Raw genomic sequence first — 72089 nt, forward strand, 5'->3', positions numbered from 1 at the left:
ATAATTATCAAGAATTTGGATTAATGAAAGCGTTGCCTTATACTAAGTATTTTTCACCTCTGTTGATTGTTTTGAGGTTTATTATATGTTGTGTGGAGCCTTGGACTATTTGTTGAGAAATTTATTGATTCTGCTACATATTTGAAATTTGGTTGTGGTCAGTGGAAAATTGTGATATGAATTGTTGTATCGTGTTGTGGTTTAAACACTCTCCTTGATGTTATTTATGCTTCCTACCTTGCTTGTTAATAATATACATGTGCTTGGTAAGGAAGAGTGTAAAGCACGAAGGGTGATGCCGTGCCATTTGAGAGTGTAATGCACGAAGGGCGATGCCGTACCATTTGAGAGTGTAAAGAACGAAGGGTGATGCTGTGCCATTTGAGAGTGTAAAGCACGAAGGGTGATGCCGTGCTATTGAGAGTGTAAAGCACGAAGGGTGATGCCGTGCTATTTCATTTATATTATCAGGTGAGGACGAGAGTAAAAGCACGAAGGGTGATGCCGTGCAATTATTTTTATATTATCATATATTCATGGCACGAAGGGTGTTTCCATGCAGGCGAGGACGAGAGACATACATTACATTGTGATATCGTTTTGTTGTTTATACATTCATGCCTTTATCTTGAGATGTTATCGTGTACCTATATTTTCTATGTGACTTGTACTCGTTGTTGTTTCCTGTGTGCCTCCACTTTTATTTCTTTTATTGTCATTGACATTTCTCCCACCTAGTTGGTACTGTTATATGTATGTACGGTGAGAAAGATATAAATGCACGAAGGGTGATGGCGTGCAATTGATTTGATCTACATATATATATATATATATATATATATATATATATATATATATATATATATATATATATATATATATATATATATATATATATATATATATATATATATATATATATTGGGTGAGAATGAGACAAGTGCACGAAGGTATTGCCGTACCATTTGATGTGATATGTTGAATATATTTCTCACGCCAGAAAAGTTAAATGAGGTGTCACATGGTGACTTTTATTTGAAAGAACTATATATATTAGAAAGATATTTATTTGAAAGAATTTTATTAGAAGAATATTTACTTGAAAGAATTATATATATTAGAAAGGTATTTATTTGAAAGAATTATATTAGAAGAATATTTACTTGATTGAATTATATATATTAGAAAGATATTTATTTGAAAGAATTATATTAGAAGAATATTTACTTGAAAGAAATTATATATATTAGAAAGATATCTATTTGAAAGAATTATACTAGAAAGATATTTACTTGAAAGAATTATACTCGAAAGATATTTATGTGAAAGAATTTTAATGGAAGGATATTTATGTAAAGAAAGTATATTCGAAATATATTTATTGAAAAGGATTATATTCTAGAGACTTTTATTGAAAAACTTATAGGTAAAAGATGTATATTGAAGGGACTTAATTAATTGGTTGTACCTGTATTTATTATTCGTTTGAGTAATATTTATGGTGTTCCTGTTGCTTTGCTGTTTAAATCACTAGTTGATTGGTGTTGCTATTACTGCTATTTGTTTTCTATTATTTTGTATCTCATATTGCACAGGTTATTAGACTAATGAGTATCTTGACTGTACCTCGTCACTACTCCACTGAGGTTAGTCTTGATACTTATTGGGTACTGACCGTGGGGTACTCATACTACACTTCTGCACATTTTTATGCAGAGCCAGGTATTGGAGATATCGGACTTGGGCAGAGTAAAGTGGGATCATAAGAATTCAAGGTAGAGCTACTTGGTCGTCGCAGTCCCTTGGAGTCTTTCCATTTTATTGTACTGTTGATTTCTTATTCGATCAGTACTGTATATTCGATCCTCGAGATAATTTCATGTATTCAGTTAGAGTTCGTGACTCAGTACTACCAGTCTTGGGAGGTTGTTATATTCATATTTATTCTGATGTTAGTTTCTATTTTTTTTTAAAAAAGGCTTGAATTATAATTAAAATCGGCTTACTTAGTCTTAGAGACTAAATGCCATCACGACGCCCGAGGTGGAATTTTGGGTCGTGATACTTACCTCTCTCCGAAATTCCATAACCGGCTCCAACGCTGCTCTAACACCTCAAACCGATGCCCGTCGCTCATAGTTTTCTTTAGTTTTTCACATAAAAATTTTTTGGAAAAAGATACGAATTGTGCACGCAAATCGAAAAAGGCTGAATGGAGCTATTCGGAGTCTCAGAATACATAAATGAAGATTAAAATTAAAAATGACCTATCGGGTCATCACAATTACTCCTTAGCACGTGAGTCCTTTAATATGTTTTTTCATTTTATAGAATATTATTGTAACCTTTGGCAGTTCTTCCTGGTTTAGTTTGTTGTTACTTTTATTTTTGATGTTTTTATTGAATTTTGGAAGAATTATTTTCCGCTTAATCCTTTTTCTTTTCACCATCCAATTTAATTATTTTAGATAAAAGATTATGTTGGTTTATAGATTTGGTTAAAACAGGATTTACGTTTGAGAAAATATGTAAATACTAACATAGTATCAAGATGAGATTTTGCTACTAATATTCAAGTTTTCTTTCTTAGCAATAACTTCTTTCAAAATCTTTAAGGCTAACGTCTTTTCCTTTTTTATTTCTGATCCAATTCAATATTCTTTTAACAATAAACAATGAACATTTAGTACTTCAAATCAAATAAAACTTTAACTACCTTATTGTGTTGAAAATATTCAGGAATCAAGTTAACACGCGACTTTTACATTTTAGGCTATTCTTTTATGATATTTTTGAAATACAAGTAATTCCTATTTGAAACCATTTGTTGTGTTGACATTATTATTGTAATTTGTTATAAACTAAAATTGCACAAAGAAAATAAGTGCATACTACTACTGTATAAAAGATTATTGTAACAATTCATGGTTGAGACTATTGTTTAATTTAGACAAACGACATTGTAAAATACTAACATAAGTAAAAGATATCCATGTTCATTCCAATATCAGCTTTATATTAATTGATTACATAAATCTCTTTTCACGGATCAACAAAAACTTAGCTATGCAATTTGGAGGATGAAAAAAATTAAAGAGTCAGATTGCTAGAAACTACAAAGTGCAAAAATGCAGAAAGGTTATTACTTTAACTTGTAGAAGATTATTGCTGCAATTCATGTTTACCAGGTACACAGAGGTTTTGGTTGCTGAAGTGATAAAAAGAACATACACCAAGTATATTGTCTATGATGAGATCAAATATATGATACAACAACACAACATATTATTATCTCGACAACACAATATTATCTTTCATCTTTTGCAGGTTTAGAAGACGCCTCATTACCTAAATTCAATTATTGCATCAATGTAACAGTATTTATTTTTCCATTTAAATGAATGCTACATGTTATTCGATATCAATCGCTATCACATAGTTCATACTCCATCCGTTCACTTTTACTTGGCACGTTTTGACTTTTCATGCCCCTTAAGAAATAATTAATGAAGTGCATAATTTATCATGATACCCATATTAATTGATGCATATTTTATTGAATTTGAGAAAATGATTTGAAATGAGTAATAAATATTGTGGGTATAACAGAAAAAAAAAATTATCTTCTCTTGATATGCGTAAAGTGACAAGTAAAAATAAAAATCTATTTTTAATATACCTACCAAATAAAAGTGAACGGAGGGAGTATTATTTTATATTTATATAATGACATCGTTTACACATAATTCATATTATTTTATATTTATATATTATTTTATTGATACATGCAAAATGTATACTAAAGTTAGTATACTTTAAATGGATGAATAGTGTATTAAAACTACATATTATGAGAAGCTAAAATATTTATGTACAATGGTGAGGGAAGTCGTCTTCCTTACTCTTCTCAATGAACAACACACATTATAGTAATTTAGATACTTTTATTTGTGTAATTAATACGTAGCTTTTACATAAAATTTATGTAATTTTAATATAAATTTTTAATACTCTTTGAACTTTCTTAATTAGATAAAACTTAGATAAGCTTTGCCGATAATATTTATTTAACTTTACACTACAAAAATTTATTTGCTAGGATTTAAATAAAATTATAAATGAGCCTGAATATATGCATTTTAAATGCCTTTTTCCCTCAAAGAAAAGATATAGTACATCAAAATTTGTTATTTGCTGCGTTTTGTATAACTTTGTTGAATTTTTTAATATCGCGCAAAGCATGAATTATTCTACTGGTAGTTTATATATTGGGGGAGGGTTCCGCTCATGTTTCTTTTGTATATTTGGGTTGGGTCGGATCGGGTCGGTCCTATTAGTAAAATATAAAAAATGAAAGATGTGGAGTAAAAACATATTGTATCGGAAAGTTTAATTTTCCGGCAACTGTGATTTTTGAGTAAGTAGGTGAAAGTCTTGTGATTTTTGTGTTAAAAAGTATAGTGTAACGACCCGGCCGGTTGTTCTGAGTATTACAACTTCATTCCTCCATTTACTGCTCAATTTGTGCTTTACAACTGTTATGTAACTTGCCGGGGTAATTGGTTTGGGTCCGGTAAGGTTTTAGAATGAATTGATACACTTAGTCTTAAGGATGAAAGCTTAAGTTGAAAAGGTTGACCGGATGTTGACTTATGTGTAAATGACCCCCGGAATAGAGTTTTGATGATTCCAATAGTTTCGTATGGTGATTTGGACTTAGGAGTGTGTCCGAAAAATTATTTAGAAGCCCGTAGTTAAATTAGGCTTGAAATGACGAAAATATAAAATTTAAGTTGGAAGTTTGACCGGAGAGTGGGAATCCAGTTCTAAAACTTTTCATAGGTCCGTTATGTTATTTATGACTTGTGTGCAAAATTTGAGGTCAGTCGGACTTGATTTGATAGGTTTCAACATCAAATGTAGAAGTTAGAATTTCTTAGTTTTGTTAAGCTTGAATTGGGGTATGATTCGTGGTTTTAGCGTTGTTTGATGTGATTTGAGATTTTTAGTAAGTTCGTATGATGTTTTGGGACTTGTTGGTATGTTTGATTGAGGTCCCGAGGACCTCGGGTGTGATTTAGAGTGGTTTCAGACCATTTTCCCTTGTTTTGCAACTGCTGGAGCTGGTGTTTGGTGTTGTTCTTCGCGAACGCGAAGGGTCTCACGCGTTCACGAAGAAGGATTTTGGGGTGCTGGAAATTTCCCCATTGCGAACGCGATGCAGTAGACACGAACGCGGAGAAGAGGTTGGGCAAGCCTACGCGAACGCGAGCGGGTTGTCGCGATCGCGAAGAGGAAGGGGAGCTGGGAGAACAGAGATCGGAAGGCTTCGCGAATGCGGCAAGGAGGTCGCGAACGCGAAGGAGGAAATTATGGCAGCACATTTTTGTGCTTCGTGAACGCAAGGCAAGGGCCGTTTTCGTGAATAAGAAAAGCCTGGGCAAAAACTTTAAATTCTGAAAATGGGACTTCGTCCCATTTTTCATTTTTGGCGAATTGGAGCTTGGGAAGAGGCGATTTTTGGGGGATTTTCAAGGAAAAGAATGGGGTAAGTGTTGTTAACTCAATTTTGGTCAAATTACTAGAATCCATGGTTGTTTTTAGAATTTAAATGGTGAATTAAGTTGGAAAATTTAGAAAACTCTCTTGGTTTAATTTGAATATTTGAGGGTCGAGTTGATGTCAAATTTGAGTAAAATTTATATGGTTGGACTCGAGGTTGAATGGGCGTTCATATTTTATAACTTTTGTCGGGTTCCGAGACATGGGCCCCACGGGCGATGTTTGAGTGTAATTTTGGATTTTGTGGGAAAATTAATATTTTGATATGGAATTAATTCCTATAATTTGTGTTGACTGAATCAAATTAATTGTGACTAGATTCGAGCCGTTCAGAAGTTGATACGCGCATAATAGAATTTATGAAGAATTGTTTATCTTGCTCGACATTGGATTCGGCTTGTTCGAGGTAAGTAATTCTTCTAAACTTGGAGCAGAGGGTATGAACCCTCATTATACGTGTTATGTCAATTATTTGGAGGTGACGCATATGCTAGGTGATGGGCGTGCACCATAGAAATTGATACCCAGTTGATTCAGTAGAGCTGTATAGTCAATTAACTTGTATATTTTCATATATTTTTATGTGTTAGAGAAACTGAGCTGTGACTCATGTTAGAAATCATGCTTAGGCAAATGTTGGTATTATTGGGACCCACTGAGGCCAGTTCTGCTGTCGAAGTATATGTTTAAACTGTAATTTCGTACTCAGTCATATACATTCATTGCATATCATATCTCAGTCTCTGTTGTTATTTATTGATACATCATATCATCATTTTGGGCTAGTTTCATGACACTGTGAGCCCGAGAGACTGGAGAGATTGATGACTGAGTGAGGCCGAGTGCTTGATTTTTGAGATATTGATACTATAGCACGTGAGTTATCCGTGCGGATCCAGATATTGATACTATAGCACGTGAGTTATCCGTGCGGATCCAGATATTGATACTATAGCACGTAAGTTATCCGTGCAGTACGTGAGTTGTCCATGAGGATCCAGATATTTATACTATAGCATGTGAGTTGTCTGTGCAACACGTGAGTTGTCCGTGCAGTTTATAGTGCTTGGGTTGAATGAGCCCCTCCGGAGTCTGTACACACCCCCAGTGAGCGCTGGTACCTACTGAGTGCGAGTGCCGAGTGACTGGGAGGACTGGGTGACTGAGAGGACTGAGTAAATTGATACTCTGAGAGTATGCACATGATTTTATCACTGAGTTGCATCGCATTGACATGCACACTTGACATACAGGCATAGAGATGTATTTTCCTCATGTTGTACGATATGGCGTCATTCATGACTTCACATACTCATTGACATGTAGGCATAGAGATGTATTTTCCTCATACCATTTAAAAATGAAACATCCGATCTGTTGTTGAAAAGCTTTTGGGAAAATCACAGTTTTTACAAAACGTACTCATATTTTGGTGATTTCAGTAAAAGATTTGAGTTTTCACTGATATACTTGAAAAGCAAGCCTATTTTTCTATACTTGTGAACGAGCTGAGTATTTTATCTCTGAGCTACTTCTTTTATTACTTCCATTATGTTGTTATGAACTGTTGTTCGTTATTGGTGTTGGACCCCGACATGTATTCCAGATCGTCACTACTTTCAACCTAAGTATAGATCTATTACTTATTGAGTACATGGGGTTGGTTGTACTCATACTACACTTCTGTACCTTGTGTGCAGATTTTTTGGATGTTGATCTTACTGTACATGGCGGGAGATGGATCTGAAGATGTACTTTCGTTCCAGTCATTGCTGTCTTTTGTTCATGGTAGCTTTAGAATTTTAATCTGTTCATGTATATTTTAAACAGATGTTGTATTTCATTTTATACCAGCTTGGTAAACACTAAATCTTAGAAGCTCATATATTTTGTACTACCAGTCCTTGTGAAGTGTATTAGAGTCAGTTAAATATTAATTGAATTGGATAGTTGTTAATTGGCTTACCTGACGAGTTGGGTTAGGTGCCATCACGACTATGTGGATTTTGGGTCGTGACATATAGTTATATGACTTTGCTAAACAACTGACGAGCGCAAAACCGGTATATAAAACTTAGGCTCGCGAGTCGAATATAGTATAGAAAATATCGTATCCACAGAGATTGAATTTAAATAGTGTTTTCGCAGCTTCTAGTTTAATTGCTATCCAAGATGATCAACAATTGTGGTTTATGTGATTTAAAACTAAAATTAACTAAGAGTCTAAACTATTGGCTAATGACAATTGACGCAAGTAATGAGCGAAGGAAGATATCAATTAGGAGAAAATAGGATTGATAGGATAGGTGCAAGATAAATGTTTGGGATTTAACTCTAGATAATTCACTTCTAATTATCAAGTGAGTCTCTCGAATTTACTTGGTTGTTAGTTCAATTGATTAGTAGAAACTCTTCTCTCGATTAAATCTCAACCTCACAAGATGAACCAATTTAAGCCTTGTGAAGATATGCAAGAATTCGTAGTGGATTGATCTTTAGGAGAACCTCTCTCGATTATCCTCCTAACTAGGCCTAAACAATAATTCAACTAGACTCTTTCGATTACTAAGAAGAATTAATAAATTCAACCAACAAAATAGAATGCAAAGATATCACAAGTTATGCCTCTCTCGATTATATGAACAAGTGAGTATAGATGCAATAATTAAAATATCCAAAATGATTCAATACATAAACTAGAGTTATAATCCACAAACAAATATCAATACACCAAATCCATCAAACCCTAAAGAGAACTACTCCATAGATATGAAGTAATTCATCACAAATATAAAGAAAAACTTAAAATGATCCAAACTCTTGTCTTGAGTGAGGATTGAATGATGAATTCCTCGTGCTTTCACTTCTCTACCTTCTCTCTAGCCTCCTTAGGTCGTAGATGTGTCAAAAGTCCTCCAAATAATATTTTTACATGTATTTATACTATGTAGGGTTGGGCCCAAATGAAAACACCTTTTCCTACACGAAATTGGATTGTAGCTCTGTAAAAAATACACAGGCGCACCGTATGGGGCAACGCGCTATGCGGAGCATTAGTGGGGAAGTTCAGAGAGCTGATTCTGACAGATTGCAGGAAAAATGTACAGGCATGGTGCCCCACGCGCCGCGGTAGTGGCCCTTTCTCTGAGTACGGATTTTTCTTGCTTTTTAGCTACCCCGACATGGTTCTCGACCCCTGAACGCGATCCAGGCTTATTCCCTTAGGCTTTTACTCATACTTCAAAGCTCCAAATCACTCGAATTCATTCTATAACAATTACATAGTTCGGAATCCTCCTACAAAGCATAAAATACACAATTAGTGCATAACACTATCGATTAAAACGCAAACTCTATTAAAGTGCAGTAAATTAGAGTGCAATAAGCGACTAAAACACGAGATTATAGCTTACCATCAACAACATTATAATATATGACCAATTATATAATTTATCCCAAATATTAATATGTCGTATCGTTTAGAGTTCTTCGTCTCGTGTATTATTAACGAAGCTCCCAAAAGTTCCTCTTTCAATTGCCATAGTGTAGTGGCAGTTAGGGGTATCAATGGTTTCTCCATTTTTTTATTTTGTATAATCAAAATTAGATTTTTTGAAATCGTCCCAATCATCTCAGTTTCTCTTCAATATCTGTACAGTTCGGTTATTTTTAGGTATTTTAAAAAAAAAAATCATGTAAGAGTCTCTAATAGAAATTAGAATGCGATAAAATACGTATTTAAATCTGTAGAATCACTCATGTTATGATCTTTTACATCCCGGGTCTTCGCGTTCCGTCATCTGGCTTATGTTCTTCATGTAGCATTCAGGCCGAATGATTCTATGAAATTACGTCGATACTTCCATATATTATGGGTAACGTACGAGACATCTCTATTTTTTCCCCGAGGAATCTTTAGAATTCTCACTGCTTAACTTTCAATTCGCCTCTGACCATCAAATGAAATGTGAATAACCTGTCCTCATCTCTTTGAAAGAAAGGGCGCTTCCGGTTCTGTCGGTGCTTGAAATAATTTTGTCTTCTCCATATTACTATATCTCTAGAGTTAATAATTTTATATGAGGAACTACTGAACTCAATCACTTGTTGCCTCTTGAAAACTCGCTTCAGATATGAAACTTTGAGTATTGAGAGATGCACTTGTTATTTCCAATAAGACGACTCGGTAACAGATCGCTTCTTCCAAAGCGCGCCCCATTCGTTCTGCTCGCAACAATCCAATAAGTTTTCCGGGTGAAAAAATATTAGACATTCCTATTCTTACAATTTTAAAGTCAATGATCAAGGGAATACGAAAGATAGTTAGAATAGAGAATTATCCCACTATTCTACTGCAACACAAGAGAAATAGAGCAAAGACAAAAGAAATATAGATCACACGAGTTAGAATATATTAATCAAGATTTGACTCGAGAATAGAGTATATTAGAAGATTTAGTATACAATAAGAAAAATCTAAATCAATCAGAGGAATGATATTCAATACTTTATGGTTTGCTACTCAAGATCACTGGAATACATGTGGCTTGCTACTCAAGATGATAGCTAAAAGTGAATTAATTTCAATAGGAGTAGTATAATAAGTTTGAGAGATGAGACTTTGGGCTTTAATTATTTATTGGCTTGGAAATGTTTTCATAATCACAAGGCCCAAGGAATGTTTTGTTATTTTTAAACTTAATATATAAATATATTTTTCTTATATAAATTATTCGGGATGGTTCGGTAATTTTTTCGGTGTATTTTTATAAAACTAGTTTCTCTGCACGTGCGTTGCACGTGTATGTCAAATCATGTAGTACGTGATTTCATAAAATAATATACATATTATTCAAACAAACTTTTGAGTAATAATTATATATGAAAGATATCCTTCATATTCTGAAAGGAGAAAGCTGAATTCTTGGTTTAGACCATGCTTGGTAGCAGATTAAGATTCACAAATGTCACATATTGTTTTATTATCTCTTATTTTTGGTAGAATTTAAACTTATTTCTAATAAAATCATCCCCGTAAAGTAATAGTTGTATGATCATACCTATATTTTTAAATTGCATAAATTACATGAACTTGTATACATCAAATAAATTTTTTTCAATTGAAAACTTGTTTATTTTAACTTATCTTTCATTTGTAACTATAATTTTTCTTTACCTGCTTCGTCCTTGTCGAATAATCAATTTTACAGTTACTAACATGCAAATTACATCTGAAAAGCATGAGATTAAAATTAAAAGAACAGTTTAAATTTGTATTAACTGGTCAATGTTAGTTGCAAAGCAAACACAATCAACCAATCATGCCTCAAATACAATACATAACATTTAAGTTTAACACTGCAAATAGAGGAGAAAAAAGATTTATGACTACAGTCAGGCGTATCCAAAATAAACATTCTCAAACATCCTGCTTGTTCCTCTTGTTTGAAAAACCGGGTTGGGGGGGGGGGGGGGGGGGGGCTTAAATATGCCTCGTACAAATATAAGACAAAGTAGGAATGGAGAAGAAATGAAATAATTGTGACTTTTAATGAAGGAGTATGAAGAGTTTTAGTATTTTTAAATTTTTTCTAAATAAAATATTTAGGTTATTAGAAGGACATTTTGGTAATTTAACTTTTTATATTTGAGATTCCCACTTTTATAATAATGTAGATAGATAAATTAAAAACGTACACTGATTATCAGTACAGTAATAGTTTTATATAAAAACCTGCAATTTTATTTTAAAAAAACTTAATAATCGGTTCGATATGATTAGGTTTCGGTCGATTTAGTTGGTTTTTAAAGTGGCACCACTTTCCTTCTCCTAGAAATTTTATTTAGATATGAGAAGTGTACATTTTTAATCTTGACACACTAGTTTCATTCTCTTATTATAGGGCGTGGATTACTTTGCAATTAATTGCCAATTTTGAGCACAATCCCTTAACTGAATTGAAAATCCATCCACCCCAATAAACTGAAGCCTGTTATAAGAGAGACTATTTTATTATCGGACTGAGTTAATCGTTACTTAAGCTTTTACCTTATTGTTGGGAATTTGATTTTCTATCTTATACCTCTTTCTCCATGTCCTCTATGCATAATAAATTGTTCTAAAAAATTCCATCATCAAAAGATGTATGAGAAGAATTCTTTCTCCATGTCCTCTATGCATAATAAGTTGTTTTAAAAAATTCCATCATCAAAAGAAATATGAAAAGAAAATTATAAAATTAAAAAAAAAAAACCGGACACCATCCTGAGAGAAAGCTAAATATTGCCTTCATTCTTCACAGATATAAAACAAGAAAACAGGATTTATCTTGTTAACTTTTGGGCTCATTCTACTATGTAGCTGAAGTTGTTACACCACATTATCCTTTCTGCTACTTGATTTAGTCATGTTTGATTTCAAAATAGACCAGTAATCACGTGAAATGACATGTTGCAAAAGTTATAAATGACTGGAGATGGAAGTAGGTATTAAAAAAGAAGATGAAGTAAGTAGGCACACATATTCACGAGGGCAAGTAGCGAGCAGTTCGTCAGCCAAAATATTTTTCTTGTATTATTAACCTTTGGGTTTGTATACGGGTGAAACCGGGTAACATATACGGGGTCAAACGAAGCAAAGGTACGATTATACGGGGTCGGAATCAAAGTCGGAACGCCTCGTACTAAGGTCCGAACGGAGTGGTCGCCACCGGGCTTGATAAGACATTACTTCTCCGATCCCGAAACGAGCTCCGAGACCTCGAAAGACACGACAACGGTTGCCCACGACCAACAGAGGGCCGCGATATCCGCACCCCATCGAGTATCATGGCGCAGATCTCGGCCCGTATCGGTAGCGGATCAGTGATTAACAAAAATAATTTTTTTTTTTTACCTTTTTTAGAATTGTACTAGGGGTAAAACTCTCCTACTATATAAGGGGGTAGTCTTTATTGAAGGAACACGTTGTAACACGCATATTAAAGCAATACAATTTCATTTTTATTGCTCTCTAGCTATAGCAAAATTGTTGCTTTACTGTTCGTTGTTCATAGCATTACAACTGGTTTGATTATTCGTTTTATCTTTCATTCATTTATCTAACATCATCAACTACTTGTATTGATTCAATCCACATATCCTTAAAATCACGTATAAATTTAATTGTTATTCATTTTAAGGGTAAACAGTTTGGCGCCCACCGTGGGACTAAGGATAATAGTAGTGGTTCGATACAAATCTCCATAACACGCTCTATTTTACACTTGTTCTTTAAGGTCTCAATTTCAGGTTAGCTTAAAAATGTCAAATTCTCAGTCTGCTCACTTGAACGTTGAGGATGGGTCTGGCCATCAGGGTAAAACAACAATCTGGTGCCTAGCAATGAGATGTCCCATGATGATCCCAACGGGGCCACAATCGTAGACTCGGTCGATGCTAACTCACATGTGGCCATCGACGCCAACCTTCCTACCAACCCCAAAAACAGTGTTCGCGGAGGAGCCCGACCAACGGCTCAAGGAGCACCTGAAGGCGAAGGCAACGGGGTCAGTCTACGATGGATCTTCGAAATGCTGCAGGCTCAGCAGGCAGCGATAGTGCAACTGCAAAACCAAAATCGCGTCCCCAGCAGAGTTGAGCCCGAACAGCCCCGGGAAAACACCCGAAGAAATGAGCAGATCACCGAAAGGCCGGGCGAAGCCGAGTTCGCCTGAAGTAATGAAAATGTTAGAGGCATTAACGAAACGAGTGGAATCTGGTAAAAAGGAAATCGAGGCAAACAACAAGAAGGTAGAGACATACAATTCCCGGGTTGATCAAATCCTGGGAGCGCCTCCAATATTACGGGGCCCGGACTCTAAAAAATTTGTCCAAAAGCCTTTCTATCCGAGCGCGGAACCGAAACCAATCCCGAAGAGGTTTTGTATGCCAGCTATTCCAAAATATAACGGAACCACAAATCCAAATGAGCATGTGACCTCCTACAAATGCGCCATCAAAGGCAATTACTTGGAAGATGACGAAATCGAGTCAGTGTTATTAACGAAGTTTGGGAAACCTCTGTCAAAAGGAGCGATGATATGGTACCACCACTCTATGCTCACAGATGCTTTTGTGAAGGCTCATGTCGGGGCCATCAAGGTCGAGACCAGAAAATCGGACATTTTCAAGGTTAAGCAAAGGGACAAGGAGATGCTCAGTGAGTTCGTGTCGAGGTTTCAAATGGAACGGATGGACCTGCCTCCGGTTGCGAACGATTGGGCCATTCAGGCATTTACTCAGGGACTCAATCCCCGAAACACCTTCGCTTCGCGATAACTGAAACAAAATATGGTAAAATACCCGGCGGTAACTTGGGCCGACATTCACAACAGGTACCAGTCAAAAATTAGAGTCGAGGATGACCAACTCGGAGCCCCTTCCAGGTTCGTTTATCCCATCAGAACCGATGTCAGTCCTTAGAGAATCGTAGATCATGAATCAAGGCCGGTCCGAGATCGGTATCAACCCTACAGTGCAGATCAATGGGGAAATGGGTCCGGGCGCAACTCTACAAGAAACAAAAAGAGAAGTGATCGAGAGCCTAATAACCGAGCCTTGATGAGCAAAAGTGGTTTTGATAGGCCACTCAGATGGAGGGAAGCTCCTAGATTGTCAGAATATAACTTCAACAATGACGCAACAAGCATCGTATCGGTCATTCAATGCATCAAGGAGACCAAGTGGCCTCAACCATTACAATCCAACCCTACCAAGATATACCCTAACCTAATGTGTAAGTATCATGGCACTCATGGCCACAGGACCGAGGACTGCCAACAACTGAGGGAAGAAGTTGCACGGTTGTTTAATAACGGGCATTTCCGGGAATTCCTGAGTGATCAAGCCAAAAACCACTTCAGGAACAGGGACTCCAACAAACAAATCGACATAGAAGAACCTCAACACGGCATCAACATGATCATTGAAGGGGTCGATGTCCCTCAAGGGCCCATGATAAAGTGCACAAAAGTATCCATCACGAGGGAGAAACGCACCCTAGATTATATCCCGGAGGGAACCATTTCGTTCATCGACGAGGATGCCGAGGGAATCGTGCAGCCTCATAATGATGCGCTGGTAATATCCGTACTTATAAACAAATCCCGAGTTAAGCGTGTGTTGATTGATCTAGGCAACTCGGCCAACATCATCAGATCGAGAGTCGTAGAACAGTTAGGGCTACAAGATCAAATAGTTTCGGCGGTCCAGGTGTTAAACGAATTTAACATGGCATGTGAAACTACCAAAGGAGAAATAATGTTGCCAGTAAATACTGCCGGGATGATTTAGGATACCAAATTCTATGTGATCGAAGGGGACATGAGGTATAACGCCTTATTCGGAAGGCCTTGGGTTCAAAACATGAAGGTAGTACCCTCGACACTACACCAGGCACTAAAGTTCCCCACACCAGGAGGAATCAAGACGATTTATGGAGAGCAGCTAGTCGCAAAAGAAATGTTTGCATCCGACGAGGTGATCCCCATGCTCGTTCTCTCGACATCAAAGAACACGGAGCCGACTAGGAAGGAAGAAACTAAATAGCAATCACCGATACCGGCCCCGACCAAATCGAAAGAGTGAGGATCAGGTGAGGATTATGATTACGGAGTCCCTACATTGTTCATCGCCCTTGATGATTCCGATGCCACCAAATCAACGGTTGAGGAGCTGGAGCAAGTCATATTGATCGAACACTTGCCTGATCAGAAGGTATACCTGGGTACGGGGTTAATTCCCGAGCATAGGAAAAAACTCATTGAATTTCTTATAGCTAACATAGATTGTTTCGCTTGATCCCAACTTGATATGATAAGGATCCCGCCGGAGGTGACCACTCATAAGCTGAGATTGGACCCAAAATTCCATCCAGTTAAGCAGAAAAGGAGACCACAGTCCGAGGTCAAGCATGATTTTTTATACTTCAATACCACACAAGAGAGGGGTGATTTGTGTGGTGTCCAATTTTTCGTGTGCACAGATTATAGAAGGACCTGATTTTTCTATGTTTTCATTATACTACCGTTGCGGAATAATAAATGCAGAAAGTAAAGAATATAAGTATTTTTACGTGAAAAACACCCGGCTCAAAAGATGATAAAATCACGACCTATTACACAGTAGGATTTTTTCCAACACTTCACTAGATAATTAAGCCAAAACAACCTTTACAAAACTCTTTGAAAACCTAAGGATTACCTCTAACCCTTTGTAGCAACTAGCCTCAGACTGTTGCGACAATTTCAAGTTAACTCTAACTTTAACACTACAGTCATAGTACCTAGTGCAAATGCTTCTAAAGAAAGCTGAAAGGTACAACTCAAAAGCCCTACTATAATTAAACTAGAATAAAACACAGACACTTGGAACTGGTTCTTCTATCTGGTTCATGTAGCTTCAGGTTCGCACACTTGAATCACACAGGAATTGCTTGCAAAATGCCTTGCTATTTTGCTCTCAACTCTCGTTTAACTTTAGCGTTTGTGCGTACCTGTAAAATGAGAACATCTTGCAATATATAGAGTTAGTAGAATAGGAAATAACTAGAAGTCTAATGCTTTACTCTTCCTTGGTGGAAGAGTTCTAGTTATCTTCAACTTCTAACTCCTCCCTTATCTAGGATAGAATTCTCTTCGAGTAAGGATTCCTTCTCTTTATCAATTATGCAACCTTTACATTCAGGAGATATAAGATATTACCACTTAAGCTTATCTCCTTCACGTACATACCTTCTGCTTGAATTTGGCCGTGTCTGTGTACTCTCGTTTAACTTTAGCATTTGCGAGTACCTATAAAATGAGAACATCCTGCAATATATAGAGTTAGTAGAATAGGAAATAACTAAGTGTAATGCTTTACTCTTCTTTGGTGGAAGAGTTCTACTTATCTTCAACTTCTAACTCCTCCCTTATCTAGGATAGAGTTCTCTTCGAGTAAGGAGTCATTCTCCTTATCAATTATGCAACCTTTTCGTTCAGGAGATATCAGATATAACCACTTAAGCTTATCTCCTTCACGTGCATGCCTTCTGCTCGAATCTGCCCATGCCTGTGTACATTGTATATGAACCTGGTCCATGCTTGAGTTCCTTTATCAATCATCAAAACAGCCTTCACTTAGGCCAACAAATTCCTCCTTTTTGATGATGACAAACTCTATGCTTTTAATAAACATAAGGCATGTTTCAACTCATCTCAACATCAACACAATGTGAGAACACTTTCCATTTTAAGGTCACAAATCATCAAGGGCCAAGTTTATTAGGTTATAAACATCACAATCTAAATTAAAAAGCACAACCTATCTTCCCCTTTTTGGCATCATAGAAAAGTTGCATAATTATGTTAGATAACCATATTTTAATAAATATCACTCATGGCCATTGGGGCTACTACAAATGCAATCATGGAGTCAAATATCATTTATCAATCTAATGCTATTAGCTATCTAAGAAGCATCAACAAACAGTTAGAGAACAATAATAGTTGAATATCATTGATACTAGTCATCCACAAAGCATAAAGAAAAATAAAGGTACTAGATCATGAGAAAAAGAACAACAAAAAAATCCCATCTAGGTCACTCGTTTGTCTAACTATGCTAGGAAGGTTTCGAAGCTAGGAAGGACCAGGTTCTTGGTTTCTGGCATGAAGCAGGTTCAACATATCATGAAGAATGCCTTCATTCTTCTCCTTCTCCTTTGCAAGCTTAGCCCTGAGAGCATCACTCTCAATTTCTACTTCAGCCAGCCTCTTGTTTAGCATCTCAATGCCAACATCCTTATCCCCACTCTCTTGCACCAAGGCTCTCACTTTGTTGTTCACAACCCCTTCTTGGATGAACCAGATTCTTTAAGAGCAGTGTGGACTTGAAATGAGTGAGTATAGCGGTGAGAATGAAACCATAAGGTATGACATGAGTTTTGGTGCCCGTTAGAACCCAATCAAGAAGTTGGATGATAAACTCAGGCCAATTGATCTGCCTCCCACTATCCATGCATTCCATAAGGACCAGGTCCATGAAGGTAGCAATGTGCCTTCTTTCCTTCCTGGGCAATACAACCTTGTTAACAAATTCAAACAACACTTTGTGGGCGGGCCTCATATCACTTTTGTAAACAGCCTTGGGCTGAAGCTCTTCCTCATTGTTAGCAAACTTCCTTATAATGGCAAGTGAGGTGGGGAGGTTTTCAAGGCTTGGTCATTTTAACTTTTTGTAATCATTGTAACTTTCAGCAGGTACTCCGAGAATCTCTCCCAATTCCTTGTCATCAAAGCTGACAGTCAACCCATTCACCACATTAGTGACTCTGCCATTTTTTATCTCACAATTTGTCATGAACTCCACAATCTCAGTTCTGGCAAGCTTTCTATCCATTTGAAGGACCATGTCCTTCAAACCCTGCAGTTGTAGTTTTTCCGGCAGCATCACTATACGTTCCTCCTCCAAGTCCCTGAGGAGTCTACCCTTCAATTGGTTCTTTTCCCAAACTTGACCAACTTGTCCTGCTCTTCATTTGATTCCTCTTCTTCTTCACTTTCCTCTTCCTCCACTATTTACACTTTCCTAGACTTTCTTGCAGATCTGGTTCTTTTGCCAAGGTAGAAGGCTCTGCATCAGTCGTCTTTGAAGGTGACTTCTTCTTGGAAGTCTTTGTTTTTTTTCTTTAGAGCCACAGCCTCCACCTCCCCTGCCTTGTCTTCATTACGAAGGACTAGGTCCATCTCCTCAATGTCAATTGCGTCAACAGGCTTACTCACTTTCTTCTTTCCCTTTGCAACAACTTTTCATTTACTCTATTTTAGGGCTATTTCCAGTTCAGCCTCACTCTGCTTCTTTTGACTCTTTTTAGCTCTTTCTTTTGTAGGAGGAGTCTTTGCAGGGATAGAAGAGGCAGCCTTTCTCTTCTTATTTTTCCTAGCAGTTCTAGGGATTTTAATTCTTGAACTTTTGTTTTTTTTCAGATTGTAGAAGTTACACACTCATTTTAGTAGATCTTCGAGTGGTTCCTGTACAGATAGAACAGGTTCTTGGAACCTTTTCCTCAACCTAACCAGCCCCTCAGCAGTACTTGCATCTCCAAACCCACTACCCCCTTCTTCTCTTAAATTTTCTTCCTCCTCAACAACATCCTCACTCCATAACACCATAGCTCTAGTCTCTTCAGTCAATTTACCAGGAGTAGGTGACGATTCAGCCACTCCTTCTTTTCCCTTTCCCTTCATAGCACCTTGAGCACCCTTACTCTCTTTTTCTTTTTATCTTTACCATCAATATTCCCAAATTCATTGGTTTCAACCCCATACATAGTTCCAACCAAAACAAATCTATTTTCCATATTCTCAGCAACTCCAGAAAAATTATATCAAACACAATTTTAGAACCAGAAGTTATCTGCTCTATTTCGGATGAAATAATTTCTTTCCCCTTTATTGTACACTTATATGATTCTTCGGATTTCTGGGGTTCTTCTGCCTGACTTTCCCTTAATTGCTCATTAATTTTCTTGATTTATTCTCCTCTAGTGACTACTTTGCAAGCAAGCATCTTGAACATTCATTTCTTAGAGATAAGTGTGGTTGTGGGTGTGGTTGAAGGTGTGGGTGTGGATTCTTTAGGTGCTGATGAGGGATTTTTAGAGAGGTTGGCCATTTATGGTTGTAGACAAAGTGTGAGTGTTGAGAAGATAAGAGAATATATAGAGAATTTTTTGACGGCAGGAGAGTTTAGAATGACAAAATGGGTAAGGCCAAATAAATTTAAGAAGGTAGAGTCAAATTGGGTAACGACAGCTTTTCAGAAGCTCAAGAGTCTAATCAAACTAGGAGTCAGTTTGAAAAGACGTTAGAGACTTCCCTATATTCTAGGCAATTATTGGGCCGTGGACTCTCCTTGGGTTAAACTGGTTCTTTTTGAAATGGATAAGCTTGAGGGAAGTTAGGATTAAATGGGACTCTTCTTTTGATCATGATCCAAATATGATTATTTCAAAATATGCTAAGTGGAGAGTACATATCATATAATCTTGATGAAACAGGTTCTTTACTGAGAATTCTCTTGTGTAAGTCTGAATGTTTCAAGAAAATAAAGATAATATCATTAGAGATTAATGAGACATTTTAGCACATGGCACAAGAGTATACTAGTAAAAGTATGAGACTGAGCAAAATCTAACCTAATTATGTATAAAATTCTCAAATTGTCTAACCAATTTTTTGAGTTAGAACTGGTTCCTTTTAGGTAATCTTAATCATCCCTAATTCCAACCTTTTCCTTTCAAAGTGATCTTTACTTAGATCTTTTGTGAAGATATCATCTATTTGCTTGTCAGTAGCACAAAATTCTACAGTGATCAAACCTTTTTCATAGTTGTCCCTCAAAAAGTGATGCGTAACATCTATGTGCTTAGTTCTATTATGATGAACTGGGTTCTTGGTTATACTAATTGCACTGGTGTTATCACAAAAGATGGGGATACAACTCAGCTTCAATAGTAGACATGGCCACAGAAGTTTGCTTTTTTGGTGGCCCAAGACACAAGATATGAGCCAAGAAAGTGTGCCATACCTGAGGTGCTCTTTCTATCCATAAGAAAACTTGCATAATCAGCATCAGTATAACCCACTAAGTTAAAATTACTACCTTTTGGATACCATAGACAAAGGTTAGTGGTTCCTTTTAGGTATCTCAAGATCCTCTTGAAAGAAGTCAAGTGAGACGCCTTTGGACTTGCCTGAAATCTAGCACAAAGGCCTACACTGAAAACAATGTCAGGTCTACTAGCAGTGAGATATAACAAAAAGCCAATCATTCCCCTATACAACGTCTGATCAACAGATGAACCAGGTTCATCGATATCTAATTTTGTGGATGTTTCTATAGGAGTGTCAATGTTTTTGGAGTCTTTTATTTTAAACCTGTTAAGCAACTCTTTCACATACTTCTACTGATGGATCATAGTTCCATTTGAATTTTATTTAATTTGTAAGCCTAAAAAGAAATTAAGCTCACCCATCATACTCATTTCAAATTCACTCCCCAGTAGTTTAGCAAATTCTTTACTTAACTTATCACTAGTTGCTCCGAATATTATATCATCAACATATATCTGAACTACCAAGAGATCTTTACCTTTTTCTTTCAAGAACAAAGTATTGTAAATTTTACCTCTCTATTAGCCATTCTTACGCAAGAACTTTGACAATCATTCATACCATGCTCTTGGAGCCTACTTGAGTACATAAAGTGCCTTGTCAAACTTGTACACATGATCAGGACATTCCTTGCTTTCAAAGCCCAGAGGTTGCTTAACAAACACTTCTTCCTTTAGATAGCCATTGAGGAAGGCACTCTTGACATCCATCTGATAGAGAGTAAATTTCATGTAAGCAGCAAAGTCTATAAGGAGTCTAATTGCTTCCAATCTTGCAACTAGAGCAAAGGTCTCATCATAGTCTATGTGCTCCTCTTGACTATATCCCAATCTTGCCTTGTTCCTTGTAAATGTTCCATCTTCGTCAAGTTTGTTTCCGAAGACCTATTTTGTGCCAATTATTGACATGTCCTTAGGTCTTGGTACCAGATGTCAAACTTGACTTCTCTCAAATTGGTTGAGTTCATCTTGCATTGTGTTCACCCAGTATGCCTCTTGTAAAGCCTCGGCAATATTTTTAGGTTTAATAAGAGAGAAAAAAACCAAAAGCACAGATTCTTCAAAGAAAATCTGGTTTTGATTCCAAAGGTTGGATAAGTTATTATGTTCTCAATGGGATGAGAACTTTGATATTTGTGAGGTTTTACAACCAACTTGTTTCCCCTAGATGTTTCTTCAATGTTTTGTTGCTAAGGAACAAGTTCATGGACAGGTTCCCTCGAGGTTTGAGGATCAGTTCCTCTTTGTTCAGTTCCCCCTGTCAGGTTGACCTGGGTGGAAGTACTTGTTGCATCACATGTTCCTTCTTCTGGTGCAGCTTCAGTCTGGGCTGTGGTTTCATTTGAGTTTCTTACTAGCCCAATTACTTCGTCATCATATTCCCGCCTCTTAGGAAGAATGTTAGTTTCATAAAAAACCACATATACACTTTCTTCTACACACATATCTCTTTTGTTATAAATCTTATAAGCTTTACTGTGTGAAGAATATCCCAAGAATACCCCGTCATCATTTCTGGGATCAAACTTACCTAGGGAGTCTTTACCATTATTGTTCACAAAGCACTTGCATCCAAATGCCCTAAGATGTGATATATTTGGTTTTCTCCCTTTAAGTAACTCATAGGGAGTCTTCTCAACAAGAGGTCTAGTCATGCACCTATTTATGATGTAGCATGCAGTGTTCACATCTTCTACCCAGAAACTATGGGGTAATTTACTAGTAAGTAGCATAGTCATAACCATTTCTCCCAATGTCCTATTCTTTCTTTCAACTACTCAATTCTGTTATGGAGTCCTAGGAGCATAAAAGTTATGATCTATGCCATGCTCATCACAAAATCCAGCAAATATAGCATTCTCAAATTCAGTACCATGATCAGACCTAATTGATGCAGGTTGATTACGTAGTTGTTTATGAGTTTTTCTAACAAATGACGTGAATATGTCAAATGCTTCATCTTTAGATGTTAAAAATAGTGTCCAAGTAAACCTAGAGTAATCATCAACAAGCACCATAACATATCTCTTACCACCTCTGCTCAATGTTCTCATTGGTCCACAGAGATCCATATGGACCAGTTCCATCGTTCTGGTAGTGCTTACCATTTTCTTGCTTTTAAAAGAGGATCTTACCTTCTTCCCCCTTGCACAAGCCTCACAAACTTTATCTTCCTTGAGCTTAATATTAGGCAACCCTACCACTAAGTCCTTGGAGACTAGTTTGTTTAGTTGGCTTAAACTGGCATGTACAAGTCTCTTGTGCCAAATGAGGGGATCATTCTCCAATACACTTAAGCAAGTGAGTTCATTATCTGAAAGTGTGGACAGATCCACAACATATATGTTGTTCACTCTTTTTCCCTGCAAAACTATATTGTCAGTGGTAAGATTTATCACAAAGTATTTTGTAGAGGTGAAGGCTACCATGTTACCTCTATAACACAATTGTGATACACTTATTAGACTGTACTTCAGTCCATCTATCAAGTATACATTCTCAATGGAGTGAGAATCCTACTTACCAACATTTCAAACCCCAATGATCTCACCTTTCTTCCCATTTCCAAAGGAGACATTACCTCCCTTAAGATCCTCAAGTGAAAGAAACTGGTTCTTGCTTCCTGTTATATACTTTGAACAACCATTATCCATGTACTATATTTGGCTGCTCCCCTTTACCTGGACCTGCAAAAGGAAATCAATGGTTAGTCTTAGGAACACAAACTAGTTTGGGTCCCTTTCTATAGGCAAATGGATAAATCAGATTCTTTTTAGCCCAACTTGGCAGCCTATCTTTTCCTAGAACAAACTTTTTGTTCTTTTGATCTGCCTTCTCTTTTGTAGTGCATTCACTCTTATAGTGACCAGTGTTACCACAATGTATGCAAATCTTGTTCTCAAGGAGTGTGAGGTACTTACTTTTGGGATCTCACTTAGGTACGGGGTTCCCAAAACCATGTCCTCTTATGTTGCTACTATGATGTTCTTACAGCCATGAAAGTGCATCGGAGGACATGTTCTATTTACAAGTCCTGTCTAGCTCATGCTTGACCTTGTTCAGATCCTCCTTTAGGACTCTTACCTGTTTATCCTATCTTATACAACTCATCTTTCATTTTTCCTACATTTTCTTCTAAAGTGAGTTATGTGTGATCAACTATCTTTTTACCTGTTCCTAATTTCAATTTTAGATTTTCATATCTAAGTTCTAGGACAGTTGTGTCAAGTGCATGAACTTGGTTCTTCAGCACATTATTTTCATATTCAGTTTCACAATCCCTAAGTTCCATGTTTTACAATTAGCTTTCAAAATCACACATTCTTTTGACAGTTGTTCCTTTTTGTTATTCACATCCTCAGATTCGTCAATTAGTTCTAGTAGTAACTCAGATAACCTTTCTTTAGACAAAAATTTAATCTTGTCTTTGAGATGAAAGACACTTACCTCAGTTTCTTCATCTGATTCTCCAATGGCCATAAGTGCGCGTTCATCATCATCATCATCATCATCTGAGCTTTCTCCCTAAGCTGCGTCCATAGCCTTGGTTGATCCTTTGTTGTTGATTTACTTGGGTTGAACTTGTTCCATCTTATTTTTCCTTTGTTTAGCTCTTTCCTTCTTCCCCTCAATTTCCCACAAAAGATAGTTTTTGATGTGGTGATCCATCTTTCCACACTTGTAGCATCTATCATTGGTTTTCTTTTTAGGAGTCTTTGCCTTGCTGTAGCTTCCACTTCTTGAAGAACCATTTCCTCTCCTCAGGTACTTCTTGAAGTCTTTGCTGATTATAGCCATTTCATTTTTATCTAGATCATAACCTTCAGTGATTCTGAGTGCCAAGCTCCTTTCCTTCTTAGATACATCAATTTTCATGGTTTGTCTCCTAAGTTCATAGGCAGTGAGATTCCCAATCAATTCATCTACTCCTTCAGCATTTTTCTTCAAGGTTGCAAGTGGACCATCAGTGACAATGTCTCATAGCTCATAGTCTTCTCCTTGAATGTGATCTCTCATTCTGTTCTTCCACCAAGAGTAGTATTGGCCATTAAAGAGTGGTGGCCTAGCAGTGGATTGCCCTTCCCAATTTCCAGGTGGTGCACTCATCTTGATCTTTTCCTAAGGTTTTAGCCTCTTCAAGGATAACCTTCTATGATACCAATTGATTTTTTATACTTCAATACCACACAAGAGGGTGTGATTTGCGTGGTGTACAATGTTTTGCATGCACAGATTATAGAAGGACATGATTCTTCTATGTGTTCCTTATACTACTATTGCAGAATATTAAATGCAGAAGGTAAAGAACACAACTACTTTTACGTGGAAAACATCCGGCTCAAAAGGTGAAAAAACCACGACCTACTACCCAGTAGGATTTTTCCCAACACTTCACTAAATCACAGAGCCAAAACAGCATTTACAAAACTCTTTGTAAACCTAAGGATTACCTCTAACCCTTTGTCGCAACCAGCCTCAAACTGTTGCGACAATTTCAAGTTAACTCTAATTTGAACACTACACTCAGAGTACCTAGTACAAATGCTTCTAAAGAAAGCTGAAAGTTACAACGCAAAAGCCCTACTACAATTGAACTATAATAAAAGACACACACTTGGAACTGGTTCTTCTATCTAGATCATGTAGCTTCAGGTTCACACACTTGAATCACACAGGAATTGCTTGCAAAATTCCTTGCTATAACAACTCTCGTTTAACTTCAGCATTTGTGCGTACCTGTAAAATGAGAACATCCTGCAATATATAGAGTTAGTAAAATAGGCAATAACTAGAAGTCTAATGCTTTACTCTTCCTTGGTGGAGGAGTTCTAGTTATATGAAACTTCTAACTCCTCCCTTATCTAGGATAGAGTTCTCTTCGAGTAAGGAGTCCTTCACCTTATCAATTATGCAACATTTGCATTCAGGAGATATCAGATATAACCACTTAAGCTTATCTCCTTCACGTGCATGCCTTCTGCTCGAATCTACCTGTGTCTGTGTACATTGTGTATGTACCTGGTTCATGCTTGAGTTACTTTGTCAATCATCACAACAACCTTCACTTAGGCCAACAAAGCACACCTTCATCAAGGACGAGGTATCTAAACTCCTTAGAATAGGATCCATTCGGGAAGTTAAGTTCCCAGACTTGCTAGCTAACATAGTGGTAGTACCTAAAAGGGAAATAAGATAAGAATGCATGTAGATTACAAAGACTTGAACAAGGGATGCCCTAAGGATTATTTTCCTTTGCCTAACATCGATTGGATGATCGACGCGACGGCCGGGCACGAGCTACTCAGCTTTCTCGATACCTATTCCGGGTATAACCAAATTCGGATGGACTCGGACGACCAAGAAAATACTTTCTTTATCACTAAATTTGGCACCTACTGTAATAATTTAATGCCATTCGGATTAAAGAACGTTGATGCCACCTATCAACGCCTAGTAAATCGGATGTTCGAAGAACAGATAGGAAATTAAATTGAATTTCATATTAATGACATGTTAGTTAAGTCCCTGCGAGCAGAGGATCATTTGAAACATTTGCAGGAAACCTTCGACATATTTAAAAAATACAATATGAAGTTGAATTCGGAGAAGTGCGCATTCGGGGTCGGATCGGGAAAGTTCCTTGGATTCATGGTATCCAATCGGGGGATTGAGATTAATCTTAACAAGATCAAGGCTATAAAAGACATCATCATGGTGGACAGCATCAAGTCCGTTAAGAGGTTGATCGGGCATATAGCCGCCCTGGGCCGGTTCATATCAAGGTCCTCAGACAAAAGCCATCGGTTCTTCTCACTGTTGAAAAAGAAGAAGAATTTTTCCTAGACCCTGGAATGCCAACAAACTTTGGAAGAACTCAAATGATACCTTACGAGTCCACCACTGAACCACACTCCTAAGGCGGATGAGCAATTGTACCTCTACTTGGCAGTGTCCGAGGTGGCTGTAAGTGAAGTTTTTGTCCGGGAAGAGGAAGATACACAATTTCCTATTTACTATGTCAGTAGAACTCTAGGCCAGACCAAAACAAGGTACCCTCACCTGGAAATATTGGCGCTCGCTTTGCTAAGCGCCTCCAGGAAACTAAAACTGTACTTTTCTTGCTACCCCATATGCATCGTAACCTATTACCCACTGTGGAACATTATTCACAAGCCCGAGCTCTCAAAATGGGCCGTCGAAACCAGTGGGTATGATATTGAATATCGACCCCGAACTGCCATAAAACCTCAAATTTTGGCTGACTTTACGCTGGCCTTAGTGCCCTAAGTCGAAAGAGAATTATTGTTAGCCTCGGGGACTACCTCAAGAATTTGGACCCTTTTTACAGACGGTGCCTCAAACGCAAAGGGGTCCGGGCTCGACATCGTGTTGAGGCTTCCTATGGGGAATGTAGTTAGGCAGTTTATTAAAGCTGTGAAATTGACTAACAATGTATGAGGCCATGATTGCTGATAAGTAGGGATTTTAGCCTATTAATTGCTCTCTTTTACTTGTGTTTTAGGCCAAAAATACGTGAAGGTATTCCTAGAAACTAACTTAATATGCTTGCTTGCAGGGATTGTTTAAAATGAGCCAAAGGAGTCATAATCAACTCATAAAAGAGTCAAAACTTGAACAAAAACCAAAACTGGGCCAAGAGGTGTGGAACGCGGACCGCAATAAAAAAGTGAGTTCGCGAAAGTATCAAAGCAGGCGCGGCCATTATTTCGAGGTCCGCGATATGAAGAATCAGAGAGATGGTTTTTTAGGCATTAACAAAAACACGAACCGCGACAAGAAGATGCGGCCGCGAAAGTACCAGCACGGCTGCGATGGGAATTCCGCGAACTGTGGTTGCTAAGGTTCAGAGAGTGCATAATTCAAGCAAAAATGAGAATGGCGGTCCGCGTCAAAGTTACGCAGCCACGGAAGTCTCTCACGCGGACGCGGTGGAAATTACGTGGTCCGCGAAACAAGGTTCAACCCAGGTCCAGATATGAAGAAACGCGGACCGCGATCAGAATTACGCGGCCGCGAAAGCAAGTGTGCGGCCGCGGTCAGAATTATGCGGTCGCGAAACTTCCGCAGGGGTATTTTTTTCCAAAAATTTTAGCTTAGTATAAATAGATCTTTTTGTCAATTTTAGGTTATGTTATGTTTTTGCTGAGTATGTGATACAGCTAGGTTTTCCTTTTTGTGCAATTTTGTACAAGATTTACCTTATAACATTAAATTTTCATTTTTTAATTTAGTATTATAGATTATATCTTCTCTTTATCTTTGAATTCTACTATTATTATGAGTAGATAGATCCATAGTTAGGGTTGTGACTCAACCCTAGTGTGGGTATTTAATGGGTCTTGAATTTTAGGGCTTGAATGTTTATGGGTTAGTGATATTTAGCCTAGTTCTTGCTAGAATTATAGAATTAGTGGTTGCAAATACTGATTCACGCCTTTATGATTTGGTCTCCTCTTGAGAAAGAGGGATTAAGTCTGGGAAAACTAGGCTAACAAGGAATTGGGATGAACTCAAGAAGTTGATAGCCCCAATTAAAGGGTTAAACCTAGTGATAGTAATACCCGGCTTGAGCTAATATCACATGACTTGCATGAATACCAGGTTGGACTTGAGAAAGCCAAATTGGGCAAAATCACATAAACTATCGCGAGATATAGAGTGAGTACTTGGGTGTGATAGCTATATTACGATCCCAAATTAATCAAGCTTGCCCTAGATTCTTACTACCCGTTAGATGTCCACTTAGGCGGAAGTCGCTACCCTAGTCCTTTTAAACACTTGAAAACCCACATCAAAATTATTGTACTTAGCTTTAATCTTAGCATATAATAGAAATAAAAATAGAAGTAGAATCAACACCTTCATGTTTGGAAGTGCAATTAGGAACAAAACACGCATCTAGACTTAGATATAAACCTAATTCCAAATCAATTAACTCCATGTGGATTCGATCCCGACCTTGTTAGGTAAAACTGCATCAACCATTCTCGCTACTCAATAGTAGTGCAGGCTTGGACCCGATCAATTTTTGGCGCCGTTGCCGGTGAGTTAGACAGTTTTAGCTATATATATAACTATTTGTGTGTTTTGTTTTTCTTTCCTTCTATTTTTCTAATTTTTGTGTGTCAATTGCTTTTAGGTATCAAATGGCTCTTAACGAGGCCCTCGGACATATTCCTTAGGGGGAGGAGGTAGATGAAAATGAAGTGGATGAGGTTCACCTTGAACCTCAAGTACAAAGAAGAGGCTGCCCGCCTCATGACAACGTTCGAAACCCTCCCCACCTCCTCCAAGAGCAGCACACCTAGTGTTGCCCAATGAAGGCTACGCAAGTGCAATTGTCCTGCCCCGGATTCGGGCGGGCAATTTTCGAATAACCAATGTCATGCTTACTCTATTAGAACAAAGGGGTTTCTTCACCGGAGATCCATATCAGAACGCATATAAGCAGCTCAAAGGTTTTGTAGACACATGTTGGGGGAGCAAGCAGGCGAATGTATCTGAAGACGCTTTGAGGTTGAGGCTTTTCCCTTTCTCACTTAGAGGGAAGGCTTTGGATTGGCTTGAGAGGCTACCCAACCATTCCATCACCACTTGGGATGAGTTGGCCGAGAAATTCATTACAAAGTTCTTTTCTCCGGGACATATGGCAGCATTGAGAGATGAAATCCTTGCTTTTAAACAAGAGCCAAATGAACTGTTACATGAGATTTGGGAAAGGTACCGGATAATGGTCAAAGAGTGCCCCAACAACGATATGAATGAAGCAATGATCCAGCAAACCTTTTATAGGGGTATCAACACAACTAACCAGTGTGTGGTGAATCAGCTCGTAGGGGTAACTTCATAAACACGCCATATTCAGTAGCATGTGAAATATTATATGAGATGGCGGACACCTCTTCAGCTTGGCAAAGTCGGGACAACGTTCCTCAGGGTGACCCTAATGTTATCCACCTTCACAAGGAACTACATGATCACACACAAGCCATAGCAGAGTTGACAACTACCATGAATCAGTTAGCCAAGGCACAACTTCAGCAGGTTCAGGGGCCAAAGCAAGTAAATTCTATGGAAGGAGTGAATGTAATGGTTAACAAGAGGAGACAAAGTGGTCAACAAGTTCAACACAATCAGGATCAATTTGAGCAAAGTGGTAGTGGGTACAACCAAGATTACTCTTATGACGATCAAAGTGAAAAGGTTTAATATGTGAACAATTACCAAGGTCAACGGAGCAATGCTCCAAATCAACAACAGTGGAGATCGCAGGGAAACAATCAAAATTGGAGCAACCAAGGCCAAGGGAATTGGAATACTGGCAACAACAAAAATCCAAGCAATTAGGGTAACAATAATCAAAATTGGGGGAATCAATTTAATAACCAAGGCAATTGGGGTGGCAACAATAATAGTAATTGGAGAGGCAATGGAAATCAAGGGGGTTGGAACAACAATAATCAAGGGAACCGGGGGTCGGGCCCTCAAAGGACCCCGATGTATCAACAAACCAACAACCCGCCTCCATATCCATCACAAGGGCAAAGTTCTTCCAACAATAAGATGGGACGAATAGAAAGTATGTTCAAGCAAATGATGGAAAGAAACGCCAACTCTGATGCCCAAATAGCCTCCCACAATACTTCTATCCGCAACTTGGAAGTGCAAATGGGTCAAATTTCTCGAGCATTGAATACTCGCCCTAAGGGGGCACTACCAAGTGATACGGTAGTAAACTCGAAGGGTGGGAACAATACAAGCCATGCTATGGCGGTGACTACAAAAAGCGGTAGAGGTGGAGATGCAAGTACCTCCAATCCAAGAAAGATTGTGAATGGTGATTTGGTTGTGCAAAAAGATGATGAGATCCAAGCCAATGATGAGAATGTGAATAATGAAGTAAGGATAGATATTGATGACACAAAATTATGTGAACCCATCTAGGGAACACGTAATAGACATACCGGAAATGATAGTACCCAAAGCCAAGGCCCCTTTGCCAAGGCCTCCTCCACCGTATCCTCAAAGGTTCGCAAAGTAAAATAACGAGAACCAATTCAAGAAATTCATTGATATGATGAAAAGTTTGTCCATAAATGTACCTTTGGTTGAAGCTCTAGAACAAACGCCGGGATATGCCAAGTTCATGAAGGACTTGGTAACAAATAAGACGTCAATGAACTGTGAGACGATCAAAATGATACATCAAGTGAGTGCCATTGTGCATTACATGGATCCAAAGCTACAAGATCCCGGTGCCTTTACAATTCCATGCACTATCGGTAGTGCCAATTTTGCCAAAGCCTTGTGCGATTTGGGAGCGAGCATTAATTTGATGCCATATTCTGTGTTCAAGACATTGTGGATTGGGAAACCAAGACCTACTTCAATGTTGTTCCAAATGGCGGACCGAACAATGAAGAGGACATTAGGGATAATTGATGATGTGCTAGTTCGGGTCGACAAGTTCATACTTCCCACAGATTTTGTGATACTCGACTATGAGGTTGACTATGAGGTGCCAATCATTTTGGGGAGACCTTTCCTAGCAACATGGAAGCCATTGGTTGATGTGGAAGCTAGGGAGCTCACCTTCTGGGTGGGCAATAAAAAGGTTGTGTTCCACGTGTGCAAGTCAATGAGGCAGCCTAATAGCAATGAAGTATGCTCTTTTGTGGATCTTGTGACGAAGGTGATTGTTCATGACACGAATGCTATGATCAATGTGGAAGACCCTCTAGAAGCTGTGTTGTTAAATCATGAGGATGATGAGAAGGTAGTCTTGATAGAATGTGCAAATGCTTTGCAAGGAATGGGATCCTACACATATGGACCCCTAAACTTTCCTTGGACCTTGAGAACCAGAAGACTCCGCCAACAAAGCCCTCAATCGAGGAGCCACTAACATTGGAGTTGAAGCCCTTGCATTCACACCTCAGGTATGAGTTCTTAGGCCCTTGTTCCACATTACCTGTTATTCTTTCTTCGTGCTTAACTAACATGCAGCTAGATTCCACCCTTGCGGTGCTTCAAATAAGGAAGAAGGCAATAGGTTGGACATTGGCGGATATTCGGGTATAAGCCCCGCCTTCTGCATGCACAAACTCATATTGGAGGAAGATGCCAAACCCTCCGTGGAACATCAAAGGAGGTTAAACGAGGCTATGAAAGAGGTAGTCAAGAAAGAGATCATCAAGTGGCTAGATGCAGGGGTTGTGTACCCTATTTCTGATAGTTCATGGACTTCGCTGGTACAATGTGTCCCAAAAAAGGGGGGCATGACTGTGATCATAAATGATAGAAATGAATCCCCACAAGAACTGTCACCGGTTGGAGGGTATGCATGGATTATAGAAAGCTGAACAAAGTGACCCACAAAGACCATTTTCCATTGCCATTTCTTGACCAAATATTGGATAGACTTGTCGGGCGTGCTTATTATTGCTTTTTGGATGGGTACTCCGGGTACAACCAGATTTTCATTGCACCTGAAGACCAAGAGAAAACCACCTTCACCTGTCTGTATGGCACATTTGCATTCTCATGGATGTCGTTTGGTTTGTGTAATGCACCAGCTACCTTTCAGAGGTGTATGATGGCAATATTTACGGATATGGTGGCGGACTCCCTCAAGGTGTTCATGGATGATTTTAGTGTTGTGGGGATTCCTTTGAAGAATGTTTGGATAATCTTGACAATATGTTAGCCCGATGTGAAGAGACCAACTTAGTGCTTAATTGGGAAAAGTGCCACTTTATGGTCGAGGAGGGCATTGTCCTCGGCCATAAGATCTCAAAGAACGGTATTGAAGTGGACAAAGCAAAAATTGAAGTGATTTCAAAACTCCCTCCTCCTATTTCCATCAAGGGAGTGAGGATCTTTCTTGGTCACGCGGGGTTTTACCGAAGGTTCATCAAGGATTTCTCAAAAGTGGTGAACCCCTTGTGCAAGTTGTTGGAAAAAGATGCAAAGTTTGTGTTCAATGATGATTGCATGAAAGCCTTTGAGCTTCTCAAGTATAGATTAACTACCACTCCCATCATTACCGCACCCAATTGGAGCTTACCATTTGAGCTCATGTCCGATGCTAGCGACGTTACGGTAGGAGCGGTTTTGGGGTAAAGGATCAAGCAGATATTTCATCCGGTTTATTATGCAAGCAAAATAATGAACGATGACCAGGTCAACTATACGGTGACCAAGAAAGAGTTATTAGCCATTGTCTTCGCCATGGAAAAGTTCCGCCCGTACCTCATGGGTACCAAAGTGATTGTGCACATCGATCACGCGGTACTTCGTTATTTGATGAGTAAAAAGGACTCTAAGTCTAGGTTGATGAGATGGGTTCTTCTTCTACAAGAGTTTGACCTTGAAATCATAGACCGAAAAGGGAGTAAAAATCAAGTGGCGGACCATTTTTCCCACTTGGAAGAGGAGGGGCGGCCCCATGATGGCCTCGAGATTAATGATTCGTTTCTGGATGAACAACTCCCCTCCGTGTCTGTGACTGGGATAGCTTGGTTCGTTGATATGGCTAACTTTCTTGTGACCGGCATTGTCCCGAATGAGCTCTCTTTAAACTAAAGGAAGAAGCTCAAATGGGACTGCTTGGATTATTATTGGGACGAGCCATATCTTTTCAGAATTTGCAATGATGGCGTTATCCGGAGATGTGTTCCAGAAAAAGAGCAATTGAGTATTCTTGAAGCCTGCCATTCCTCGCCCTATGGTGGTCACCATGGTGGGGCGAGAACTGCTACAAAGGTCCTAAGTTGTGGATTCTATTGGCCTACCTTGTACAAAGACGCTAGCGAGCTTGTTAGGCATTGTGATGAGTGCCAAAGAGCTAGTGAAATTTCCAAGAAGAATGAAATGCCCCTCACCACTATTCTTGAGATTGATATTTTCGATGTGTGGGGCATCGACTTTATGGGGCCATTTGTGAGTTCATGTGGGAACACTTATATTCTGGTTGTTGTTGATTATGTTTCCAAATGGGTTGAAGCTGTGGCTTTGCCCAACAATGAGGCACGGAGTGTGGTGGCTTTCTTAAAGAAAAATATCTTCACAAGGTTCGGCACCCCAAGGGCTATCATTAGTGATGGGGGTTCTCATTTTTGCAACAAAGTCTTCGACACTTTACTTTCTAAGTATGGTGTCAATCATAAGGTGTCAACCCCTTATCACCCAAAGGCTAGTGAACAAGTTGAGGTCTCCAACAGGGAGATCAAGAGCATATTATCCAAGAATGTCAATACAAACCGGACTGATTGGTCAAGGAAACTTGACGATGCTTTATGGGCCTATCGTACAGCTTACAAGACTCCAACTGGTATGTCTCCATACCGGTTGGTATTTGGGAAAGCATGCCATATTTCGGTTGAATTAGAGCACAAGGCCATATGGGCGCTGAAGAAGTTAAACCTTGAATGGGATGTAGCTTCCAATCTCCGAGTAGAGCAACTAAATGAACTTGATGAGTTCCGGTTCCATGCTTATTCCAGATCGTCCTTGTATAAGGACAAGATGAAGTACTTACATGACAAATATATCCAGAACAAAGAATTCAAGTAGGGTGACTTGGTTCTTCTATTCAACTCTCAGTTACGGATATTTTCAGGAAAGCTCAAGTCAAAGTGGAGTGGCCCTTTTGAAGTGGTGCATGTAACTCCCTTTGGTGCTCTCGATTTGAAAAACAAAAATGGTGAAATCTTTAGAGTCAATGGGCACCGAGTGAAGCATTACCTTGGCAATATTGATGATAGCCACGTGGTGGCCTTGATCCATTTCAAATGATGATGGTAAAATGCGACGTTAAATGAGGCGCTTCTTGGGAGGCAACCCATGTATTTTTCTTTCTTTCTTTTGATTTTCTTCCTAGATTAGACATTGTTTTGGACTAACTTGTAGTGAAGTGTATGTAGGAATTGGTTGTGCAGTGTAGAATTGGTCCGCATGAGCATTTCGCGGCAGCATATTTTTGTCTATGGACGCATTCTTGAAAAGAGCAAAATGCCAACTCTCTGAAGTTGAACTGTAAAAAATCCTTCAGAGATCGCGGCCGCGTTCAAATTTTTGCATATCGCGTTGAATTTTGCGGGCGCGACCAATATTCCGCGGACCGCGCCCATGTGCTTGAAGCTGGTCTACATAAGTTAACATAGCGCGGACCGCGATAGAATTTCGCAGCCGCGCTCAAGTAAGTCGGTGGGTTCCACAGTTGATTAATATAAATAAGGGTTCCTTAAACATTTTACACTTTTCGAACCCTAATATTTCACCGCACAAAAAGCACTATTCATCTCATCCTGCGCTCAATTTTCATTTCATTCACATTAAGATTTCATCTCCTACTACAATTTTACAACTGGTATGTTCAATTTTGTGATGTGATTTTATCTTTTTCTTTTCTTTTCTCTTTGTTTTAACTTTTCTTTGTTAGTTAGGGTTAGATGCATGCCATGATCTCAAATTAATGCTTAATTGATACTTAAATACATGTGGGTAGTGTTTATATGCCTAATGGGGGCTAAGGTTAGTAACTTTGAATGATTATTTGAACTAATATTTGCACACTTAGTGAAAACCCTAGTTATCAGTGTACTTAGTACCGATCTTATTGGAATTTCGCGGCTGCGGTCCATTTTACGCGGTCCGCAATAGTGTAGGCGGTCGCGTTCATTTTTTCGCGGTCCGTGCTACCCCAGCTTTTAGTTACTGAGTGATTGCTAAGAGTTCGCGGCCGCAGTCACTTTTACGCGGTCCGCGGCTGGTCCTTTGCGGCTGCGTTCAAATTTTTGCGGTCCGTGCTTGTGAACTTCAAAGAGTCTGTTAATTGCTTTCGTGATCGCGTTCATTTTTTTGCGGTTTGTGATTGGTCATTCGCGGCCGCATCTAATTTTTTGCAGTCCGTGGAATTCCACGATCAGAGAGTCAGTAGTCTGAACCTAACCTCTTCGCAGCCGCGTTCACTTTTTCGCGGTCTGCGATGGGCATTCCACAACCGCGCCCACTTTTTTGCGGTTCGCGATGCCCTATTTTGAGAAGCACTGTTGTTGATTTTATCTGTACTGCTTTAAGGCATGATTGAACCTAATTCTAATTATCTTTCACTAATTGTGTGTTGCAGAAAATGGTGCGATCTCGTAGAGGAGCAGACAAATCAAAAGGGAGGGCAGAATCCTCCCGAGGCCGAGGCAAAGGAAAACAGACTTTGCCCTTAGTAGCTCAAAGAATCATAAGCAGAAAGAAAACCCTCACTAGACCTCCTGCCGAATCATCAGACACAAGTGAATATCTCTCATCACGAGAGATTTCTGAGGGGGAATCTACACAACCTCGACAAGAGGCCCAATCACAACCCTTTCGCCTAATCAATGAAGCTACCTCCTCTTCTGGGTCGTCTGATGTCTCAGAGGGAGGTAGTAAGGCATCAGAGCCATCTTCCCCACCTGCTGCAACTCCAGCCTCAACATCTGCTCCTATCAATGTAGATGAGGATGATGAGGTCCCGAATAATGGGAGAGGGGGTGATACCAATGTGGGTGGTCTTGCTAGATCAAGGAAGCCCAAGGTGTGGGCAGATAGATTCGTGAGCGAGAAAGCATACCTCAAATTCTGGGAATGGTGACCCCAAAGGTCGTTCACCCTTGAGCGATAGTTTATAGAAAAAGATCTCCTTCCTCACAATCCAAATGTCAAGAAATAGTTTGAGGAGAGAAAAGGGTGGAAGTACTTCACCAGCAAGGTTCCGGATGCTAATGAATATCTTTTCAAGGAGTTCTATGCAAATGTTGCCCATATCAAAAAGGGCACCACTGTGACAAAGGTACGTAACTTGAAGATACGGTTTGATGGCGACACCTTGAACAAATATGCCGGTTTTGAGGATGTGGAAGCTGTATAGTATTTGGAGTCAGTGGAGAAGCTGAAGAGGGAGGTAGAGAAGTTCACTTCTGCTGGAGATATCCCACTTGACTTGCTTATGGAGGAGACTGCCCCAGCAGCACAGGCAACAGAGCATGAGGCAGACAGAGCTCCAGTTAGAGGATTTGTGGTCCCCCAGTCAGAGGATTTGGAGATCCAATTAGAGGACCCAGAGGGAGCTGATGATCTTATGCAGTCCGAGGACCCCACTCATGTGCCTGACCCCATGCAGAAAGAGACCACATAGGGAGTTTTCTTTACTCTCTAACCTTTCCCTGATCTTATTTTGATATTAGCATTGAGGACAATGCTATATTTTATTTGGGGGGTGGTCCATTTTAATTTGGTTATGATTTGATGACATTGGTATGTAATAACTATGATACTATTTTTCTTTACCTTTATTTATCGTTAATTTCACTTTCGTTATTTCACTTTTGGTATGTATATAACTTTACCATTCGATGTATATATACATTTACATTTTGTACATATTCATTTCACTCCATTATTGTACATATTTATTTTACTTTCCGTAGTTTACTTCATAACTTCTTTCATATTTTTCCTTAATAGCTTAGCTTCTAATTTCCTTTAGTAGCTTATTTTTGAGTTTTTAGCTTCTTTTTACATTCTTCATGATCAATAAGCCTTTGGTTTTCTTAATGCCATGGTTCTTTCCAAAGGTGAATGTTGTGTGAACCGGGTAGCTCTTCCCAACGATGGATGGCGTGACAACCTTCTTAAGGGATCGAGTCCGTTTTTTTTTTGTTTTGGTGTACATAGTAGTAGTAATGAATAAAAGTGTCTCAACAGGCTTCACTTGGTACTAACACATTTACCTTCGACCTCATGGTTAGAGACAAATTGATTGGCAAAGATTAGCTCTAGTTGTGACCTTTAGACTCTTGCGTTGGCTAAAACAATCATCGAGTGTTTTCTTTGAGCCATTTGTAATCTTCAATCTTAGCTAGGGTTGTTATTGGCCCTCGACTCTGTTCTCTTTAACAATCCAGCAGCTTGAGAGATGAGGTATTGAATTGCAAGTCCAAGTCCCGTGCCAATAAGTCTAGAACTTGCCCTGAATGTATGTCTAGGCAAAATTCTAAGTGTAGCTTGACTTAAGAAATGATTGTAGGCTCTCCTTGGTCCAAGTTGAACTTTGAAAGCTTCCGTAGCCTACCAATATGATATCCCTAGTCAACTCCTTTGAGCCTAAGCCTTTTTCATTCAATAGCCACATTACAAGCCTTTATCTATTCTATAATGATCCCCTCTTGGCACCCAATCTTTCCTTAGCATTCATGATGAACAATTGGCAAAAGCATAAGTTTGGGGGAGAGACGAGTAATTTGAAAGTGATAAAAGGTTCAAAGAATAAAAAGAATTGTTGAAAAGGAAAGGCAAAGAAAAGGAAGAAAAGCCAAAAAAGAAATACGTCAAAAAGAAAGAAAATGTTGAAGGGATTCAAAGAACATAATGATGAAAGGCAAGGAATGATGAGAAAGGAGAAAAATGATTGTCATTAGTAAGAAAGAGTGACGGTTTGTCTCTCTAGTTCCCCTAAGGAAGAAGAAAAATGACTCAAAGAATCAAGAAAGCATGAGCCGAAATGAGAAAATTGAGTACTTAAGGAAAGATAAAACCATCGTAGTTTGTTATGTCCTACCTTGATCCAAAAGCCTTCATTACATCCCTGCTAAAGCCCTATATGATTTCAAGTTGAGTGAGCTTACATTGGTGGTGATTTACATAAGGGGCGAGCTTATGGTACTTAGAGTCGGACTTGTGGCATTCTTTTGTGAGTGATGAGCGCACTTCTTCACAATCCTTGTTTTGAGTGTTATATTCTAAAAGCGAGATTTGCTCATGGAGAGTAGAGAAGGAGGATTTTGGGATCCACAATGACCTACGTGAGAGAGCGAGCTTCATTGATGAAATGAGTCAACTCTTGATGCTCTAGTATCATATTAGAACTATGGAACTCAAAAGGTCATAACATGACGTTGTTAATAATTCATTTGTGTTGTGGGTAATTGTTAGTCCCAATTGATGCTTGATAAAGTCACCTTAGGCCAGTTTAAATATCCTTTTCTTTTTCTTGTGGAGGTGGGAATTACCTTATTTGCTTGAGGACAAGCAAAAGCTTAAGTTTGGAGGAGTTGATAAGTAGGGATTTTAGCCTATTAATTGCTCTCTTTTACTTGTGTTTTGGGCCAAAAATGCGTGAAGGTATTCCCAGAAACTAACTTAATATGCTTGCTTGCAGGGATTGTTCAAAATGAGCCAAAGGAGCCATAATCAACTCATAAAGGAGTAAAAACTTGAACAAAAACAAAAACTGGGCCAAGAGGTAAGGAACGCGGACCACGACAAAAAAGTGCGGCTGCGAAAGTATCAACGCGGACGCGGCCATTATTTCGAGGTTCGCGATATGAAGAATCAGAGAGATGGTTTTTTGGGCACAAACATGAACGTGAACCCCGACAAGAAGATGCGGCCGCGAAAGTACTAGCACGGCCGTGATGGGAATTCCGCGGACCGCGGTTGCTAAGGTTCAGAGAGTGCATAATTCAAGGAAAAATGAGAATGGCAGTCCGCGTCAAAGTTACGCGGCCACGGAAGTCCCTCACGCGTACGCGGTAGAAATTACACGATCTGCGAAACAAGGTTCAACCCAAGTCCAGATGTGAAGAAACGCGGACCGCAATCAGAATTACGCGTCCGCGAAAGCAAGTGTGCGGCTGTGGTCAGAATTACGCTGTCGCGAAACTTCCGCAGGGGTATTTTTGTTCGAAAATTTCAGATTAGTATAAATAGATCATTTTGTCAATTTTAGGTTATGTTATGTTTTTGCTGAGTACATGAGACGGATAGGTTTTCCTTTTTGGGCAATTTTGTACAAGATTTACCTTATAACATTAGATTTTCATCCTTTAATTTAGTATTATGGATTGTATCTTCTCTTTATCTTTGAATTCTGCTATTATTATGAGTAGCTAGACCCATAGCTAGGGTTGTGACTCAACCCTAGTGTGAGTATTTAATGGGTCTTGAATTTTAGGGCTTGAATGTTTATGGGTTAGTGATATTTAGCCTAGTTCTTACTAGAATTATAGAATTAGTGGTTGCAAATACTGATTCATGCCTTTATGATTTGGTCTCTTCTTGCGAAAGAGGGATTAAGTCTGGGAAAACTAGGCTAACAAGAAATTGGGGCGAACTCAAGAAGTAGATAGTCCCAATTAAAGGGTTAAACCTAGAGATAGTAATACCCGACTTGAGCTAATATCGCATGACTTGCATGAATACCCAGTTGGACTTGAGAAAGCCAAATTGGGCAAAATCACTCAAACTATCGCGAGATATAGAGTGAGTACTTGGGTGTGATAGCTATATTACGATCCCAAATTAATCAAGCTTGCCCTAGATTCTTACTACCCGTTAGATGTCTACCTAGGCGGAAGTCGCTACCCTAGTCCTTTTAAATACTTGAAAACCCACAACAAAAATATTGCACTTAGCTTTAATCTTAGCATACAATAGAAATAAAAATAGAAGTAGAATCAACACCTTCATGTTTGGAAGTGCAATTAGGAACAAAACACACATCTAGACTTAGATATAAACCTAATTCCAAATCAATTAACTCCCCGTGGATTTGATCCCGACCTTGTTGGGTAAAACTGCATCGACCATCCTCGCTACTCAATAGTAGTGCAGGCTTGGACCTGATCAATTACATGTCTCAAATTTTCCAAAAACCTTGGGGTCGAGGTGGTCGAAGCTAAGTTCGATTCACTTCTTTTGGTAAATCAAGTCAATGGAACATTCGAAGTAAAATAGGAATAAATGTGAAGGTATTTAGACAAGTTACAGGTAACGCTGCATCAATTCAAGGAATGGGCCCTACAACACATGCAACGAGATCAGAATAGTGAGGCCGGTGCTCTGGCTAACTTGGGTTCTTCGGTTGATGACGATGAGTTCAGCTTGTGGACAGTAGTATAACTCATGAAGTTGGTAATATAATAAGGTTACGCTGAAGTAAACTCCATGAGTTTAACTTAGGAAAAGAAGAACAAGTACATAGATTACTTGAAGACTAAAAAATTTCCCTTGTATCCTAAAGAATTGAGAGCTCTGTGTACGTAGGCTGCTAGGTTTAGCTTGTCTGAAGGGACTCTATTCAAAAGAACATTCGATGGCCCATTAGCCATATGCTTACGGCCGGAGATACCAAATATGTCTTGAGAGAAGTTCACAAAGGCAGTTGCAGGAATCATTCGGGAGCAAAATCTTTGGTTCGGAAGTTAATCAGGGCCGGCTACTATTGGATCGACATGGAGAAATACACGAAGTACTTTGTACGAAGATATGACGGCTACTAGAGACATGCACCGATAATCCATCAACGGGGAGAGCTACTCCATTCGGTCTTATCCCCATGGCCGTTCATGAAATGGGGAATGGACATTATCAGTCCCCTGCCGTGGGCAGTTGGTAACGCTCAATTCATATTATTCATGAGCGATTATTTTTCTAAATGGGTCGAAGCTCAAGCATTCGAGAAAGTCCGTGAAAAAGAAGTCATTAACTTCATTTGGGACCACATAATATGCTGATTCGGGATACCAGCCGAGATCGTATGCGATAATGGGAAACAGTTCATCGGCAGCGAGGTAAATAAGTTCTTCAAAGATCACAAGATCAAGAAAATATTATCAACACCTCACCACCTGAGTAGAAATGGACAAGCAGAATCTACGAACAAGACCATACTCCAAAACCTGAAAAGGAGGTTGACCGATGCCAAAGGGAAATGGAAGGAATTCCTGCTCGAAGTCCTGTGGGCGTACCGTATGACTTCAAAATCTAGTACCGGAGCCATCCCGTTCTCACTGGTCTACGGTGCCGAAGCTTTAATACCGGTCAAAGCGGGAGAACTGAGCCTCAGGTTCCAATATGCGACCGAAGAGTCAAATGGCGAGGCCATGATCACAAGCCTGGAACTATTGATGAAAGGCGTGAGGCCGCCCTATTCCAGATGGCTGCCCAGAAACAACAGATAGAAAGATACTACAACTGAAGAGCCAACCTCTAACACTTCAATATCAGGGACTTAGTGTTGAGGAAAGTTACATACCCGAGACCTGAACGAGGGGAAGATGGGACCGAATTGGAAGGATCGTACCGAATCATCGAAATTACCAGTAAAGGCTCATACAAACTTGAAGTGAGAAATAGTGTGCAACTACCGAACAATTGGAATGTGACACACTTAAAAAGGTACTACAGCTAAGGTACGATCTCAACTACTCTTTTATCATGTTATAAATCAAACGAACACTTGCAAGCAACACTTAAGAATTGATGTAGCTATTAGGTCCGAAAGCACGCGTTGCACTCTTTTACCCTTAAACCGGTTTTGTCCCAAATGGGTTTTTCAGCAAAGTTTTTAACGAGGTAATAGTAAAACGTGCTAACTTAGATTCGAAGGCCAGTCTTAACCCGAAGTCAATGGGAGTTCATTGCGCATCAATAATATCTGAGCCCTCTCAAGCTCGACCTCAAACACTGGGGCCATTATCCTCGAGTTAAGGTTCTCAGCAAGGAAAGCAGGACACTTCGTACTTGAGTAGCTAAGGCTCGGTGGTAGGATACATTGTAAGGGCCAAACGGCCGTAAGAACCGTGCCTACGTAGCCTACCTTATGCATGATACAAATTGTTATCATGTACTTTACACATTGAAATGAAAGAAAGTTCTGCTTTGCTATTATTCATTTTCTTGCCTCTTAAAACCTCGGATCCTAAGAACCCAAGAGCTACCCCTACTGGGGGACTATCGAGCCCAAGGGCTACCTTTACTCGGGGACTATTATCCGAAAAACACTCTGATGAACCGGGATACTAGATCCTGGGAGCACCAAACCTATTGGACGGTGCCAAAAAGAAGGATACGGCCGCTCAAAAAATGGCTCGGAGATGTGTGAAGCTCGTAATCAAAAGAAAGTCCTTTATAAAAATTCAAAACCTGCTAAAATGTTACCCTCGGCAAAAGCACCATCTAAAATCACTTAAGCATCTTGAAAAAACTTCTGATCGCACCAAGTTGTTAAAGCCTCAAGCAAACAAGGCATCGAATTCAGGCTCCGTTCGAACTTCTGAAAAAACGGATGCCCTATAACTACATTGGATTCTATGAAGGCATTAAGAACATTGCAAGAATATAAATTATTAAAAGATGCTAAAAGGTAATGACTCAGAATTGCCAGAAAGGGAAAAATTTTATATATTTCAGAATATACTTATAAAGGCCCAACAAAAATAGCCTCAAAATAAACAAAAATGTACATAAGACAAAATCCAAAAAAGTACTAAGGCATCTACGCTTGATCTTCACCAGGGACCGACTCTTCGCCAGAGCCTTCGAATCCCTCCGAACCCTCAAAACCCTCGGAGCCTTTAGCATTTTTGGGCTCATAAAGCTTTTTCCCCTCGACTTCAGATTTTTTGGCTTCTTCGATCTCAGCCAACAGGTCAAAACCTCGAGGGTGAATCTCCTCGAGGATCTCTTTGTGGGATAGGTGCTTCATATATTCGGCCTTTGCCTTCAGGCAGACTTCATTTGCCTCCACATCAGCCTTGTATTCGGCCACCATTTAGTCGGCATCTGCTGGAGGTCGTAGCCAACTTGGACTTCACTGCGTCGTATTATCTATCGAGGGCATCCCTCTCTGTGACGACGAAGCTCAGCTGTGCTCAAAGATCGTCGTTCCACTGAGACCACTTGTCAGCTTTCTCCTTCGCCACTCATAGTTGGACCTCTACCGATGCCAGCTTTGCCTTGGCGGTTTCCTTCTTCAAAGCCAAAAGGTCCATTTTGCTTTTCTACCCATTGGCCATGGCTTGGACCTCGTTCATCTTGGCTCGGATTTGGTCAATCAGGTCGATCTTCTGTTGGACCTGTGAGGTTGTGTTGTTAGTCACCACGACTAGCTCCTCATTTTTAACTTCAAAGACTTTTACCTTTTCAACCAGGTCGGCATATTCCTGCCTCAGGATCAAAGCCTCCTTCTGAGCCCTATCCATCTCGACCTGAAGACCCTTGATGGATACATATTTATATTGCTGAATGTTATGTGCATTCTTTGTTCACTTTTTTATAAGTATGTCGGGTAAACAAAAGGTTGGCCTTCTCACATAGGCAACCGCCTCCTTATCTTAGTGATGTGAGGAGATGAGACATGATTCTAAGAAAAATTATCATAAGGATAATTTGAGAGTTATTCTCTTAAAATCAGAATGTCGCTTAAATAATGGCATATGGTCAGTATGTGAAAAACGTTCACTTAGTCTACTTTGTGAGCCAGATGTGAGTTAAATATGATTTTGTAGATCAAGGAACTCAAATTTAGATACTTATGGTGTCTAAATATCATATGTACAGCATTCTTTATGAGATAAAGACATATGCTCCCTAAGAAAAAGGAGAAAATGATATAGCACATGTTTCATACCATGTGTGCTAATATTGACCAATTGGGTTAACATAAGTCTATTCTTAACTTATTGTTGTGTGAGACCCATAGCTTTCATGATGGCTCAAGATTTTTTACCCTCGGAGACTTCGATCATATACCTGAGACTTAGTGTGATATTAGCTATTTTAGTATGTTTCTAAAAGACCATGAACACAGATTCGGTCTAGCGGAGCATATCTAGAGAAGCAGTCATACTAATGTTAATGGGATCGTGAGAAGAGGAAGATCATTGATGGAATCTCATTTATTTGTTTTCACTGGTGCACCAATTATAACTTATGAGTTATGATTGTGAATACAATAAATAATGATATATGATATTTTGAGACTATATCAAATGTGATTTATATGATCTAGGGTATTGCATACTTTATGATCTACTAGCAGGTTTAGTTCGACGAGAGGTTATTCCTAACAGATGTATAGCACTTAGCTCTCACAGTATGCTGGTCGCACGGTCTATTTCCATGTATGAATGATTGAGGAGAAGGGAATATATTTCTCAAATAAGATGAGCACTCCCTTTATGTGTAAGTGGGAGATGTAGGAAAATTGGGTCCACCCATAAAGCGGTGCTTTAAGACCCAATAGGGTTATTAGTTAACCCTAATATTCTCTATATAAGCACACTTACTGTGTGTCACGACCCAAAATCCAAAAAGGCCGTGATGGCGCCGGACACCACTGTCAAGCAAGCCAACCATAATCAATTAACTTAATTACCCATTTTAGTATTTTTAAAATAAAAATTTCTTCAATGAAATAGTAAAGATAAAACTCATAGAGTAAATGATAAATATTTTTAGCAACTAAATTTCTAAACAATTCACAACCATTCCCAAAACCCGGTGTCATAAAAGCATGAGCATTTACTAGGGAATTAAAATAAAATACAGCATCTGTCCAGAATACAAATTAGACAGGAAAATATAATAACTCTGAAGGAGACTCTGTTAGCTGCGGATCGTAATATAGAATGCTAGCTCACCTATGTCCCCACAATTATTAACCACACATATGCGCCCACAAGATCGCTATATATATATATATATATATATATATATATATATATATATATATATATATATATATATATATATATATATATATATATATATCTACCTGCACAATAAAATGTGTAGCAAGTGCAGTATGAGTACGAAAATAATGTGTACACAGTAAGTATCAAGCCTAATCTCGAAGTGGTAGAGTCGAGATAGCCGACTTTGACACTCACTATGGGTCAATAATAATAATTGAAATAAAACTAGAATATCTAAATCAGCATAATTCACAGAATTTACAATAATTTATTTAACCAGCAGAAATAATCAAATTCTTTCAAATGCAACAACTCTCAATATATTAATTAAATTCCTTCAATTCAAATAATTTTTAGTTTTTCAATTAATCTCATTTACAGGAATAACAATTAATTCCTTAACAAGCAGGAATAATAATTCATTATATTCCAAGGATTCTCCAATTTATCAATTAGCTTCTCAAGCTGAAATAAACTATTAAGGTATCGTGTAATTATTATTATTAAGCACGATTTCTGCCGAGGTCGTTCGGCCCGATCCTGAGTGTCGTGTACACTGCCGAGGGACGTGCGGCACGATCCATAGATGCATCTATCCTGCCGAGGCGTTCGGCCCGCTCCACAAGAAAGGAGGACATTTTTCTTATGTATCTCCGGGAATGAGAGTATGTTTATTATAAGATACATTCGAGAGGATGGACAATTTCTTTTAAAAATTTATTTAATCTAAATAAAAATTAAGCATATGAAAATTTCAACTTTTACTACCTTTCATAACAATTCACAATATACACATCAAATAATTTAATTAATAAAGAATACAATTTACATAAGTAATTCATGCTTTGAGTCCTAAACTACCCGGACTTTAGCATTAATAGTAGCTACGCACGGACTCTCGTCACCTCGTACGTACGTAGCCCCCGCAATTAGCAATAATTATTTAATTTAATCCCTATGGGATAATTTCTCCCTCACAAGATTAGACAAGATACTTACCTCGTCTCAAAGTCCACTTTTCGATTACCACGTCGCGTTTAATTCTCGATTCGACGCCGAAAAATCCGAAACTATCCAAATATTATATAAAATAATTAATATATGCTAAATAATTCAAAATTTATCTATTAAATAAATTACCTTATCCAAAATAGTAAAATTTCTAAAATTCACCCCGGGCCTACATGCCCGGATTTCGAAAATTTCCGGAGGGAATCGTTACCCATAATCTCAAGAACTCAAATATATAATTTTTATCCAATTCCATAACCATTTCCGTGGTGAAAAATCAAAAATACCAATTTCTAAGTTTTTCTTCAAAACTCCAAATTTCTACAAATTTTTATGTCTAAATCCATATATAAATCATGTATTTAACTTGCAATAGGTGTAAATTAACTTACCTCCAAGTTGCTAGGTGAATGCTCCTCTCAAGAAGCTCCCAAGATCGTCCAAGAATGAAGAAATGAGCAAAAATACTCAAATCCCCGCTTTAAACACTCACTGCCCAGCGATTATCGCACCCGCGACAAAAATTTTTGCACCCGCGATAGATTTTTCGCACCTGCGGCTTCGCACCCACGATGGAGTTTTCGCACCCGCGATGGATTTTTCGTACTGTGGCTTCGCACCCGCGATAGATTTTTCGCATCCGTGATGAATTTTTCGCACCCGCGGCTTCGCACTCGCGATGGATTTTTCGCACCCGCGGCTTCGCACCCGCTATCACACCAGATATCAGCTGCCTCAACTCTTCTTCAAATTCCAAATTCGATCTGTTAACCACCCGTAATCCACCCGAGGCCCTCGAGACCTCAACCAAATATACCAACAAGTCCCAAAACACATTACGAACTTAGTTGAGCCTTAAAATCATATCAAACAACGTCAAATTCATGAATCGCACCCCATTACAAGCCTAATGAATTTTGAAACTTCAACTTCTACAATCGATGCCGAAACCTATCAAATCACGTCCGATTGTCTTCAAATTTTGCACACAAATCATAATTGATATAACGGAGCTATGAAAATTTCCAGAACTGAGTTCCGACTCCGGTATCAAAAAGTCAACTCCCCGGTCAAATTTCTAAATTTAAATTCTTGTTTTAGCCATTTCGAGCCTAATTTCACTACAGACTTTCAAATAAAATTCTGATCACGCTCCTAAGTCCAAAATCACCATACGAAACTGTTGGAATCATCAAAATTCTATTCTGGGGTCGTTTGCACATAATTTGACATCCGATCTCTATTTGAACTTAAATGTTTTAATTGTTTCATCTAAATTCCATATCTCGGGTTAGGGACCTCGGAATTTGATTTCGGGCATACACCCAAGTCTCAAATCACGATACGGACCTACCGAAACTGTCAAAATACTGATCCGAGTCCATTTGCTCAAAATGTTGACCAAAGTCAAACTTGGCCTTTTAAAGCCAACGTAAGGAACTAAGTATTTCGATTTCAACCCAAACACTTCCAAATCCCGAACCAACCATCCCCACAAGTCATAAATCATTTAAAGCACATATGAAAAGTTTTATTTAGGGGAACGGGGTTCTAAAAGTCAAAACGACCGGTTGAATCGTTACACTGTGTACAATAAAAAATATTCTCCGTAGTATTTTTCCATGCTCTCTTCTCCCAAATCAGACGAGGAGTTTAGACTGTGATGTATGAGGTTGCTCCGTCACAACGTGACAACCACCATCGACCGGTGATTCCAACCGTGATTCATCCATCTTCCGCTTCTACTTCACGAAGAACAAGTTTTCGTTTTACAATTTAAACGCTAATCTAATGTGTTTAGTTTATCGCATTATCCTTCATTTTTGTTTCCCATTACCAAAACTATTCTACTTTTTGCCCTCTCTTTCAAGCCTTAAACTCAGGAGACGTGTAAGCGGACCACCATGACTGAAGATGAGTGGGTAAAAGAGTCTATAATTGATGACATTGTAGTGGCAGAGTTACTGTTGTGTCTAAACCAGGTGGCGTCAATATATACGCCCAATTCAAAGCCACCGATACAGTGGAGTGTGCGACAGCGCCGTTCTAATCTCGTCTCAGTTAATACTAACAATCTGACTCTAATGGCTAGCCCCAGAACACCCTTGTCCTGGAGTGGCGCCACCTCCGTCAGCGGTGGAGGGGGAGGAAGCGCGATTGATGTTAGCTTCGCGGAGTCCAGTCGATCATCTTCTCTCCAAACAACCCCGCTACACGAGATCTAAGGCTTGTGCATTAAACACCTATGTATTATCTATATTTATTATTCTTGTTTTTACTTTTTGTAAATACTTTTTCCATGACATGGGAGAAGGAAATGGGAAGGGAAAGAGTGCCAGTGAAAATATTCATAAACTGTTAATTTTTCACCATTTCTTTCGTCACGAGCTAAACCAACCCATTATTGTGCGGCTTCGTTTCACAGTCGCACCTTTTAGTCCTCAAATGACTGAACAACCCCTTTGTTTAAAGGGAAATTGTGTCTTTTCAACATAAGTAGACTTTGTTGATAAATGGACCAATGAATTTTGGTGGTGTAATGTAGCAAATGAAGCTCTGGCTCACTGCCCCACTCCATTTGTCAAAATCAAAGGAGTAACTATTTTTGGGAGAAAGGGATATTTCTTTGATTCTAAAACAGTAGCATGTATTCTTGGAAAATAGGTCTACTTCAGTTTGGTATGGTGGTCTGGAAAGAAAATGTTTGGTTTAGTGGTGTTATTGGTTAATTAAGCACTACTCCTTTGTGTATAATTGGAGTCGTAAAAAGGGTGGATTAAAATGTTGATATTAGTAGTGCAAGTGGTGATTAACTTTCTTTCTTCAGTGTTAATTAGGTAGTTAAGTTTCATTTGTTAGTTATAACTAACTTACATTAGAGTAGAGTTAGTGTGACTAGAGTTAGCATTAGCTGTAACTACAGTTGAGGAGTAGAGTTAGTTTTATTCTTTTCTTCTATATATACTTGTACAGCTAAACTTGTCAGAATTAATTGAAGCATTACATTTCATTTCTCCTCTTCTAGAATATTCCGTCAGATTCACTCTAGCACTCTTCCTCTCTAGAGCTGACAGAGAACTTCAGTTCCACATCCATGGCAGAGCTCGATGATTAGCTGAATTTATCATGGTATTAGAGCCATACAGCCATTAGTGTGGTCTTATCATCTTCAATTTTGTTTTTCTCGAAGCTAATTTGGAAGATTACCAATGGTGACTCTCAATAACACGGAACCAGAGAAGTTAAGTCACAATCACCCACTCTTCCTGAATTCGAATGATAATCCAGGTACGATACCGATTTCACTACAACTGAGAGGGCTGGAAAATTACTCTGTATGGAGCCGGGCAATGAGAATTGCAATCCTAGGTCGAAACAAGCTAGGGTTTATTGATGGCACATGCAAAAGAAGAAATTATGGCACAAATCTAGTTGATCTCTGGGAACAGTATTGTCCTGGTTGATGAATTGTGTATCACCTGAATTGCTGAGTGGAATGGTATATTCCTCAAATGCTAGTGTAGTTTGGGATGATTTGAAAGAGCGATTTGATAAGGTGGACCGTTCTAGGATTTTTCATATCCACAAACAAATCGCTACTACTAGCCAAGGCACGAGCTCAATTTCAGCTTATTTCTCTAAATTAAGAGTACTTTGGGCAGAGTTTGATAGTTTGGAACCAATTCCTAGTTGTGATTGTGCTAAGTCTCGTGAATTTGTCCAGTTTATGGAGCGTCAAAAGCTTCTAAAATTCCTGATGGGACTTAATGAATCATATGAATAAGCTCGCAGTCAGCTTTTGATGATAGTGCTAGTGCCATCAGTGAACATGGCATATTCTATGCTGATGAAGCGTGAAAGCAAAACGACTATGTCAAATGCTTCTGCTAACATGGATAATGCTTAAATGACTACCTTGATGGCAAATAAAGCTGGAAATCAACAGAAAATGAGGAAGAACTAAAATCTCTTTTGTGACTTTTGTAAGATAAATGGGCATACTAAGGAAACATTGTATAAAATAGTGGGATATCCAAATGATCACAAGTTTAAGAAGAAGTACAACACTCAGGCATCAGCTAATCTTGCAACTGAGCAAACTGCACCTGCAACACTCACTTTCACTACCATTGCACCAACCTTCATACCAGAACAATACCAGCAAATTCTGCAAGTGCTAAATAGTAATACCACATAAGTTGTAGCTAATGCAGTAGAGCTGGAGTCAGGTAATATCACATCCTTAATGACCTTTATGAATCAAGGTGTTTGGATTGTAAATAGTGGAGCATCGAACCATATGACTCCAAAATTGGACCTACTGAGTAATCCAAGTCCTTTAGGCAGTAGTAGTTCAGTTCACCTGCCAAATAGATATTTAGCTAAGATCACCCACAGTGGATCCACTAACATATTCAAGGATCACAAAATTAGTGATGTACTTAATATTCCATATTTTAAATATAACCTACTGTCAGTTTCAAAACTTACTAAGGAATTGCAGTACATTGTTGGATTCTTTCCTGATCTATGTGTATTTCAGGGCCTCTACATTGGCAATGTATTGGGATTGGTATTGGCTATACATTCTTAGGGATTGCCTTCATAAGAGACAGTCATCTACACTAACTGTAAATACCACAGTTATGCAGACTTCAACACAGAATAAGCAGAGCTCAATAAATCTAGGAGTTTGGCACCAAAGGCTTGAACATCTACCTATGGAGGCCATTAAGAGAATTGGCAAGCTCAAGCAGCATTTTAAGAATGATAGTTCACAGGTTGTTTGTTTAGAATGTCATGTTTGTCAATTGGCTAGGCAAACTAAGTTGCCATTTCATGTTAGTACTAGCAGAGCACAGGCTCCTTTTTACCTTTTCATGCAGATGTATGGGGGCCTTACAGGGTGCCTACTCATGATAATAAAAGATTTTTTTCTCATAGTGGTTGATGACTTCTCTAGAATCACTTGGTTGTTTTTGATGAATGCCAAGGATGAGACTTATTGGTTGATGAAAAGGCTAACTTGTATGATCCACACATAGTTCAATTGTCATATTAAAACTATAAGAATAGACAATGGGTTAGAATTTATTAACTCAGAGATGAAACATTTTTTAGAATCACAAGGAATTGTTCACCAAACAACATATGTATACAGTCCACAACAAAATGGTATTGTTGAGAGGAGGCACAGATATACACTAGAAGTGGCAAGAGCCTTAAGGTTTCAAGCTGCAATCCCTCTAAAATTTTGGGGTGACTGTGTCCTTACAGTAGTGCACATCATAAACAGGTTGCCTTCCACAGTTTTAAAAAAAAATCTCTATATGAAAAGTTGTTTAACATTGAACCTTCTATAGATCACATGAGAGTCTTTGGATGTTTATGCTATGCTGTAAATGTAAGGAGACAAGACAAATTATCAGTCAGAGTATTGCCTCCCGTGTTTATGGGGTACTCACCCACCAAAAAAGGCTATAAACTATATGACATGCAGTCTCGGCAATTCATAGTTAGCAGGGATGTAGTCTTTAAGGAACATGTATTTCCTTTCAAGAAAATAAAGGTGTCATATGTCCCAACCTTTCCAGTACCTGAGCCAGCTGATTTATCAGATACTGCAGTAGAGTTATATCAAGATCGGGCAGTTGAACATATTGCAGTCCAAGACATTGATGCTATGCAGGGGTCTAATGCAGTTCCTAAGGTAACATAAGCTTTCTTTGATGCTTTTCCACTACTAGTCGATAAAGATGTTCATTCTTCTCCACAGTTACAACATGATTCTCCACCAACAGTTGATGCAGATAGTGATGATTCTCCACAATTACAAGTTGTGGGTGATGCATTACCCATTGTAGTCAAAACAACCACCCAGAACTACAGGTCCTCCAAAGTGGTTGCACGATTTTGTATCTACCTCTTGTGCATATCCCATGTCAAACTATCTGAGTTATGATAGTTTGCCACCTTCTTATGCTAAATGTCTCTCAGATCAATCATCTATAGTTGAACCCAAATACTATCATGAGGCTTCAAAGGATGAAAGGTAGGTAACTGCTATGTAACAAGAAGTTACAATATTGTACGAAAATAACACCTGGATGTTGTTGACTTGCCTGCTGGTAAGGCTCCCATAGCGTGCAAATGGGTGTATAAAGTGAAATACAAAGCTAATGGGGAGGTGGAGAGGTTTAAGGCTAGACTTGTAGCCAAAGGTTACAGTCCAAATGATGGCCTGGACTACAAGGAAACATTTTCCCCAGTGGCCAAGATGGTTACTGTTAGATCAGTCATAGCAGTAGAAGCTTCTAAGCATTAACACATTTACCAAATGAATGTGCATAGTGCTTTCCCACAAGGTGACTTATTTGAAGAAGTGTAAATGCAACTTCCACAAGGGTATAATATCAATGGGAGTCCAAGACCAAGGTGTGCGAGCTAAGGAAATCACTTTATGGTCTGAAGCAAGCCTCAAGGCAATGGAACTTGAAATTGACATAAGCTCTTAAAGATTTGGGATTTGTTCAAAGTCATTTTGATTACTCTTTGTTTACACAACAGAGAGGTTCAGCCTTGGTTATTATTTTGGTCTATGTAGATGACCTCTTAGTCACTGGTAATGATTCTCAACTTATTCAATCTGCCAAGATGAAAGATGTGGGGGAACTCAAATTCTTTTTGGGCATAGAATTTGCTCGTGGCAAGGCTGGAATTTTAATGAATCAGAGGAAATATGCTCTTGATTTGATTGTTGACTCTGGCCTAGGGGGAGCTAAACCAGTGTCTACCCCATTAGAGTGCAATCAAAGGTTGACCACAACAGAGTTTGATGAGGCTGTCTTATGCACTGATGATGCCATATGTGCAGGTGTTAAAGACTGTGTGTTACCTGATCCTGAACCTTATCAAAGGTTAGTAGGGAGACTACTATATCTAACTATGACTAGGCCTGATATAGCTTACGTTGTTCAAGTCCTAAGTCAGTTCATGCATAAACTAAAAAGGTCTCATATGGATGCAGCTATGAGGGTGATTAAGTATGTCAAAAATGCACCGGGATTAGGCCTATTGATGTCTTCACAGCAGACTGATAACTTGATAGCCTTCTGTGACTCAGATTGGGCTTCTTGCCCTCAGCCCAGGAATTCTATTACAAGTTATCTAGTTAAGTTTGGGAACTCTTTAGTCTCATGGAAATCTAAGAAGCAAAATACAATCTCTAGAAGCTCAGCTGAAGCAGAGTTCAGAAGTATGGCTTCCACAGTGGCAGAGGTTTCACGGTTAGTAGGGTTGTTCAAAGAGTTGGGGGTTCAAATTCAACTGCCCATTGCCTTGAATTGTGATAGTAAATCAGCCATTCAGATAGCTGCAAATCCTATTTTTTATGAGCGGACAAAACACATTGACATTGATTGCCATTTCGTAAGGGAGAAACTACAGCAGGATCTTATTCAAACTCACCATATCAACACCAAGGCTCAGTTGGCAGATATACTCACTAAAGGTCTAGGAAAGGTCCAACACTACTTTTTTCTTAGCAAGTTGGGGGTTGAAAACTTGTTCTTACCCGTCATCTTGAGAGGGAGTGTTGAGATTAGTAGTGCTAGTGGTGGTTAACTTTCTTTCTTCACTGTTAATTAGGTAGTTAAGTTTCATTTGTTAGTTATAACTAACTTACATTAGAGTAGAGTTAGTGTGATTAGAGTTAGCATTATCCTTAACTACAGTTGAGGAGTAGAGTTAGTTTTATTCTCTTCTTCTATATATACTTGTACAGCTACACTTGTTAGAACTAATTGAAGCATTACATTTCATTTCTCCTCTTCTAGAATATTCCGTCAGATTCACTGTAGCACTCTTCCTCTCTAGAGCTAACAGAGAACTTTAGCTCCACATCCATGGCAGAGCTCCATGGTTAGCTGAATTCATCATAAAGTTATTGAGTGCACTAGCCGCGGAGCTTGTTTAAAACTGTGGCCTCAGACATTAGAATCTAGCTAGATTCTCTAGAGTCTAGTCGAATTTTGTCGTGGCTACAGTTACGTACACCCACAATAAAAATGTCATTTGAAAAGAACCGAGAGCGAACATTCCGAGGCAAAGAACAATTGTTCCAAGTACTTATTTCTAAGCTAAGCTAAATGATAGGACTAGTGGTGACAAAATTATTAAAAGAAAATAGTTATCCACCTATATTATTCATTAAAAATGAGTTGGATAATGAACTTTTTAAAAACGGGTCAAATATGGATAAGAGTCGTATTATCCACTTAGAAAAGAGATAACCAATTAATAACCAATGGATAATTAATAGGTTTAACTTCTACATTTGTAAAGCCTCAAATTGGGGGTTCCTCAAGTTTAGAAGAACTGAAAATTCTCCCAAAAGTGATCGTATTCAAGAAGCCATGGATAATATGGTTAATCCCCTTTTTTTTATCCGTATTAAATATGAGTCGGGTCGGATAATTTATCCGCTTTTTAAATTGCCTGTTTTGACCTGTCCATATCCGATTCGATTCGACCCGTCCGTTTGTCACCCCTAACTAGGACTATGGGTAGGACAAATGTCAGTGACTGTAAGGTTTATTTTCTAGAATCATGAGTTGATTACGCTTGACTTATAGGCACACGGTACCGATGAGAGTACCCCTATCAAGAGGTCGATGAGGAAGAAGGTAAACATTTACTTTTATTAGTTGTACTTATAAGTTGCATGCGGGGGGAAGTGCACAGTTAGCCACTAATTAGAGATATTTTTATTTTTTAGTCATTATTTAAAATATATTTATTTTTTAGTAGTGCTTAATAATGTTTTACCCGTCCGGACGAAAATACCCATGTGCTAGACATGGGTGTTGTGTAAATATTAAGGACATGGTGTCCTTAACTTCATGAATGCTGTGTAAATATTAAGGACAAAGTGTCCTGTATTTGCACTTTTAGTTGTTAAACTTTAGGACATCAAGTCTTTAACTTCATACGTGCAGTGCAAATGTTAAGGACATGGCGTCCTTAGCTTCATGTGTACAGTGTAAACATTAAGGACATAATGTCCTTAGCTTGTGTTGTATCTTCTCTTGTTAAACTTTAGGATCTCATGTCCTTAACTTCACATGTGCAGTGTAAATGTTAAGGACATGGTGTCCTTAACTTTATGTGTGTAGTGTAAATGTTAAGGGCATAGTGTCCTTAACTTTATGAGTGTTGTGTAAATATTAAGGGTATGATGTTCTTAACTTCATAAATGTTGTGTAAATATTAAGGACAAAGTGTCCTGTATTTGTACCTTCCGTTGTTAAACTTTAGAACCGCATGTCATTAACTTTATATGTATACTGTAAATGTTAAGGACATGACATCCTTAACTTCACGTGTGCAGTGCAAATGTTAATGACACCATGTCCTTAATATTTATACAGACTCATGAAGAAAGGGTAAAAATATCTTTTCGTATTAATTTTAATAAAGTAGTGGCTATTTTTGCTCAACATTAAAAATATTGAATAAAAACTAAATATCATGTTAAAAAGTGACTATCACACGCCATATCTACGTTGCATGCAGGATGCAGTACATCTCAATTATAACACCTGATTCCTGATAAATTTTGTATAGTAGTTTTTAGGACCAATCACATCTTTATTTATTTTTTTACTATGAGTTGTCTCTATTCCGAAAAATAATGTCTGATTTCCAATATCCACGATTTACAAACCAGAACTTTTATCACTTAGTAGGATAAAACAATTCTTATGCTCTTAATTTTTTTTAGAGGGAATTACGTATAAATACAACTCACATGTATGTATTGTAATTAAGTGGCATATACTTAACTTTGCAAAGCTATAGCCCAAAACTAATAGGCTAAGATTCAACATCCAATTCCAATAGGTTCTTCAAATTACTATTCAATTTTTTTTTTTTTAAATTGCTCAAGTTTTTAATCTAATTTTTATGTCAGTAATTGTAACTTAAATATTAGTTCAACAAATCAAATCCATTAACGTGGTAGAAATTAGATTTTTAAGATAATCCATCATTATTGAATACACTTAAATAGGTGGATTTAAATTTTAAATATGATTTTTTGTGAAATTTAGAGTGGATATTGTTTAGACTTATTAGAATTAGTATAAGGAGGTTGTATACAAAATTTAAAGTCATTTAATGAAGATTTGGACTACTCCACCATTGTTGAACAAGCTTGAATAAGTGGGTTTAAATTTTAAATTTAGTTTTGTAAGAAATTTGGAGTGGGTGTTATTTACAGTTGTTAGAAATAGTATAAGGAGGTTGTATATAAAATTTGAAGTCATTTAATGTAGATTTGGATTGATTTTGAACAAGAATTACAACTGAAAATCGTGGAAGAAGTTCGTCTACAGACGCCTGTATAAATGTGTATAAAAGTATATAATGATGTATAAAAGGTGTTCATACACACATATACACTATTATACAATAGTATACATCATTATACCAAAACTGACTTCGTCTTCTTCCTTGCGTCTTATTTGAAATTTAATTCAAATCTTGCTCAAATCTATTCCACATCACTTCAAATTTAGATTTTGAACTCCTTTTGTTGTTTTGAATCAATTGAAATAACACACAATCCAAATAACTAACAAACTCAAAAAATCATATGTTCGAAAGCGAAGCTTTGAATGGTCTTCAATAATGGACTTCTACTCTTTAATTTTCTTACATTACAACCATGTGACACATGGGGAGAAGCAACAATGACGACTCCTTGAAGCATATGTGGAAGATGTGAGGAGAGAGAGAGAGCCAAATAATAAAGGAAAAGCTAACTTACAATTTAATTTGGCTTAAAAGGTGCAAAAATAATTTCAAAATATGTACAACCTAGGCCAAAACAGGTTAGGAGTTCAACCGTGGGTCATTTTCGGATGAGCTATAGGCCTAAGTGATATCTGATGTAATTTTATCATTTTTTTATTCCCCCTTTTTTCCGTGATTGGCAGTCATTAGCTGATTAAATGGAAATCTAAACGGGATGGGGCCATGTTAAATGGTACACGGGATGGGACGGGATGCCCATTTCGTCTCGTTTATCTCGTTCCGTCCTGCCTGTCCCGTATGTCCCGCGTGTTTTTAAAATTTTTGTTTTTGAAATATATTCATTGGACAACGGCCTCCATTGCAAATTTAGTCGTTCCCAACGGTTATAAAAGGCCATATTTGCCCTCTATAATTGGCCTCCACCCTCCCTCCCCTCAAAAAAAAAAAAACACCCCTACCTCCCCCAAACTTTTAATATAACCCCTAAGTTTATTAAATTATACTTTGACCCCATTTTTAACTATAAATACCCCCATTCTTCTTTATTTTTTCCCACAAAAATCAATCATTCTCTCTCAAATCTCTTACATTCTATCTATATTACTCTCAATTTTCTCATAATCAAGTGATCAACTAAGTTTCACATATTTGGGCAAATTATTTGATCAACTTTCAAGCTTCAAATTAATTCTTCAAATATTTGGAGCAATTTTTTGGGCAATTTCTTCAAGTTTCAATATTTAATCACGGTGCACTCGTTCCATCTCCTAATTTAAATATATAATTTTTGCGTATCATTTTAGTGCTTAATTTTTGTGTTTACTTTACGTGTTCTATTTTCGTATTTCATTTGTGTGTTTAATTTTTGTGTTAACTTTTTTAATTTAATTTCTTATTTAAATTATGGCACCTAAAAATGTATTTGGCCTATTTTAAAAAAGTAGTAAAAAAAGTAGTAAAGGTGATAGTAGTAGTAATCCTAATCCTAGTCCTAATCCTTCTCCTAGAATTAGAAAACATATAGATGAAATGACTCATGTTGATGAAACTTCATTTTTCGAACCCCCACATGTTATAATATTAATTTCGGAGAACAACTAGATCATGAAAACTTTACAAAGTCAATTTGGCAATGATATTTTTATTGAGGACGAAGAAAATGAGGAAGAAGAAAATGAGAAAAAAGAATTAGATGAAACACTCACTAGTCCCACAACACAAGCTCCAACTCAAAGTCAATCTCGGTCTGGAGCTATACCCCCTGTACCTTCTCCCTGTACCTCCTGGGAGCGATGACGGCATGCAACTCATTGAATATCAATCAACATTGCCAATTCCAGAACAATGTCCGAGAGAAATTATAGATAAGTTACAACGAAACTATATAGAAGCTTATAAATATTAGTATGATAATTTGTAATTGGCTACTAAGAGGCCTAGTTCAAACAGAACCCTTCCTAGAAGGTGGCTGCGTAGATTAGGTGTTTTTCAAAAGAATTATATTTGTATATGCAATTTGAAAGTTCTATTAATAAAATAAAAGGCTCTAAGCCTTGAATTTTTTTATGAATTGTCTTACACTCTTGCTTAGTTGCTTAATGGCTTGAAATTATATTAAATAAATTATAACTCTATTATAATTATTAAAATATTTCATTACAAGTCTTTTTTTTAATATTTTATAAATCTTTACTTAGTTTCCTAATTTTCTTATAATTTATTAAGTTTTAAATTTATTAAATAAGTCAAAAAACTAGCCGTTGCAAACTTTAAAAACTTAGTCATTGTCAAAAAAATTAGTCGTTGCCAAACTTAATACTTAAATAATTAAAAAAAAATTAAAAATGGCCCACTTAAATCCTGTGAAACCGTCCCGTCCCATCCCGTTTGTTAGCGGGATGGGATGGGCCTACCGTTTCATCCCGTTTAGACCTGTTCCGGCTAAATATCGCCCCGTCCAGTCCCATTTATTTGGTCTCGTCCCGTCCCGTTGGACAGCCTTAAGATGAGATGAAAGAAGAGGACACTTTGCTAATTAGAGAGAGGAAGCAGTTGAACAAGGTTTGTTTCTTGACTTTAATATTTAATTGATCCATGGTACATTGTTGGACTCTAGTTCCTTAAAGTAACACCTCTGCAGGAATTACTTCTATTACGAACCAATCTGGACAATCAGTGGGATACAAATCAAATCTTTAAGAAAATGAAGGTAAATTCAGTTCTGGTTTATGTAATTATACCATTTTAGGATATTATTCTACCATTTGCGCTTTGACTATCTTTGACCGTGGCATTTCATGTATCATTTACCGGTGAAATTATTATTCACTACCTTGATGTTCTTTTCTGCAGCTTGATTTACAAAGATAACAGGTAAATGAAAAAAGTACAACTATTGCATATGATGGGATTTCGGGTCAATACCAGCTACCCGAGTGGCCTAGTAATCTATGCATTTCTACATTCCAAGAAAATGGCTATTGTCAAGAGCAAAAGGAGGTGGAAGATCAGGGGTCTAAGTTTATGCTCCCAGATCTCAACCTTCATTACTAATAAAACATGAATCAGCTATACATAAATTATGTAGCTAAACATCAAAATTTGTTATTAATCCTACTTAACGGTAGATTAGCGACAAATTATCAAAAAAAATCAATTTTGCGACATTCCAGTTCTTTTTATAATTAGCAGAGGATAAGTATAAGGCAACTAGAACTTAGAGCTAACCTTGTAATCAGAATTAGGATATCTGAGTTTTCCTTTAATGGGTGTCCACCATAGGTTAGACCGACAGAGATTCTAACTTATTAGGTGCATCCACATTCTTTACACTGTTATCTATCATGCCTAGTTATTTGGAGCCAACCCTTATCATACGTTACTTCTGAGTGTCTCTCGAAATATACAAATACAATGTAACTGTAATGAAGGTAGTCAAATCTTATTCCCTCAATACTTTAATTTATCTGTTGATGGATGAAAAGAGTTAAATGTAGAGAATCACCCCTTCTAGTATAGAAGTATTTGATTTTTCTTAAAATTGTTTAATTGTATGGAATATAAATCCGTCAAGGAAAAGACAGCAAACACAAATTGTAGTTCTTCTTTTGCTACTATTATAGGCCTTAATCGTTATTCTCGGTTTAAAATAATAATTTTCCAAGTGGTCCTGTCAAGGAGGTTCAATTTTTATTGCTAATGCTTGTAAATCAGTGCTTCTCTCAGAATTTTAAATTTTTTGTGGTCCTATTACAGCTTATACGATTCTCCTTTTTCTTTTTAACAAAAATCGAAAATCACAAACCATAAACTATTGGTGCTTTCTCTTTTACTTCTTTTAAGGGCAATAACTAATTAATGGCTGCCCGACAGAGATACTGTATACCTTTCAAATATATATCTATACGTCCAAATCGTTACCCAAGATTGTTTGTTGCAAGAACTTGCAACTGAAATATCTAAACGGATTCTTAATTATATTCTTCAAGTAACATGTCAAAATTTTGAGTGATTGATCAATTTTTGGGTCGCTAATATCAATATTTAGACATGTAAACTCTCTCAAAAGATCAGAAAAACAGCGTGATTTTCATATCTTTATTTACTATACTAAGCAATATAATCTCCGAGATTCGTAACTATTTAAAAATTACAGTTGCCCCATTGGGGCGGCCTATATGTGATTAGCTAGTATAAAGCCATAATCTAAACCTCGAACTAGTTGCGGCTTAAAGGAAATTGAGGAAAACATGACTAAAAGGAGAAAGAAATGTAAGGACCAAAGGTTCTATATGCCAAACATTATTAGAAGTTTATTCGTTTTGCTAAGGCCAAAAACCCCTTTATTCGATCTTACGTATCTTTTTTTGGCAAACAAAAGGATAATATTAGAACCCTACTTAGTATTATAAAGAGTTGCTTGTGAAAGTACTCGTAGTAGCCATATAGTATAATAATACAAGCTATGGTACGCCTTTACGGTTAGGCGAAATCGAACTATATTAATCGCATTTATGTCCATTCTCACACCTATAAATTTGAAGTTTCATTTCACTTAACTACACCATTCAATAAACCGAAACCGCTATATTACATTTTTTTTTTAATCTAATTAAGGATCTGAAACTGTCTTCTTTTCCAGCTAACATGGCCTCAAACTGCAATACTAATTCAAACTTCGATGAGAGTCGATGGGTTATTCAAATCCGTCGAACACTTGACGAAGAACTTGAAGAAGATACTGAAATTCCAGTTAGCATTTTCAACGTCCCAAAAGCTCTACTGTTGAGCGATCAAGATTCATACGTGCCACAAGTAGTGGCAATAGGCCCATACCATTATTGGCGTACAGAACTGCATGATATGGAAAGGTACAAATTAGCTGCTGCAAAAATAACTCAGAAACAGCTCCAAAGTCTCAAATTCCAGCATCTTGTGGAACAGCTGATAAATTTTGAGCACAGAATTCGTTGTTCGTACCATAAGTATTTGAATTTCAATGAGGAAACTTTGGCCTGGATGATGGCTGTAGACGCCTCTTTCTTGCTCGAGTTCCTTCAAATCTACGCGATTAGAGAAGGTAAAATTCTAACTAGAGTTTCCTCAAGAATGTCACATTTGGTTGATATTGCAGGGAGAAAGTCCGCGCATAATGCCATTCTTAGAGATTTAATTATGCTTGAAAACCAAATCCCGTTATTTATATTAAGGAAAATGTTGGAATTCCAGTTTTCATCTTTAGAGTTGGCAGATAACATGCTGGTGTGTATTCTAACGGGGTTCTGTAAAGAGCTTTCTCCTTTCCAAATGGTAGATGATTTCCCAATAATTCAAATCACAGAATGTGTTCATTTGCTGGACTTTTTGTACCAATTTATCGTGCCCAAATTAGAAGGAACTTCTGAAATAACAAAAGATGATCACGAGCAAACAGATGCCAACCAAGTCGAAAATAGTAATTTCGTTGGGAAATCAAGTCATATCGGACAACTTATTAATGAAATCTGGAAAATCCTTGTGAAAATAAACAGAGGCCCGGTACGTCTTCTTAAGAGAATAGTATTTTCAAGACCAGTTAAACTCATGTTTAAGCTGCCTTGGAAATTCATTTCTAATCTTCCTGGAATAAAACTTTTTATACTACCTATTACATATATGTTCTTTTCTCAAGAAAAAGCAGAAATAAATTCTGAAACTAATATCAATAAACCCCCTCTGTTTGAAGAAATAGCCATCCCATCAGTTACTGAACTTTCTAAAGCCGGAGTCAGTTTTGTAGCAACCAATGCTGGAATCATGAGCATAAATTTCGACGATAAAAAGATGAAATTTTATTTGCCTACAGTCAGTCTAGACGTAAACACAAAGGTCATTTTGAGGAATTTAGTTGCATACGAAGCATGTAATGCATCAGGGCCTTTAGTTTTTACACGTTACACTGAATTAATGAACGGGATTATTGATACAGAAGAGGATGCTTTGTTACTTAGGGAAAAAGGAATAATATTGAACCGTTTGAAGAGTGATAAAGAGGTTGCAAACTTGTGGAATGGGATGAGTAGATCGTTGAGATTAACTAAAGTGCAGTTCTTGGATAAAGTGATTGAAGATGTGAATGGATTTTACAATGCAAGATGGAATATTAAGACTGGAAAAATGATGAAGCATTATGTTTTTGGGTCATGGCAAGTTCTCACATTCTTGGCTTGTATTATGCTCTTAATGTTGATGACTTTACAAGCATTTTGTTCAGTCTATAAATGTGCTCGTATATTTCATATTCAGAATTCTGATGACTGATCTTTTATAAATGATTCTTTTTCTGTTTTGTTTTGGTCTGTACATAAAGTAAAAAGTTCTTCCTATGGGATGACTATTGGTTGAAGAAATGCTAAAGTGAAAGGTTGGTTTGTGAGATTTGTTTAGACGAAATTAAAGATGCATGTTGCTATAATCATGTTTTCAGATTTGATGATAGTTTGATTCTTCCCAGCCGATGGACTCTTTATCTTTTTCAAAATGCTTGTTTTTTCAATGTTGTGGAAAATTATTATTTTTCCTTTTTCCTCCTCTCTTTGCCTACTATTATAAGATTAAAGACGATACCTTACCTAGTACTAGTAACTAAAGGAAACTCAACTTAAGTTTTTTTCTGAGATTGGATACGATACATTTTATTGCTCACCTCAATAACAATGTTGAAATTTATCTAGTCGTAATAAGTAGTACTGTCATACAATATAGATGTTTGTTTCGGTATGGATAAGATACTTCTAAAACAGGACATCTTATTACTGGATTTGCACAAACATGGTTACATGAATGAATGGTGTAAATGGCGAGTAAAGAATACTTTTATATAGCGACCTATTTTTCTGTTAGTCAAATATAAATCTCAGTATTTCTGTAACAAAATTTGCAGTACTCTTGACGGACTAAAGAACCAAAGTTTAAAAAGAAATGTGTGATGCTGTAAGAACAAATAGTATAGTAGGAATATTAATTAAATCAAGATACGTTAAGAGCGGCAATACTTTGCAATACACTGGAATTACCTACCAGCAGGAAAATGCAAAGAAATCAACGAAGCATAAGTCAAGATGAGAAGAAAAACAGCCGACACATTTTGCGTTAACTATTAGCACGGATGGTCGAGAGTCCGACTGAGGTGGAAGCTCAATCCAGTGCTGTGGTAATGACGATACGTACGCTTATGTTAAAGTTGGATCTTGTGGCAGTTGATCAGGAACTAATGGTGGTGAAAAGATTGGGACAAGGGGTGTTCCAGGGGGTAAATCTTGTTCTGGTGGTGAAAATATATAGAATGGAGGTGTATCAAATATGGGGACAAGAGGAGGTGGTGGTGTTAATAACTTATATGGAGGTGGCGACGGAACTAGCGGCGGTGGGAATATTATAACTGGCGGTCGTTTTGGTGGAGGTGGCGAAGCAACTAGCGGTGGTGGGCGGATTATAATTGGTGGCCGTCTTGGTGGAGGTGGCGACGGAACTAGTGGTGGTGGGCAGATTATAACTGGCGGTCGTCTTGGTGGAGGTGGCGACGGAACTAGCGGTGGTGGGCGGATTATAACTGGAGGGCGTTTTGGTGGAGGTGGCGACGGAACTAAAGGACGACGTCTAGGGGGAGGTGGGGAAGGAACTAAAGGAGGACGTCGTGGCATTGATCTTCTTCCACTACTGCTTCTGCTTCTGCTCCTACTGCCAACGTTGCTGCTTCTGCTTTGGCTGTTTATGATCTTCTCTTCTTCATCTTCCCCTGCCTTTTCATGTTTGCTTTTTGGTTTAGTTTTGGCTTCTACCAGTACGTTTGAACTAATAATCAAGAGTAGAACTAGCAAAATCAGACTAACAAGGTTGATTTTCATCTTTGATCTACTTGTTTTTGGTTTCCTTCTAATAAGTCCTTCTCATATGGATTTGCCAAAGTCTTCCGTTTTTTATATGAAGAATTCAATAGGAGTAGTAATTTATAGAATCATATAAATGCTTATTGGTAACCTTTGTGCAGTAATTAATGAGAATTAGGGTAGTCTCATATAAGATGAGAAACGCTACTTAAATGCGTTGCAGGTAACAAGTAAACACCAGACAACCATCAGGCATCAGGGTGCAATAGTCAATGCATGCAACTCTATCACAAATATCAATAAATGGGGATTAGGATAGTGTCTATTTTCTTTTTCTTTTTCTGCTTTTGAACGCGGTTTAATAAATCCACCATTAATGGGAATGATAGCATTAATTTAAAATACAGTAGTCCTATTATTTTCTTAATGATGGTATTTTATGAGTTTGCTCATTAAAGTCGTCTCAAAAATTTAAAATATTTTAACTTTTAAATACTGTAAATGAATTTCTTGTGCATATACGTGGTTGATTTTGACTCCCAAGTGAAAGGTTAACTCTTTTTTTTTCAAATAAGTGAAACGTTAACTCATATTTGAAATAGTTGTCTAAAAAATCAGTTTGTTACGTTGTTGAAGTGGGAAATCTGAAACGTGTTGGTGGGAGGAGGGGGAAAGGATCAATGAGCATGCATGGGACAATTTGCTGTAAACAAGTAGGCGGATGGGTCGACACTAAATGTGAAAAATGCATTGTTCTATGTGCCAATGTTATCAATATTAGTTCTGGCTGATGGAAATGATTATTTCATCAAGATAATTTTTTTTATAAGGAATACTTTTCCTTTTAATGGGCATTGCACGACCAAAATCCAGATTAGTCTAAACCCCAATGTTCGTACAGAACACCAGATAAAAAACTAAAAATAAAATATCAGAATCAGCAAACTAACCCAGCATTGAAGTGTGAACGAGCAAGAAGTTCTTTGGAATTAGTTTGCCTACCACTCTCAACTTTCCTGCATGCATTTATCTTCCATCAGAGGGGAGAAGGATAATGGTGGATCCTTCCAGATTTCTCTCCCTCTCTCAATTTTCTTTTTTAAAAATATTTAGTTTCTTCTTAGTCTCAGTTTTTTGTTCTTTGATTCGGTTTTCTTGTTTCTTTTAGAGACTTGCTGTTTTCATTGAGCGGCCTAGAGCCTGTATTATGCCCAACTCGGTATATATGATACCAGATAGCCACTCTAAAGGGCTACTATTTAGAAATTAGTCGTTGCGTCCGAAATTTCAGTTTTTCGATTCAAATTTTTTTGACAAAAATATTCTAAATTATCATGAAATTAAGTTATTAGTTTAAAAATTCACAACAAAATAAGTATTGACTAATCTCTAAATAGCATCCCAGAGAATGGCTATCTGTGCACTTACCTGGGCTTGCAAAGTTTCATTTTAGTTTGAAGAATTAACTCAAATAGCCGCTCACCCTACCACTTAAACTAAAAATAGCCGGTGAATGTATAATTTATATATTATATATGTATAATTGTGTATAATTAATGTATAATTTATATATATGGCAAAGGTAAATAATTAATATGGCCGACTATATGTGTAAAAATTCCTGTGTGGCAAGATCTAAAAGAGAACTTCTACCGAATCTAAACTTCATTGCATATTTATATTCAAACTAAACACATAAAATCTCTATCTCTAAGAACAATATATGGTACATCAACATATAAATTAAAAATAAATTTCGTACAAATTTAATGCAAATTTGAATATCTACAACAACATACATAGTAAAAATAAATTTCATACAACTTATTTACAACTTATCTTCAACTTTCATACATTAGTTTTACCCAGTTAAATACAACTACAATATCATACGACTTAAATAGAATTTTTATACAAATTTTATATAATATGTCTTGTGTATATATTTTGTATCTGATTTATATATTTTTTGTCTGTGGTGTGTGCTTCTTCCTCTCTAAAATTTCAATCAAAACTTATTCTTTTAATACAATCTTGATATATATCATCAACTTTATGTAAAAAGATAGTATTGAAAAGTTAAATATAAATTTTATACAACGATTCATACATTATACAACTATTTTTCAACTTTCATACAACATTCAAATTAAAATTATAAATATAACTACAACGTAACATAATACAATTTACATACAATTATAATACAACTTTACTACAATTTCGTAAGTATATTGTATATCATGTATTTTTCTTCTTCTTCTTCTTCTTCTTCAAGTTTCAATATGAAATTCAGCTAAAATCAAGTCTAATACTCACCAAAACACCCTCAAAATTGAGATATAAACTCCAAACAATATTTCTAATTATTTGCAACAATACCCAATCCAAACAAATAATAATTTTTGAAAACAAAAATTCGATTTCAAAGCTTCAAACCTTTTTAATGGCTGTCAATGGTGGAGAGTCAAAGACCTTTAAAATTTATTGACTAACAATTTCAATTTAAATTTCTCAAATTATTAGAAATTCCTCAATTCTTTCCATAACATAAGGAGGCTAATTAAAAGCTTTAAATCTAAAAATCCTATGGGGATCCTCATGTCGATCAGCTCCGAAGACATGAGGGTGAAGCCTGGTCTATCTATCCAATAGCTTCTGCGGCTCGCCGGCCGCAACTGGTCTAAGCTCAGATACAACTGCTGCAACTGGCTGGGCTCCTCCCACGGGTAGTGCACCCAGGGTCTGATATACGGCAGTTTCATGTCCTGGAGCCTGAACTGTGGGGTTCTGTGCACCCCTCCCGCCTAGGATGTGGATGGGTCCGCTGGAAATAAACCAGCCTGAGTCATAGAATCCATGAACCGCAGCATACGGTCCATGACTTCCTGAAATCCTAGCATGGACATGAAGTCTACCGGAGTTGGCTCTGCTACAAGCACCTCACCCTGCTCCTCAACAATAAGATACTTTACTGGATCCACTGGCGGTGCTACAGGAATAGCTCTGGGACATCCTCGTCCTCGCCCTCTACCACAGGCTGGAGCCCTCCCCTGGCCTCTGCCTCGGCCTCTAACAACATGGGGAGTAGCTCCTCCCTGGCCGGGAGTATCAGCCGGGCGCGTTCTCACCATCTGTGAGAGAATAAGAGAAATTAACTTAGTACAATAGTGACTGCACGATAGGAGGGAAAGAAAGAATAGTTTTCTAACACTCTATAGCCTCTCTAACATAAGTACAAATATCTCTGCACCGATCCGTAAGACTCTATTAGGCCCGCTCATAACTTGTGAGACCTACGTGAACCTAGTGCTCTAATATCATGTTGTCACGACCCAATTTCACCCATAGATTGTGATGGCGCCCAACACTATTGCCGGGCAAGCCAACAGTAAACAAGCCGTGTGATTTCTTCTTTTAGAAATTTAGAAATAGTTGATTTTTAATTTATTTAATATTTAAAGAATACAATTTCCATGAAAATGAGTAATAAGCAAATTAAGAGTAAGTAAGGCAAAATAATAATTTAAAACCGACAAAATGTTCTACTAGCCTGATTCCCAACACCTGGTGTCACAAGTGTACGAGCTACTAGTAGAATATATAAAATATACTACAATACTGTCTGAAATGAAATAGAGATGAAATAAATAACGAAGAGAGACTCTGGGTGCTGTGGAAACGGACTCGGAAGGGCAGCTCACCGCAAAATCTCAAAGTATCAGGTGTGCGCGCCGGGGTGATAACTGGATGCTCCTACCTTAGATCTTGTACGGGTAGTGTAGAGTATAGTATGAGTACAATAATAACGTGTACCCAGTAAGTATCTAGTCTAACCTCGAAGAAGTAGTGACGAGGGGTGGACTTCGACACTTACTATGGTCTAACAATAATAAGAATAGATTTTTAAATAATCAGGAATTATGTAAATGATAATAAATCCAATAATAATCAATAAATAAACAATTCCCCTTACTAAAAATGAATTCCAAATAAACATTTCCATCCTTTAATCATTTAATCTCTTCAATCAATGAAACAACATCAAGTATAATCGGGTTCCAAGTATTATTACGCACGAAAGTTGCCGAGGACATACGGTCTGATCCAATAATACATATACATAATTGTGTGCACTGTCGAGGGTCGAACGTCACAAACTATAGATGCATCTATTAATCTGCCGAGGCGAACGGCCCGCTCCCATGAGAATAGTGGAACATGTACCTCGCCCGCAGAAACATTTGCGGTGCGAATAAATATGGCATGACAATCAATGATGGCGTGATATGGAGATAACCAGTCCATGCCCAGGATGACCTCAAAGTCGGTCATATCAAGTAACAGAAGATCCGCTCGAGTTTCACAACAATAGAATGTAACCACACAGGATCGGTAGATCACATCCACAACAACAAAATCGCCCACAGGAGTGGACACAAAAACATGAGTGCCCAAAGACTCACGAGAAACATCTAAGAAATGAGAAAATAGAGATGACACATATGAATAGGTAGACCCTGGATCGAATAATACTGAAGCATCTCTACCAAAAACATATATAAAACCTGTGATCATGGCATCGGAGCCCACTACATCTGGTCTGGCCGGAAAAACATAAAACCTAACTGGAGCACCGACTGGATGGCCTCCGCCTGACTGAACAGTAGCTAGCTGACCTCCACCTGCCTGGTCTCTACCTTTATGATGGCCCTTACCTGCCTGCCCTCCACTTTTGGGCAGTCGGACGGCTGGTGCTGTAATCATGGGCTGATGACCCTGCTGTACTGCCTTGCCCTGAAGTCTGGAGCAAAACCTCTTCATGTGACCCGGATCCTCGCACTCGTAACTGGAAGAACCCTGAATAGCTGGTGGGTGGTATGAACTCTCTGGTATGGCACTGAAATAAGACCGCACTAGAGCACCACGAGGAGGTGGCGGTGCTGGATATGTGGGCCTGCTGGACTGACCCCTAATGAACTGACCTCTGCCCCCAGCCGGGGCACCTCTAAACTCCCAAGATAATAGAATTGCTTGTCCCGCGACATCTGCTCTCGACCTCTCTGACGATAACCCTCAATCCTTTGAGCTATCTCCACTACTAGCTAGTAAGAAGTCCCCATCTCAACCTCACGGGCCATAGTAGCCTGCATAACCGAGTGCAATCCCGTAACAAACCTCTGCACTCTCTCCGCATCCGTAGGTAGTATCCTAAGTGCATGGCGAGATAACTCAGAGAAATATGCCTCATAATCGGTCACTGACATCTGACCCTGCTGGAGCTGCTCAAATTGAAATCTCAACTCTTCCCTCTGAGAGGGCGGAATATACCTATCCAGAAAGGTACGTGTGAAATGATCCAAAGTCAAGGGAGGATAACCTGGTGGTCTGCCAAGAAGATAAGACTGGCACCATCTACGGGCCCTGCCCTCCAGCTGGAAAGTAGTAAAATCCACCCCATGGGACTCTAATATACTCATGTTGTGAAGTTTGTCCCTGCACCTATTAAAACGATTGAAATCCATTGATGAATTCCATTAGAACTCTATATAACAAGAAAGCATAAAAAAAATAGAGAACATCAAAGGAAGAAAAATTGGAGAAAAAAACAGAGAAGGAGAGTAAAGAAACGAAGAGAGAGAGAGAGAGAGAGAGAGAGAGAGAGAGAGAGAGAGAGAGAGAGAGAGATGGAGAGAGAGAGTGGTCAAGTATAAAGGGATAAGGAAATAACTAATATTCCTTATTCAATTCCTAATATAACGGGATACTCATTTAAAACTTATTTGTATATAATTGATAAATTGTATATGACAATGCAATTAAATTGAAATTGAGTAGGGAGGGTAATAAGGTTTTAAATAGTGTATATTACGGTAAAGCTCCCGTCTAGAAATCAACCCAACCTTAGGCAACATTCAAGTATCAAGTATTTCACGCCCACTTAAATTATGAAAAAACTACATAGTATAGTCGCTTTCAAAAACAATAGCCGATAAAATATATATGTTTGTATATTAATAAATAATTTACATATTTTATACCTATTATATATATATATATATATATATATATATATATATATATATATATATATATGACTAATGTATATAATTAATTTTATATATGTTTGTATATTAATATATAATTACGCGATCAAATGCGTAACTTGTTTGAAGTCACGACCCAAAATCTCACCACACGCATCGTGATGACACTTAGTCTCTAAGACTACGTAAGTCGATTTTAATAACAATTCAAGCCATTTTTTTTATATAGATAATCGAAACCAATAACGAAAATAATTATAACAATCTCCCAAGACTGGTAATACTCAGTCACGAACTCTAACTAAATACATGAAATGATCTCAAGGATCGAATATATAATATTGTTCGAATAATAATTAACAGTACAATAAAATGAGAAGCCACCAAGGGACTGCGACGACCAAGAAGCTCTACCTTGAATCCTTGGGATCAACACACTAACTCTGCTCAGGTCCAATATCACCAGTACCTGGCTCTGCACAAAATGTGCAGAAGTATAGTATGAGTACACCACAGTTGGTGCCCTATAAGTATTAAGACTAACCTCGATGGACTAGTGACGATGTAAAATCAAGACACTCACTAGTCTAATAATCTGTGCAATATAGCATACAAAAATAATAAAAAAATAAATAGCAGTAGTGATATAAATAGCAAGGCAGCAAGAACACCATAAATATTGCTCAAACGAATAATGAACACAAGTACAACCAATTAATCAAGTCCTTCAAAATATACATCTTTTATCTATAAGTTTTTCAAATAAAAATCTTTAGAATGTAATCCTTTCAATTAAATATATCTCAAATATACTTCCTTCAAATAAATATCTTACGAATATAATTCTTTCAAATAAATATCTTTCGAATATAATTCCTTTCAAGTAAAATCTTTCGAATACAATTCCTTTCAAGTAAAAGTCACCATGTGACACCTCATTTCATAATCATAAAAATTACGGGTCTCAGCCTACTTTCATATTTTCACGGCACCTCATGCCCATATTTCTATCACAACAGCACGGACAACTCACGTACCAATAATAAAATTATCATATTTTTTCGGCACCTCGTGCCCATATTTCTTTTATAACCGCACGGACAACTCACGTGCCAATAATAAAATTATCATATTTCTCCGGCACCCCCCCACATTTCATACTACATCTGCAAGGACAGTTCACGTGCCAATAATATAAACCCCTCGACAATAGTCACAGACTCACATTTTCAACATGAATCAGATTATTATCTCTCCTATAGCCACCCGTATCACTCCATAGTAATAGCCACTCTTCTCCCTCCACCCTGACAATATCAATAGCCACCTTTATCGCTCCTAGCCACCCTTATCTCTCATATACCCACCCTTATCTCTCCTTATAATAGCCTCCCTTATCTCTCCTCCCAAACAATGCCCCAACACACATAACAACAATGATATGCCACCTTTATGTCCACATATTATCAACAGTGAAATGCCACATTTATGTCCTCATAACAATAACTCAAATCACCCAACAATTTACATGGAATATTATTCCAACAACACAACACAATCAATTCATATCACAAATTATTCAATTGCCACAACCAATTTCAAAGATACAACAAAATCAATATATTTCACAGCAAATACCCTAAGGCTCCACACAACGTATATAAAACCTCAAAAATAACAGAGATGGAAAAGGAACTCAGTATAGGACAACGCCTTCTTTAATCTAAAGTTTTGATAAATATATATTAATGCCTCATTTTAAACTTATTTAATTAATTATTTGCAGATAAGGAATCTATAATGAAATTATTTCCAAGAAATGTCAACCCAACCAATCATGACATTTCACATAAAAATCAAAATGGCATTCACACCAAATTATCGTATAAAAACAATATCGACAAGCAAGGAATGAGGCATAAAGAATTTAATAAGTTCCAATAATTTTCCAATTTAATACATAAGGGTGTCTATAAATTTTAACCGGTATAATTTGCACATATAAATTAAGTACATACTCGTCACCCTGCGTACATTGCTTTCAATCACACAATTT

The 72089-nt window shown here is 37.8% G+C and overlaps 3 protein-coding genes across 3 annotated transcripts; 2 read left to right on the forward strand and 1 right to left on the reverse strand.

Moving 5' to 3' along the window:
• Positions 1-18826: 18826 nt before the first annotated feature.
• Positions 18827-23549, reverse strand: LOC138894795 (uncharacterized). Its single transcript, XM_070179525.1, has 8 exons — positions 23429-23549; positions 22939-22944; positions 22795-22880; positions 22393-22620; positions 21529-21645; positions 20838-21142; positions 20173-20522; positions 18827-18954 (listed from the first exon to the last, which is right to left on the reverse strand). The coding sequence occupies exons 1-8, from the start codon at positions 23547-23549 to the stop codon at positions 18827-18829; spliced, it is 1341 nt and encodes a 446-aa protein (XP_070035626.1).
• Positions 23550-30356: 6807 nt separating this feature from the next.
• LOC138894796 (uncharacterized) lies at positions 30357-31184 on the forward strand. Its single transcript, XM_070179526.1, has one exon. The coding sequence runs from the start codon at positions 30357-30359 to the stop codon at positions 31182-31184; it is 828 nt and encodes a 275-aa protein (XP_070035627.1).
• Positions 31185-60765: 29581 nt separating this feature from the next.
• On the forward strand, positions 60766-62418 carry LOC104088745 (putative UPF0481 protein At3g02645). Its single transcript, XM_018768316.3, has one exon. The coding sequence runs from the start codon at positions 60766-60768 to the stop codon at positions 62416-62418; it is 1653 nt and encodes a 550-aa protein (XP_018623832.1).
• The last annotated feature ends 9671 nt before the right edge of the window (positions 62419-72089 follow it).

Source organism: Nicotiana tomentosiformis, chromosome 6, assembly GCF_000390325.3.
Source record: "Nicotiana tomentosiformis chromosome 6, ASM39032v3, whole genome shotgun sequence".
Classification (NCBI taxonomy): Eukaryota; Viridiplantae; Streptophyta; class Magnoliopsida; order Solanales; family Solanaceae; genus Nicotiana; species Nicotiana tomentosiformis.

What these genes read in the sequence shown, in the direction of transcription:
- LOC104088745 (XM_018768316.3), top strand. Translation starts at nt 60,766, where the DNA reads ATGGCCTCAAACTGCAATACTAATTCAAACTTCGATGAGAGTCGATGG.
- LOC138894795 (XM_070179525.1), bottom strand. Translation starts at nt 23,549, where the DNA reads ATGGAACTTAGGGATTGTGAAACTGAATATGAAAATAATGTGCTGAAG. An exon ending in CAACAAGTACTTCCACCCAG is followed by an intron (nt 21,143 to 21,528) that starts GTCAACCTGACA and finishes GGCACAAAATAG; the next exon opens with GTCTTCGGAAACAAACTTGA. An exon ending in AAGGCACTTTATGTACTCAA is followed by an intron (nt 20,523 to 20,837) that starts GTAGGCTCCAAG and finishes GTTGCTTAACAG; the next exon opens with GTTTAAAATAAAAGACTCCA.
- LOC138894796 (XM_070179526.1), top strand. Translation starts at nt 30,357, where the DNA reads ATGAAAAGTTTGTCCATAAATGTACCTTTGGTTGAAGCTCTAGAACAA.